We start from the raw sequence: 72089 nt of genomic DNA on the forward strand, positions 1-72089 counted from the left end.
TAAGAGTGGGGAGAATCCTATTCTTACTTTAATGTATTTGGTCATAATATCACTTCCTTATTCTGTGACTTTCCATGATTGCACATCTGGCCCACGACCCGCTGAAGTCACTGATACAATTATTTAATTAATCATCTTTATTTTATTGGTCATGAATGAGATTAGCTTCAGTGCAACCATATTTCATTTAATTCACTGGTCTATAAAACTAATATTAAGAGTCTGTTTGTTATTCTCTTAACACTGCTCCTTATATAGCCAAAATGGCACTACCCGTGCCATTTTGCAGGAAGGTATTAGCAGGCTCAGGAAATCCCCAAGCTTTGCAGAAGTATAGAATTTTTTTTTTTTAATTCCTAAGGACTTGGGTTCTAAAAACAACCCTCTGAGGACTGAACATGCTCAATGGCCAAGAATTGCTGCTGACTGGGATGCAGGAGGGGAGAACCAGAAAACCAGCAGTGTGGGTGTGGAGACAGAAAGAATGAAATGGAATATCCTGGAAAAAGGAGCACTCCACACTGCAATGTTTTATTGTAGACCCCACCTGTACAATTGCTGGAAGAAAGCAGGAATTATTTACATCTGAAAAACAGTGAAGCTTTCTATATGGTTTCCAAACAAATCCTTTCTGCAGGAGTTCACCTATAAGATCATTAATATTTGGTTCTCTGACCATCTCCCAAGAACATATCACAGACACTAAAATCACTCTCCACCCCCCCCCCTTCTCTTGTTTTAGAGATAACTAGTTGCAGACAAGCTTTATTTGGTCACAGTGCTCATCTGGGAAATGTGGAGACTAGGAGTGCTCATTTCAGTGGAGACTTTCCCACTGGCTAGTCGCAGCAGGCAGTTAATCACCATATCTTTGGCTTTGGTCGTCTTCATGTTCCTCTCTTGTGATAGCTTCATGCTGATTTGATCTACGTTGGTCATGATGAACTCTGATGCCAAGAGCTGAGTGGGGGATGCACTGTTGCCCATGCCATCCATGATATACTGCTTGTACAGCTCCACCACCTTTTCTTCCAGGTAGTTATTCAGTATTGAATTAGAGAGGGGCTGCTGATGTTGCATAATGCTGGCCACTCGCCAGCAGGACGAATACCCTTGAGTTGGCTTGCGAGGGACCTCAGCAGGTGGCATTGATATAGATTCCATTGGTGGTGGTATCTCTGATGATTCCAGGAATGGGCCTATTCCACTGTCATAAGTAAAATCTCTTTTCACTGAACTCATAGGCAGCACCTGACCACCAGCAATATGCAGGTCATTGTAATTCTTGCAAATGCTTTTGCAAGAAGATGGGACCAGGTATGTATCTCTGCTTATGGCAGAGCCGATGCCGATATCCACAGCTGCTGAGGCTTGCCTTTCAAATGCTGTCTTTTGCGTAGTTTGTGCCAGGGTCTCCTTTTGCCTTCTACTGTTTCTGTTGTCTCTGGAACAGACAGAGTAGATCAACTTGCCAACTGACCTACACCTCCAAAAGAGATTTCTACCAGATGTTTCGCCTGTTGATTCATATGTGACACCATTTAAAGACCTCATCTCATGTACAGACTCTTCTCCTTGCTTGCTGCAGAACCTGTAATTTGAGAGATAGCCAATTCTGCAGAGATATCCTTCTGACAACATTCTTTGGGAAAAGAAAAGGAGACATATTGGCATATGCACACTTACTGAAATATTATCATGACTAAATATATCTGGGCTGGGTTATTTTCTTACTTAGGTTTTACTGACTGAAACTGACATGGTCATGTGAGAATCATGTGTGAGTCTAGAAATCATATTAGTGGAGTCTAGCATCTAAAAGAACAGAAGTCACTGCCAACTCATAATCATACATCATGCCTGACCAGAAGAGCCCACACTTGACACAACTTGGATAACCAAAAACATAATGTTTCAACTGCTTCTCAGATTCAATATAGATGTATATGGTTTTAAATGAGAGGAGAACAGTAGTGCCACATTAGTTAAGGTGGCAAAAACAACATATTATCTCCAGTATCGGAGGTAATATGCCTCTCAGTATCACTTACTGGGAAATATGAGTGGGAGGGTGCTATTGCACTCATGTCCTGCTTGTGGCTTCCCGTAGGCATTTGGTCGCCTACTGTGGAAACACAATGCTGGACTAGATAGGTCTTTGCTATCTAGGTCACATTTTACATTTTCATAAGATAGTGGCATAATAAGAAAAAATATCAGATGAAATGAGCATGTATATACCTGAAATCAACAATAAGGGAGATATGAGAAGAGTCATAATCAGGGCAATAATTTAGGTACATGTTAGATCATTAAATGCATTTACTAATTACAGGGGTGGGGAGAATTGCACAGGTAAGTTTTATCCAAGATGCATGCTGAGTACTGCTTTCTCAATAATCAGTTTTGAATGGGTATTCACTCTCTTTCACTGGAATTAAAATAACACACACAAATGTCTATGTTTACTGGTGGTATATACTTCATTGAAGTAAATCACTTTCACTTCCCCTTCCCAACCATAAGGTGGCAATTGGTTGAACTGAAACTATTGGTTTTGTTACGTAGTGCTCATCTGCTGGACAGAAGGGATATTTGGCCTAGTGCTGTCCCTGCAGAAATACTACAGCATTTCACAATCATGGGGGGAAAACCAACCTCTGTTCATAGACAAATGGCAACAAACCAGAAAGACCAAGAAATTTGGCACTAGAGAACATAATACGTAGTGTTTTTTCTACAGAATTTTGTCTCTCTTTTCCTACAGATATTTTATGAAGCTGCAGAGAAATCTCAGCAGACTGACTGACTGCAGATGAATGTTATGCTTCAATGTTTTGTTTGTATTTCCATTCTTGTGCCTGTCCTAAAGGAAACCTAAGTAAGTCGCAAGGCTTTTGGTTAAGAGAGGACAGGTCATTAGTTTTTTAGTGAAATAGAGCAGAGGTCATCCATTCCATTTCAGAAGTAGAATGCTATAGAATTGCAAAATATTCCTGTCTACTTTTTGAATAGCAGCACAGCTTGTCTTATTTTAATGTTGGTGGTTCCATTTCTTAATTCCCCCCACCACTATAGAATATTGCTTTTGCCATCCTCCGTCCAGATGCCCATCATTCTAACAGGGCACGCTGGTTGGGGATAATAGGGCCTGCAGTCCCAACACATCTGGAAGGCACCCAGTTGGGAAAAGTTGTTCTATATTGTTGCCAGCTGTGATAGATTTCAGACCTATTGTAAATTCAAGGAAAACTGAATGTTCTGCAGAGTAACCCAGTTAACTATTCACAGCCATTGCTACAGCTTTTCTTCCTAGAGATAATGGGTCTGGGAAGAGTAAACAATGAAAAGAGAGGATACCATCACCTGTGTGGAACTGAATAAAAAATGAATACTGTCATCTTACTATTACTCTGCTTTAAAACCTTGAAAGAGATCAATGTTGATGGATGTCTTACACTAGTACAATATTGCCCTACAGATGACCTATTGCATCTGTAAATTGTAGATAATAAAGAATGAATTTGGCATATTACAGTATCTACAAAGGCTGCACATTGCAGTTCCTTGATCACTCCTTGCATAAGGCCTGTTCAATTTCATGTGCATTTTTTGACATGGTAAAGTTACCACTATGTGACTTTTTATCTGTCATTTTCACAGTTGACTTTATCTTCTGTGTGCATGTTACATAGTAAGATTTGTGACAGAAATTTAGAAATGTACACTTCATTTCTCAATGTGACACATTTAATTCCCATCCAAGTTCCTCCGTTAAACTAGTTTAGTTTGCACTTTAGATAGTAGGTAAAATTCTTACAAATCTAATGTTCCTTCATTTAAACTATTCAGACATCACCAAAAAGGTTTGCAATAAAGAGACAGACCAGATTCTATCCACATTGAAAAAAAACTTACCTTCAAGAACTAAGTTGCTCCTTTCAGGCAAGAACTGTGCAGGAGTGAGTAATGGTGAACAGAACTGTCGCACAGACTTTTAGGTGCCTGAAAAGCTTCTTATGTAACACCGCTGGTTATGATACTGTAGCTTATGGGCAAGAGGTTTCATTTAGGCCGCATAGTTTCTCTCCTTCCCCCCAGTTCTTAATTTCACAGGTTCTTAAACGGAAGCGCCTGGGCATGACAGAGGAGGAGCTTTATAAGTAACTTTCTGGTGTTAAGACGCTTCTAATTCTTTCTTCCTCTTTTAGTTCTCACATGAAACCTTCCTGTGGAACAGTTTGTTGTTAAAATAGTTTGTTTCCACATTATATGCATTGGTGAACATTTCTGGGCTTCTGTCACAGAGGAGGAGGAGGAACGGCGGCAACAGCTCTGTTTGGTGTTTGACACTTTGCAGACATAAGGCACGAGTGACAAAAGTGTATTTAATACAAAATCTGAGCTATGGTTTTTTAACCAGTTTTTATTATAAGTTTGAACAAAACAAAACAAACAAATCATAAGTATAATTACATACTTTAAAGGCCTCCGTTTCAAATATTACAACATTCTTTTTTTTTTAAGGAATAAATTATACATACATTTTAGTAAAAGCATATCAAATATCCAAATGTAAGTCCATTCATGAATGGCGCCTATATACCACTCTTTGAAATGTTACTAAGGTTATTAGGCCTTCAATCCATTGCATTATAGGCGGTGAGTTTTATCTTTCCAGTATTGAAGCATCAATATTTTAGCAGTCAAGAGGGCGCAAAAAAATCATTTATGGTGAACCTGTGTAATGTTCTTAGAAGCAGGTACATAATTTAAGAGAACATGAACATTAGGAAATATTAAAGACCTTTCCAATACAAAGTTTATCCATATGATAACTTCCTCCCAAAAGGAAGCAACTATTGGGAATTTCCAAAACATATGAATAAAAGAAGCGCTAACTGTATCACATCTCCAACACTTAGCTGAATTAGAAAAACCATTATTAAAGAGATACTGTTGCATCCAAGACCTGAAGAAAAAGTTTTTGCTGAATAAGATGCAACCAGAGGTCCATAGACATATCAGATACCTACACCAAAACAGCAAAAATAGACAAAATAGGACATTCCAATTCCGTTACATTTCTGCATGTCATATTTTTTCACTGATAAGTATTTATAAACATGAATTGTGGGTCGATATATCTGGTCAGCTTCAATAAATGTTTGCAATAGCAAAGGAGACTCCAAGGCAGTAAAAGCCACGGAACCAAATCTAGATTCTAACAATTGCAAATATGGCCATTCATCTGTAGCAGGCAAATCAAACTTATCTTTCAAAGCAGTAAATGGCAAAAACTCATCATTAATACCTGTAATTGATCCAGGGTAAAAATCATTCTATCCATCCAAGTCCTCCACAAAAACATTTTCTTTCCAATTTTTAAATTTGGATTTCCCTATGGGAAAATGGGTCAAACTGTAATTGGTGTGACATTATATGCCACACATCTCTAACCACCAAGATTATGGGAGGAACTTTACCCACCTTAATATGCCAAGAACCTAATGCCATCCATTTGGAGAGAGGTTCCAGTCAGAAAGATTCCAAAACTAACGAAGGTGGAAAATCAAATCTGAGTGGAAAATATCAAAATTTGGTACTGGTCAGCAGATAAGCCGAATGATATGTAGCAAGGTCCAGAAAGCTGAACCCACCTTCTTTAATTGGAAGTTGCATTCTTTTCAGATATATCGTTGGTGGAGAGGAACATACACACTAAAATTGTGAAACAAAGAATTAGGTTTTTGAAAACCCCACATATAACATAAACAATTCAAGGTATAGTATTCATCTTGAGTGTATTAACCTTATCCCATAAACTCAACTTTTGTGATGCCCATCTATCTATATCTCATGAAATATCATTAATCAACTTGTTTCGATTTAACTTGATAATTTGAGATATATCTCTAGGAATAATTATTCCCAAATAAGTAATGACATCCGGGCACCATCAACATTGCCAATTAGAGTATACCCAATTTCAAATTGGCATTATTTCCGACTTAGACTAATTAACTGAATAGCTGGAGAAATCACCAAAAGTATTAATCAGTTCATTAAAGCTGGACTTTCAAGATAAACAGCAAAAGACCATCAGTATAAAGGGTAATTTCTCTTCATCTCTTGAAGAGTATGATCTCTTCATCTTCTTCTACACTTATGGTGTAGAAATCCATGGGATGTAATCCAATTATCCCATTCAGTCTAGCACTGCCAAATAGACAGCCGAGTCCTACAGATGGGTGAAATTCTTGTGCAACTGGAAGAGGGAAATCTTGTTCCATAAAAACCTAGGTCAGGTCTCATGAACTTCAGTTCAGATACAAGAATTCTTGACCTTAATGCTTCTGCTTTTAGAGCTATTTCTTTTCAAGCCTATTCAATAGCCAACTATATTCCAGAATGAAATTTACTACTAGAAGTGTTTTTCAGTGTCATAAAACAGCATTTGCATATAAAGTGGACAGCAGGTGCAGTTTCATTCTCATTTTTATGTTGTCATTAAGTTTAATTTCTCAATTTTATTAATATGGAATTTCTGAAAATAAAGTCTGTTCCCTTGTCTACTGTAAAAATTCTGTGATCAAAAAGCTAGTGTTACCAGAGTAGATATGTGGACAAAGTTGGCAACTGAGTCTGTCTGTCACAGGGTGATAATGTGATCTGTTGTTGCTGGTGAATAGCTGTTTTAGGTTGGAGAAATTTGTTTCACTTTGTTTTCTACCCAGTTCGCACATTGCAGATCAATCAAAGACTCGGATACATTCTGTGGATGCAGTTTTTGAACTTGCAAAGTCATTTGCGGACCCCCTCCCCAAAAAAACCACAACCCACCCATGGTCAGCAACATGCAAGCATTTGAAAAATGTGCAAGAAAAATTGCGTACAAATATGCATTTAATCAATGGGAGAAGAATGCATATATTTCAAAGATGTGCACAGTTGATGTGTAAATTGTAAAATATGCATGAAAGTATGCAAAGATTTTCATGTGAAAAGCAAAAAAACACCAAAGCTCACAATCTGATCTGGACTTGAGTCAGAATGAGCTTTGAGATGGAATGTGGAGATCTTCAGCAAGCTCAGGTTTTGCTAATTTGCACATCCCTAGGTTGAGCAGATGTCTGTAATCAAATACAGGCCTACCATCCGTGTCATTGCCTGGGATTGCTCATACATTGGAGTGGTTTTAGCTGTAACTGTAAGTAACAACAAGTGGTTTTGCCTGTTTTCTCTTCTGGATCTGACCACTAGAATATTCCTGAGTAGCAGTTTAATCCTATTGATCACTGTGTAGTTATTTTTTTACTTTGTTGGGTGGGTATTATAATCTGAGAATGCCTGATTTAAATCCTTCAGGTATGAGTCTATGTCAGACAAGCCTGAAAAGATATGGTTGTATTTGTCATAACTCAGCTATAATGAATCAATTTTGTGGCATGTTCTGGGTGGAATATGATTAATCAAAGTGTCATCCCTGTATCTCAGGAAAACAAGAGGGTTTAAGGAACAGGAGCTGACAAAATATAGTTCAAAGTCATTCATGTCTTAGAGGGAACAAAGCATGCAGAAGATCCTAGATTAAATCACTGGCATCTCCAGGTAGGATTGGGAAAGGTTCCTTCCAGAAATCCTGGAGAGTTGTGCAATGAGCATGAATAGTTGGATTACCCCTCCAGCTGAGAACATTCAGTCTCCCATGACGTTATAAAGCCGTCTGGAACTTATCACAGCTGGCAACACTATAGAACAGCTTTCCCCAACTAAGTACCCTCCAGATGTGTTGGACTGCAACTCCCATAATCTACAACCAGCATGGTCTGTGAGGATGATGGGAAGAGTAGTACAATACATCTGGAAAGCACCAGGTTGGGAAAGGTGGCTATAGAATAAATGTTCCGGGGGGGGGGGGACCTGAATCCCCAAAATCAAGATAGCAAAAGCTGTGCTCTTATTCAGAAAATAAACAGGAAGATTTTGTAATTCTATTTGTGAAATGATAGTTTTCTTCTGTCCCTTTCTAGAATAGAATGAATGACCTCTGCTCTGTTTCTTTTAAGCTACTGACCTGTCCTCTCTGAACCAACAGGTTCCCAATTTACAGGTTTTCCTTTATGGCAGGAACAAGAATGGTGAGACAAAGACATAGTTGGAGCATAATGTTCACTTACAAACAGTCAGTCTGTTGAGATTTCTCTGCAGCTTCATGAAATATCTGCAGGATAAAAGAGACAACTTTCTGAATAAAACCTACTAGGCATCCCTGAGTTCTCTTGTACCAGATTTTATGGCCCTTCTGGTTTGATACCATTTGACTGTGAACTGATCAGGATTTCATGGCCACAATGATAACCATGGGACAGTCATGTGGCATTTTTGCTGCATTTAATTTGTCTGATCTCTTCAAATTTTGGACTAGTTTAACAACATTCTTGAACTAGCAACTTAACTGATGCAATTAGTTTTCCTTCAGAGTCAGTAGCCGCTTTTTTCTTTTAATCTCCTGTGTGCATGGTCTCAGAAGTTAATCATTATATCTCACAATCTTTGATTCCTTATTGATAAAGAATATGGAGTTTGTTTAGATTAGGCTAAGAAACGTGCTTCAATGCTAGGGAAAAACAACTTTAAATCATGTAAATGCATATTAATATTCTTCCGCAAATTGAATCTTATTGGCCATATAGAGGAAAATCCTGCTTATTCTTATTTTAATTACTTTTCTGAAGTTTTAATTACTTCTCTGTTTTACTGTATTTGCTGTTGCTACCCTGAGATGTCTCTCATATATTAATGTAAAAGACTCTATTATACTGCTCTATTGAACCTGGTGTATTTATTATCCAGAACAGTATCTAGTAAGAGGAGGTCAGCAAAAAGAAGTCAGCAAAACAAATCAAAGCACAACTATACATAAAACAAGGAACAAGCAAGAACACATTTTTAGAAGGCCATATTTTGAATTGAGTAAAAGTTGGAAGACCAGCAAACCTTAGTTGCATGCATTGACTCACTCTCAAGGAAGCTAAGGCACAGGCTAAGAGGGCTTTAACACACCGTTCCAGTGTGAATAACAACGAAGGTTTTGTTAGCGCAATGACAGCTCAGTTGCTCACTGCTATTTGCCTGTGTTCTGGCTTACACACGGGTATGAGCAGGTGAAGTGAATGGCCACTTGCACACCAAAACCACCTGTGGAATAAATACACCAAGGCAGGCTGCTTGATCATGCAAACTGGCCCATTCTCATGCCTTTTTACATATGAAAGCCATTCCTACCTATGGCTATGTAAAAACACTTGTTTTACCAGTGCAAGGACTATGACATTCCACACATGTTTAAAAGCAGTGTTCCTTTATTAATGTGGTATAACTCCTGGTTTAAGGAAGGTAGAGTGGCTTAAAATCACCACCCATTCCAAAAGTCACCAGTCAACCCCACTACTCAAAACACTCCACAATTCCCAGCAGTTCAGTGGTACGTGTATGGGGATTCCTCTGTAGGATCACTGCAGAAAGGGTTCGCTGAATCCAGAAAGTTTGTAAGACGCTGAGCTAAGTGCCTTCCAAACCTTTATTTTTATTTTTAAAGTTTGTGTACAAATCCCCTCAAACAATGATAAAATAATAATATCCTTTGCTACTATTCGCATGTTTTTAAATTCAGAAAATTTTAAATTATGTCATATGTTGTTTTCTGTGGGCAACAAAGTAAATGGATAAATCAGGACAATATGCAGTGATTAAATTCAAGTCTACCAATAAACGGAGACAATTGTTATCCACTTTTTTCTAACTACTAGAAAGTCTGCCACTGAGATATTAAAAGGTAGCAGAAAGAAATCTATCCACCCCTGAACAGTATTTGTTTAAATATGTCAACTTTGGATTGTATTTGTGTATACCTTGAAAACTGAAAAGAAAGGCTTATTGTTTGTATTCGTTAAACATTCAGCTGTCCTCATATTGACCTCATTTTAAAAAAAGAAAAGAAACAGAGCAGAAAGCCACACCTTGCATTTCTATGGCTTTCTGGTTTTCAATATGCACTGAAATCAAAGTTAAATCGAGTTGTTTTTCTTCTTCTCATCATGCAGTCTTATCACAATATCTGAAATGTTTTTAACAGCTTTGTGGTATCCATGTAGAATAAACTCATAACATTTTTTTAAAAAGTGTTTGGGTATGTGCTCATTCTCTTTTCCTTAGCACTATATGACTTCAGTAGATTGCAATGACCAGTTGCAAAATGTTTACTTTCTGAGATGGAGTGACATAGCTCATTTCTAGCTACTGTATTAAGCTGTTTTCTTAATATTCACAGTGCAATTCTATATATGCCTATTCAGAAGTAAGAACAACCAGAGGATTGAATGATGTTTACTCCCAGGTTTGTAGTCCTATATCCATTTACATGTAAGACCATTGAACTTAGTAGGACTTACTTCAGATTAGACATATAGAGAGTTACACTGTTTATCTGGCACCAATGCTCTCATTAGGGGTTTTTGGGGGTAGGGTATCCACGGTAAGTGGGTGATGCTGAAGCTTTGTTGAGGCCTTGTTCTGGTGTGTCTCTGTCATCACAGGTTAGGATCTTTCTGCGGTTGCACCACATTCAAAGAATGCTCTGCACAGAAATATCACTCGATACCAACATCTTTCAGGCAGCAAATTAAAAATGGTTACTTTCTTTAGCATTTTTCCAGTGACCTTTTCTGCTGCTATGGATTTCATAGAGTAGAGAAACAACTTTATACAGCAAAGTTCAAAGACACCTGCTGCAATATAGGTGTTTTTGACAAACACAGGACTTCCCTATAGGAACTGCAGTGCTAACCTCTGCGCTTTTACTCAGAAGCCCCACTGAGCAACGATACTTACTCCCAGGTAAGCATGCACAGATCTGTACACGTCTCACCAATGTACACATCTCACCTTGTTCTTTCATTAGAGGAAACCATATATTTATTAAATTTATACACCGCCCCATAGCTGAAGCTCTCTGGGTGGTTTACAAAAGTTTAAAACAGTGAAAATTAAAAAGTATACAAAATTTAAAACCATCAATACACAGTATAAAACAACAGTATCCATTTAAACAAAAACAGTTCTGGGGTCCATTAAAAAACAGACAAACTTAGCATATGTTGTTAATTGCTGTTAAATGCCTGGGAGAGGAGAAAAGTCTTGACCTGGCGCCGAAAAGATAACAATGTTGCGCCAAGCGAGCCTCATCTGGGAGATCATTCCATAATTGGGGGGCCACCACTGAAAAGGCCCTCTACCTTGTTGCCATCCTCCAAGCTCCCCTCAGAGTAGACACCCGGAGGAGGACCTTAGATGTTGAGCACAGTGTACAGATAGGTTCATGTTGGGAGAGGCGTTCCGTCAGGTATTGTGGTCCCAAGCCATGTAAGGCTTTATAGGTTAAAACCAGCACCTTGAATTGGGCTCAGAAACGTATAGGCAGCCAATGCAAGCGGGCCAGAATCAGTGTTATATGTTCGAATCTTCTGGTTCCAGTTATCCATCTGGCCACTGCATTTTGCACAAGCTGCAGCTTCAGAACAATCTTCAAAGGCAGCCCCACGTAGAGCGCATTGCAGTAATCTAATTTGGAGGTTACCAGAGCATGGACAACTGAAGCTAGGTTATACCTGTCCAGATAGGGCCAGGGCCGGTGCGTCCATAGAGGCCACTAAGGCAACCGCCTAGAGCGCCAAGCTCAGAAGGGGTGCCGCCAGCCGGGCGCAGCACTCACCTGCGCGTTGGCTGTGGGGGCGGCTGCCTGGCCCAAGGATTTGATTGGGGACACTGGGGGAGGGGTGGTGGTGGCGCTCCATATTTGGACTCCTGAAATGCACCTGGAAGCCCCCCTCCCCCCCCCCCCCGCTCCCAGAGCCGCTCTAGCAGCTCTAGAGAGAAATGACTGGGCGGGCGAGAGATCCGCCCTGCGCCTGCCCAGCCGAGCAAAGCAGGGATGCTGGGGGGGGGGCAGGGGGGCTCCACTCGGCACACACGTTCATTCATACTTTCCGAACGCACCCAGAAGCTGCCCTCTCCTTCCACAGCCACAACACGAGGCGACAGGCAAGGCGAGAGCAGCCAAGAGCAACACCAGGCGACAGGCGACAGGCGAGGCGAGGGCAACCAGCCTTCCTCGCTCATGAAAGTAAGCTATTTTCTTGGTTTCTTCCTCGTTAGCTTTGCTCTGGGACTGCCAGTCTGCCAATAGTAGCCATTGGTCCCCCTTACTTTGCCAGTTTCTTTCTGGCGGTGCCTGAGCCTGCTGCAGAGAGGGGCTCTGTGATGTTTTAGCCAATCCTGTTAGCTGTATACTGTTGTTTTTATGTCTCTGATGTTTTTTAAAAAAATTATACTTTTGATGTTTACTGTTTTTGGCTTTTGTGAACCACCCAGGGGCAGTATATAAATGAGATAAATAAATAAATCCTGAATGGTGAAAATCAATTTAGGCTAATGAAGGCAGAGGAGATGGGTGTCCTTTAAAGGGTCTTTAGTGTTAATCCTCTGCTATGTCCTTTTTTGTGTGTAACTTGGTATTTAATGGTATGGCTAAACAGCAAGTAATTGCATTGTTAATTGCACCAAGTTACAGAAAAGGACACAAGCAGAGCACTCTGTTAGTTTGTTACAGTAATCACAAAATAAGAAAACTGGGGCACCCTAAAGTCTGATGTTTATTGTGGCTGAAGTTTTCATGGTGCGGGTTGTTGCTCACAAAAACTCACACTGTAATAAATTCAATTTTAAACATTTCTCTTCCCTCTTCATCTCCTTGTGTGTTGTGTCATTTTGGATTGTTAAGTCTGTAGGCAGGATCTGTCTCATTTTACTGCTGTTCCAGGAGCCTTTTTGAATAAGGAGGTGGTTAAAAATACTTTAAAGAAATTCTGTGGATTCTAAGGTGCCACACTATGCTTTGTACTAATACCCTCCTTTGGCACAAGAAAGAGCCCTTGTGGCAGCTTAAAGATTAACACATTGTGGCATAAATTTAGCCTTACATTTGTTAGCCTTTTAAGGTTTCATAGGGTTTTTTACAGTATGATCTTATAAACGTCTATTCTGAAAAAAGTCCTATTGAGTGTACTCTCAGATAGTGTGTGTGTCTGTGAGATTGTAGTAAAACTGACAAACATGGTTACACATGGGGTTGCAGTTCATGTGTGATGTGTCTGACTGATGGGGGTTTTTCTTCCTTTTTTTAATTACTTTTTCATACCTTAAATAGTATAAACGTTTTTAATGTTGTGTTGCCAATCGCGGAGGTATACTTTTTACTAAGAGCACTTTAGTTCAAAATTATTTATGTGCCAAAATATTTTCTTTTGTATTTGTGAAAGATAATCAAAATTTGATTACTTATTCTTGCACTTTAAAATAAATTTAGCAGTTTCAAGTTTTGTGCTTATTTTTTTCTACAAAACATCTGTTCTTAAAAATCAAAGTTGGCAATTTTTGGGTGTGTGTGTGAAAATAGCTCACCTTGCCTAGGGCGCAAAATAATCTGGCACCGGCCCTGGATAGGGGCGTAGCTGGGTCACCAAACGGAGTTGGTAGAAGGCACTCCATGCCACCGAGGCCACCTGAGCCTCAAGTGACAGAGACGGTTCTAGGAGAACCCCCAAGCTACAAACTTGCTCCTTCAGGGGGAGTGCAACCCCATCCAGAACAGTTGAACACCCACCATCCACCCAGAAGAACCACCCACCAGCAGCATCCCAGTCTTGTCTGGATTGAGTTTCAGTTTATATGTGGACTAAGGGGGGGGATTCCTTGCAGTACCAGCTCCTAGTTTTTGAGGGCCCTTGGGCAATACACCCCCAATAGGACCCCTCTCTCACCGAATTTACCTTTTCACTGCCACTGTCACCAGCTGCTATTGCTCCTCATCCTCATTATTGCTACCACTCCCTTCTTTGACAGGCAGTGATCAGGTAGTCAGTAACTTCATAGGAACACAGGATGCCACTTTATACTGAGTCAGATGGTCTAGCCCAGTATTGGCAACACTGACTGGCAGCAGTTCCTCAGGGTTTCAGGTAGGAGTTTTTACTAGGACCTTCTGCATGCAAAACAGGTGCTCTACTACTGCGCCATGGCCCTGCTGTTCCTTCTTATCACCACTTCTATTGTCTGGGCCGGAAGCAGGGAATCAAGCAGGTTGCAATGGTGGGGATGAGAACGGGCAACTCCAAGAGGCTCTTGTCAGTGGGCCCCCGCTGGGGTACGGGCCTTCAGCAGATGCCCAACCATTCCTACACCCGACTGCAGCCCTGATTCCTCGTTCCTTAGTCACGAACTCCGGCGGCGCTGTCAATCACCAGTGACGGCGAGGACGGTTGATTACCTCACAATATAAAGCAGAAGAACGCGCGCGGCGGAGTTTGCCCGACGTTCCAAGCCCGCCCCCGCCCGATGCGAAAGCTCTTGCATCACGAACCCCGTCTCCGCCCACCCGCGGCTCTTCCCCTCAGTCGCTGCGGCAGCGCAGCGGAGTCGATGCCGGAGAGCTCCAGGTACGTCAGAGGCCCCGGCGCACGTGACCGGCCGGTTCCACGGCGTTCGCCCACTCCCGAGCCTTTCGCCCATTTCCTGTCGCTCGTGGGAAACCCCGCCCTCTCCTCCTCCCCGCGCCCTGATTGGTGGCTGAGTGGCAGCTCCCCCTTCCCCGCCTTCAGCCTCTGTGATCCGGGGAGCCACGCGCGGTTGTAAAGCGAGTGAAGAGCGCCGACTCGGCAGCCTGTCAGGGTTCGTCGGCGCTTCCTGGTGGGCTGGTAGGGTCGCCTAGGAGACGGGCCACGGTCGCGCGGACGGGGCCTGCCCATGGCAGCCGGAGCAGCGGCGGCGGGCCAGGGTGGGGCGATGGGCCCGCTGGTGGGGGCCATCGACCAAGGGACCAGCTCCACGCGCTTCTTGGTAAGCGCCACCTGAGCGAGCGCGAGGAAAGCGGCCGCTCCCAGGGAAGGAAGGGGAAGAAGACGGGGCAGCAGCGGCAGGCAGGCAGGCAGGCAGGCAGGGGGCGAGGTTGCCCTTGGTGGGTCAGCGTGGAGGACGGGAGCCGGGGACAGAGGGAAGCCGGGAGGGGATAGGCATGGGCCAGCGAAGGGGACCGTCCCGCCTGTCCAGCGCGCAGGGCTGGGCTCGAACAAGTGTCTCAACTGGCAGTCGCTAGAACCTCTGAGGAAAGGATAGCTGAACGTGCCCTTGAGTAGGTACAGAGTGTCTTTTGCTCCCCACTGCCTTACGAGAGAGTCCCCCCACATGAACGCGGGGAAAGGCTTCTAGAGCAGAGGGTGGGGTTTACAGGCAGACCCACGACTGGCTTTGTCGACCTTAGGAATTACGCACTGCCAATGCAAGTAGGTGCAGCGGGGGCTCTTTGCCTCTTTTTCCAGCATGGATGTGCCTCTGGGAGGTCAGTGCTGTTGCCTCATTCAGAGATCAACATGCGCTGCATGTGGTCGCATTTGACAGGCACCTGGTGCCCTGCTGTGAGACTCAAAGCTGGGAACCAACGCAAGAAATATGGGTTTCTGCTTGACTCATGTATGTATACAAAGTTTGTGTCACACTTGCCTAATCCAGTTTTGTAACAACAATCCTACATGCACACACTTGGGAATTTCCAGTGGAACCTGGAAGCTCTTTGGGCTTGCGTAAAATAAATAACATGAAATTTGGCTTGGGTTTTGTACATTGACTATGCCTGCCTAGAGCAGGAGGTTTGAGTCACTGTCACTAGAAATGAATCCCTTTTCCCAGATTTAAGATTAGATCAATCTTAAAAATGCTTTTAGTCAAAAACCTGCTCTAACCTTTATTTCTAGTTCCTTAAACATCCTCTTTGCCAAATCTTTCCTTGTGTCCCATCTATTTCTCTCCCCCCTCTCTCTTTTCCTTTAAAAAAAAAACAAAAACAGGCATACGTTCCTAGTGAACTTTGCTAAAGTTCAGGAGTTTGTACCAAATGTTATGAAAGCATGCAAGGGCAAAATTGCTGTCAGGAACAGTCTAAAGTCCCTGCTGCTGCAATAGAATCCCTTTACAGATAAGGGGGATGTGTAAAAGGCAAGTAATGTAATTGCAGTATGGGAATGTACACAAAAAAGTATTAACCCTACACTAATGGTTTTTAATGCTTTGGCATGTTCGTCGTGCATGCTGCTTTCAGCTTGGTATGAGGTACGAGGATGAATTTGTCATTATTTTATGCTCTTATGATGCAACTTCCATCAGCCCTATTCAGCATAGCCAATGGTAAAGGATAATGAGAGTTGCAGTCCAACAATATTTGGAGGACTCCACGTTCCCCGACCCTGCCTTAAGTAATTGAAGGCAAGAGTAAAGTCTTACTTTCATAAAGATATGCATGCCAATCCAAAATATCTTCTAGAATACAATGCACTATAATGTAGGTTTCCTTCAGCAAACTAAAACGGTTCGACATAGCAAGGGACGCTCAGGTGTAGCTCAGTGGTAAAGCACATGCTTTGCATGCAGAAGGTCCCAGGTTCAATCTCCAGGTAGGGCTAAAAAACCCTCCTGTCTGAAACTCTGTCAGTGTCTACATTACTGCACTAAAAGAACCTATGTTCTCAGTATAAGGCAGCTTCCTGTGTTCCTAATAAAAACACCAACTAATAAACTGGCTATTGCTTGCTGCCTTATAAAAGAGCAAGAATTGTACCTCCTCTTTGTCTTATTCTTCATGTTGCATTTGGCCAAGCATCACAGCTCTCTAGCTAATTGTTCACATATCTCTAAGTATGCAGTCCAGTAATGTGTGTATGTACATATCCATAGTTACACTCCAGTGATTCAAGAAGCAAAGTGGACATGATTAGCTATTCCTACCCTCACAAAACACTTTATTCTTTGCAACTGCATTAACATCTATTTTCTAACATCCCCTGAACTTGTTTCAATAGGCAAGAGGAAGACTCTAGGCAAGGGACCTGAGCATTTAGTGGGAAATTTAGGAGGAAGCTGGAAAAACAATTAATGAAAAGGACTACGACATTAGCAACTGCATATATTAAATGTACCGATGCACTTATGTAAATAGGAGTATAGGAAGCTGCCTTATACCCGATTAGTCCATTGGTCCATCTAACCCAGTGTTGTTTACTCTGACTCGCAGTGGCCAGAACAAAGAATAATATTGTACTAATGATACCACTTATATTGTAAGAGTGCAATCTCATGCATGTTTAGACAGAAAAAAATCTTTATATGTGTCTCTGCTTTATATATTTTACCTCCCTTCCTTTTAGTAGTTATTCAGACTATAGTTAATCAGACAATAGGGGACGTATCCATTATCCATCGCTCTACTTGTCCATAATCCCCAGAAACTTTCTGCTACCTCCCTTAGTCTACTTGATACATTGACCTTTCATATTATTACAAAATCATTCCATAGGGTTGCAAAAGCCGTAATATGACACATGACTCAAAAGTCCTTGCTTATAAGTGCTTTTCAATATATATATATATATATATATATATATATTCAGTTTACAGCAACATATTGTTACATATCCTTTTCTAGAGTTAAGCAAGGGTTGTCATATCCTGATCTTTGATAATTTTCTGCTGTGTATAAAAGGCTTGGCATTTTATTAGGACTGTTAATCTGTATCTTCATGTCACTGTCATCAGTGGAATTGCTTCCAAGTAACTGTTTAAGATGTAGGTGCCAGGCTTCTTTGTCTGCCACTCCCTTTAATTATTGCTTTTGTAAACCGGTTTGGTGAAGTTTTGTATTATGTTGTTTGCAGGTTTTTAATGCGAACACAGCTGAATTGTTGAGTCACCACCAAGTAGAAATCAAACAGAAATTCCCCAAAGAAGGGTATGGATCTTCCTTTGAGTTCTTGAATGTTTGCCATTTATTGTGATGGTGATATTTAATTCTATAGCTTAATCCAAAAGTGCCCTACATAAGTGGAAAGGGACTTCTGTTCTTCAACTTTCCTTCCTCCAATTTGCACCAATTCCCCCTCTTTCTCCAGCCCCACCTACATCTATGCTGTTCTGAAGTGCTTTGGGAGGATGTAGCTTTTGGAGGGCACAGGGGGCTACATTGATAAGTAGGTAGTGAGAAAGCTGCATTTTGTGAGTGAACTTCTGCTTGCACATCTTTTCGTTCAAACCTACATGTTCCTTCTCAAGTCAATGGAATGATTTGTTTGTAGAAATACAAGTTCAAGAGGTGGGCATTCTTGGAACAATACACTTGTCTATGTGCTTTTGGTATGTTCCTTTTTTTAAAAAAAAAGAAACATGCAAAACAATTTTTGAGATGAAAAATTAATAATTGTGCTATTTTTTCTCCTGTATTTACTGATCATATAGTCATGTAAATCTATCCCTAGCATGATAAGATTTCCCAGAAAAGCAGTAAGCAATGATCTTGTCACATGTCATGAGATTTGTATGACTACTTCACTCTTCATAGAAATGTCAGTTCAGATAACGTGTGCCAGAAATGGTCAGAAAAAGTTGCCCTGACTTTGCCATCACAGCTTCCACCACCATTTAGCGTGTGTGTGTGTGTGTGTGTGTGTGTGTGTATATATATATATATATATATATATATATTTAAGGATTTTTATGCCGCCATTCAGCCAAAAAAGGCTCTCATGGCGGCTTACAAAAGTATTTCTTGACAGTCCCTGCCCACAGGCTTACAATCTAAAAGACATGACACAAAAGGAAAGGGGATTGGGAGGGAGGAGGAGGAGGAGGAGGGGGAAAAGGAAAGCAAACTCAGGCACTACAATCTTAGTTGGAAAGTTCAGCAGTTACAGGTGACAGCAGGAGGGAGGGGGCTCTCAGCTGGAGCTGGACCCAGGCACAGTGGAGAGGTGCCTGGCTGCTGCTTCCTCCCTCTCTGGTGGCCTCTGCAGTTACAGTTGGTAGCAGGAGGGAGGGGGCTCTCAGCTGGAGCTGGACCCAGGCACGGTGGAGAGGTGCCTGGCTGCTGCTTCCTCCCTCTCTGGTGGCCTCTGCAGTTACAGTTGGTAGCAGGAGGGAGGGGGCTCTCAGCTGGAGCTGGACCCAGGCACGGTGGAGAAGTGCCTGGTTGCTGCTTCCTCCCTCACTGGTGGCCTCTGCAGAGACAGTTGGTAGCAGGAGGGAGGGGGCTCTCAGCTGGAGCTGGACCCAGGCACGGTGGAGAAGTGCCTGGCTGCTGCTTCCTCCCTCACTGATGGCCTCTGCAGTGTCAGTTGGTAGCAGGAGGGAGGGGGCTCTCAGCTGGAGCTGGACCCAGGCCCGGTGGAGAGGTGCCTGGCTGCTGCTTCCTCCCTCACTGGTGGCCTCTGCATATATATATGCTTATTTGCTTGATCTAAGTATTGGCTACTCACATTTTTCACATTGGAAAATTTGCAATTTAACCTCTAAACTTAAAATCTTATTTTCACTTTGATTATAAATCATTAAACATTTTTCTCTGTTGGGCTTGGAACAAAAAAATGAACACACACAGCAAACTTAGTAAGTTTATCAATATGCGGTCTGGTTTTTAGAATGTTTCTAAAGGAGATAAATACACTTCTTTCTTAAGCAATAATACTATCTGAACAAGTTTTTGATAAGAGGAATTAAGGTGAAAAGATCCACTAAACTATACTTCTTAGCAAAACTGGCTGATACTATCTGAAATCAATGTCAATAAATTGTCATCCATTTCTAAGGCAATGGAGCAAGCGTGGCAGGTCTTTATGATACTCTGTGTCCCTGATATCAGTTGCAAAATGCAGCCTTCTGATGTTGGCCTTGCTTTTATGCTTCTTATCTGTTCAAGGTGGGTAGAACAAGACCCAAAGGAAATACTACAATCTGTCTATGAATGTGTGGAACGAACATGTGAGAAATTGAACCAGCTGAATGTAGACATTTCCAATATAAAAGGTATTGCTATTTTTTCATTAAAGTAACAGTTGATTTTCCAAACTAAGGCTAGAGGTCAAGTGGGAGGGACTGTCGTGAACTTTAGAAATCTGGCATGTAAAGTAGTAGCTAAACTATTAAAGTAATTCCCTGGGCTAGGAAAAAAACACCAGACAAGATATTTCTGTAGCTTATTAATATGCATTGTCAGAGTGTCCATTCCCATGCTTGGGATAGCTTGGAAATTAAGCCATAAGTTGTGTGCCATTTGTACAGTGCCTTTCTATTTTTCTGGAAATCAAAAGGTTGTGCAAAAGTTTTTAGCCTTCCCTTCTGGCAGGCAGCCTGCTGCTCTCCACTAACTCATAATTGTTAGGAATAGCATTCCACTTAGTGCAACGGCTGCTGCTGAAAAAATCAGCAAATTCCCCTCCCACAGAATGAGTGCACAGGAGCCCTTTGTGAATATATAAACTTCTCTGTATCCCAGCTAATATATTTGGGACGTATGTAAAGTGTATAAATAATAGAAATGATGAAAGTTATTGAAATATTTCCAAAAGGTAAATGCCTCGATCGAGAGATATCTTGCATTAGCAGAAAGGTACTGCTGAATTCTCCCAATTTCCCCATTCTGCCGCTGTCCCCAGTGCCTGTTACATGCCATTCCCTCACGAGTGGCCTTGTGGAGTACTGTATTCAAGGAGCTGAAAAGCCCCGTACTCAAGGAGCTGGAAAGAGTCGAGTTCTGCTTAGAGATGTGAAGGCCTGGGGGAAAAACAGGAAAAATTTGGAAAAAAACAAATTTTCCCACCAGCAACATGTTTCTCAACTGTGGTGCAACAGCTCCACCATGGAGTTCTAAAATCATCATTGACTAACATGTTGTCTGAACTGAGCAAGTGAGTTTAGATTTGTAAATAGTGCTAAAATAACACTAAAGGAAAAAAAAAACCTATTGCTTACTTTTCCAATATGTCCATTTTTCCCAGAGGGGGGAACCCATTTTTTCCATCATGGCCTCAAAATTTCCAGAAATGTTACATCTCTTCTGGTCATCTATTTCTGGATCCAACCAAAAATATGTAACATTAAATCTAGAAAACATTAAAACTTTCTTCTGTTCTTAAGCTGTTGGAGTTAGCAATCAGAGAGAGACAACTGTGGTTTGGGACAAACTAACTGGAGAGCCTCTCTACAATGCTATCGGTAAGTAAGAATGTTGTCTTCCATTAAACTATGTGCTAATCCTTTTTCAATGTATTTATGTCATATTGTTTCTCTCATGCCTGCAAGCATATTACATGTTTCATCCGAGTAATTACAATGTAGTAAAATTTTCTCCCTCAGGTATTAGTCTTTGTTCTTTCCACTTCACCTTTTAAAAAGTGCCTGAACAAACTATTTTATTTTCCAAAGGCTTCTGGAAATGCTACTTTTGCTTTCTTCTTTAGTGGTATTTTCTATTTCTGGTGCACTAATATCTGAATGAGTACATTCCATGCTGAAAGGGCCTAGTTGCCCACTTACTGGACCTGTGCTGCAACAGGATGCAGTTGCAGTAAAGGCCGCATCATCTACTGAGTCATCCTGCGAGGATGTCCAAATAGTGTCTGGAGTCTAAACAAGGCCAGCAGCTGAGGCTTTTAGAACAGGTCTCAAATGTAGGCAAGGACTCTTTGTGCTTTGTTCTAATCTAGAATGCCTCACTCTTGAGGCAGTCCACGTAAAACAGCCTTCCCCAGCCTGGCACTGTCCACTACTGGGACTATCGCTGCTGGGAATAGTAGTCCCCCACATCTAGAGGGCACCAGATTGGGGAAGGTTGATGTAACACACTTGCAGTGAACATAATGTGATCTTCGCTTCTTAAATGGGCATGCTGATATGCTGGCCTTTTCTGAATAAGTCACAAGTATTGGAGGAGCACTGGTAGAAGCCCATATAAGACGGAATTGCAAAAATCAAGCAGGGGTCAATAAGGCATTAGATACTGTAGCAGGATCATCCTGGAACATATATAGTTTATTATGACATGGATCCTACTATAATGAAAGCTTTCTGCCCCCCTTCTCACCCCTGTAGTTACCAGCACCCCTACAAGCCCCCCTGGAGAGTTTGGGGGGGCTCCTTTATTATTATTATTATTTTATTTATTTATTTATTTATTTATTTATTTATATAGCACCATCAATGTACATGGTGCTGTACAGATAACACAGTAAATAGCAAGACCCTGCCGCAATGTGTGATGGGGCACAGAGGGCTGCTAGAGGGAGAAGGCAATGGGAAACACATATGTGAACTTAAGTTACCTTACTCTAAGATCCAAGCTTGCCTTTTTCATATCTAGTAAGACTACTTGTACAGTTTGATTCTTCCCACTTTTTAGTAATATTTATTCTCTAAATTCTTAGTTGTGTGGAATTCTGAAGCCTTTTTACAATTGCAAGAATATTACCTGCACTCTTCAGATAACATAATCTATTTCTCCAAATGGTTTGAGTGTAACTCCAGTAAACATTTTTAGGTTCTTTTTTAAATCTGTTGCAATACTTGTAGTGGAACTCCAAGCTTGCAAAACTCTTGCTATCAGTTATATTTGCAATTCAGAGGACAGACTTGCAGCAGGCGTAGAGTTTGCAATTGGAGGTGCTCCCAAAGTAATATCACCTGCATCCTCCCCAAGGAATGCAGAGACCTCTTCATCTACAGGTTTTGCTTCCTACTTTCCATGCAACCTTTGCTTTCAATACTCCTTTCCTATACTCCATACAGCACTGTGAGTCTGGAATTCATATAACAACAACATATCTTCCCCATTCTCTTTTATCCTTTGCATTTTAGCAACTGCACCATAAAATTCCACAGCATTTTTAATCTCTTCATTTACATCCCCCAAATCCATAGCATTTAACAGAATAGTTTTATGCAGATCAATTCCCAACTTTCTGCAAACATTTATTGCAGCAATCTATGTTTGCAAGTTCACTTCCAAGCTCCACACTTGTTGGACACCAACTTTTATAGACTCGGCTTATGTTGGTTCTGTGGGGCTTAAATAAATGTGTGTTCTGTGGGGCTTAGAACTTGCAAAGATATAACTGAAAAATATGTCTTTAGTAAGAATTCTAGTTATATAAAAACATATAATTGCCCAATACAAATAAATTGAACAAATAGACCTTCTGAGTCCAAACAGAAATATTGAATTCGTGCTTGCAACTTTACAGTTAACCAGTCCCAAATGTTTCTCCAGTTCCACAAGATGCTGGACGCTTCAGTGGTCTTTTTGTAGATACCTTAACTCCAGCATTCAGTTTCCCAGCAGAATAAGCTAACTTTTTTCACCTAGCTCTCTCCCTGAGTAGGGACTTACCACTAAACCATCCAGTTCATAGGAGCTACTCACATACAGTAAGCTGTGATAGGTGGATTTGGAGAAGAATATTTTCTCTATTGAGGCCTATTCACTGTTTCGGAACCCTGGTCAGCTTAAATGTTCTGCAAAATAACCTTTCCCTATTACTGATGTTTGTCTTTGGGTTATAGTATGGCTTGACCTAAGGACCCAGTCTACAGTTGAGAGGCTGCTTAAAAGAATTCCGGGACAGAATAAATCCTTTTTAAAGGTAAAATCTGTTTTTACAATATTGATGTCAGACAGTATTGTTCTGTTTAGTGTGAACAGAGTTTGGGTTAGACTAGCACAGTTCTGTTTAATATGAAATCATTTTACTAGGTCAGTGTGTTGATGTGAGGGATTCAACACCTGGGGGAACTAAATAGAGCCTTGAGTGGAGAGCAAGAAAGATTGAATGATGTAGGTGTGCATCATGAGTAAAAAGGTTAACAGTGCAATCCTATACATGTCTATTCAGAAGCAAGTTCCATTGAGTTCAACAGGACATCTTAGGTATTCAATATAGGATTGCAGCCTAAATGATTCCCCCACCCCAACATAACTTGCAAAGTAGTAGCCATTAGGATAGTAAGTGTTCAGTTTATAGAGCCACAGAAAATATGAAGCTACCAAACGTTTCTTAGAAACTTTATATTGTGAGAGAGATTATTTTAAAGTAAATTACATCCATTTAAGTTGTGTCTAAACTGCCTCTGACTGTTCTAACAATTCTTTGCTTAGGAAAGATTCTGTTTGGGAACATATTGGTAAACCAGTATCTTAACCTACCTACTTTGATAGCTGTCGCTGCCATTGTTCAATATGCTCCCATCAGGATTTATTGTTCAAACACTACCCTTCGTAAAACATGACCTTTAGAAGCGTTTCTGGGTGGTTGCAATGTGGCAGATCTTAAGACTATCTTCTCTCTTGATCTTTGATCATGGATCCTGTTTGAGCTGGGTTTGAGCACATGTAGGGCTTGCAATGTTTGGATGTGACTGGTAATGACACCATGAATATGATCCTTTTTATTATACTTTATACTACACAGATTAACCTTCTTTGGCAGTTTTATGGCTGGTGTTTATCTTTTATATCCTGACTGACTTTCAATCTTGCAGAGTAGGACTGGCCTCCCACTTAGCACATATTTCAGTGCTGTGAAGCTTCGCTGGCTTCTAGACAACGTGAAAGAGGTCAGGCAAGCAGTTCTGGAGGGACGAGCTCTGTTTGGTACCATTGATTCATGGCTGATATGGGTATGTCACAATAGGCTATATTGAAATCAACTTCCTTTGCTTCTGTCCTCTCTCAGCTTGAATCAAACAACCTTCAGCCTTGTACAAAGAAGTTGGTTTTTTTTGCTACATCTCAAGGTGCATTAATGTGAATTCATAATCTGCCTGAAACATGATTGGAAACTGAATATTTTAGACCTGGATAAAATGGGCACATATCCTTTATAGTCAACAAGTTTGAAGTTCTCATGATCACCAAGCTTGCATTGTGAAGGACTGCAATGCTAGAGTGTGGTTCAGTCAATACTAATCCAAGGCCTTCACTCATGACTCCACCCCCAAACACATGCATGCTGTCAGCTGCACGCCTGTAGTGGCTACACATTTGGCATAAGTGTGCAAGGGGCCCTACATGCTTATAGATTTTCCTCACAATTAGGAACCCCTAGCCAGTTAGGCTTTGTGGTTGTGTGGAGAGCTGTTTTAACCTGCTTGTGGTGATTCTAATGTTTTAGCATGGCTTTATACTGATTTCTGTGTTTTGTGTGGTGGTATTGTAGTTTTATTTTGATTTGTTGTGTGCAGCCTTGGTGACTTTTGTGGAAATGTGGTGTAATAATATTAAAAATAAAGGATAAATAATGTTAAACATGTGTCTGTCAGGGGGCATAGCCAGTGGGCATGATCCTCCTCTTCCCTTCTCCCTATTCCTTGAATGCATGAAGAGGGAACATCTTGTATCTTGTGCATAAGAACAGAATTTTAATGCAAGTCCCAGAAACAGGAACTTTCAGAAGCATTTAAACCATTAAGAATGGAGTTCTATGTAGAATAGATCTGCTCTACAGTGGTTTTTTATATATGTACATTAAATTAAGGACTGAGATCACTGCTTCTCTCTATTCCTGTTACTCACAAATATTTTATAGGCAGTAACAGTTAACTTGTAGTTTGCAAGATTCTCAACTTCTCTTACTATTGCTGCTGTATTGTAACTTCTATTTTATTGATCTACCTTTGGCTTATTTATTTTTTATTCAGAGTTTGACAGGTGGAAAAGATGGAGGTATTCATTGCACTGATGTAACAAATGCTAGTAGAACAATGCTCTTCAATATTCATTCGTTAGAATGGGATGATGAACTCTGCAAGTAAGTACCATGTCTGTGCATGTGTCTGTACATTTACTGAAGGGGCAAGTTTTGTTGACATCTTCAAAAAGCCAAACTTGACATCCAGATTCTAAGCAGGCTTATAGTGAAGTAAGTTTCCATTAGTTCAGTGGAACATAACTCCTAACAGTTTTTTCCAAGAATATGTGGGTGCAAAAAGCTTTGTGGTCTCAGCTCTGACACAGAAGAACAAGTTACTGCTGCCTTTTTGACTGCTTTATGTAGACAGGGGTCCTCACTGCACTAAACTCTCAGTTTAGCCAAGGATCAAGGAAGCTTGAAGGGCCCCATGATCCCTGGATGAAATGACAGATTTGCACAAAGGTTTTGTATGCCAAGGAGAAATGCAAGGAGCACTTCTCTGTCTCGCACAAAGCTGTGGTTTAGGGCTAGGTGCTTGGTAAACTGTGCATTCTTCTCCAGCTTGAATTTTAATCCAGGCAGAAGAAGAATTTGAGGGCTGCTAATCCCTGCTTCTTCTGTGAGGCAAATGTTATGAGCCCGCTGAAGCTCAAACCTGGGCTTAAGCCTGGCAAGCTCCACTGGCATTCTCAGTTATCATTTATAAGACCTGGCCACATAGTGAAGTGACTCTTACCTTGGAAGTATGTGGTAGCATGCATTTGGCAAAATACTTTGCAAATTGACTAATAGTTGAAGATCAGGCTTCTAGAGTGTTTAGTTTTTTGTGAACCGCCCAGAGAGCTTCGGCTATTGGGCGGAATAAAAATGTAATAAATAAATAAATAGTTTACAAGAAGCTATCACAGGGTTAAGTCATCTGTATCAGCTATACAAAAGTTACCAAAACCTATTGAAAGCATTAAGAGGGTAGGAAATTGATGAAAACAATAATTAGTTTTTATAGTCTTCCCTTAATCATTCTCTCTTCATTTCTTCCCCCAACCCTTCTTCATGAGTAAAAATGAAGGACTTCACAGTAACCTTTGGAACATGCTTCTTTCCCCAGGTTTTTTGAAATTCCTATGAAAATACTTCCCAAAGTGCGGAGTTCTTCCGAGATTTATGGATTGATGGTATATATTTAACATTTTCTCAAATGATTCTACTTAATTGAAACTATGTGAATTGAGCCTGTTTAATATAAATCAATAAGCTAGTTACCTGTTTTGTGGGGGGGGGAAATATTTTTGTCAAGCAGCAAAAGATAAAGATCTTAAATTTGCACTGTTGTCTTTAAGAAAAATTACATTTAGAAAACCTTATATCTCACAAGTTTTTATATTTTAGGACATTTTTATTTACTGTGAACTACTTATAGACTTTTTTTCAACTGGCATTCAAATTAAGGTGTTAGTACTTCCCCTGGACTAAATTAGGTCCAAGCCTCACAGGATGTATACCCATAAACATCTCTTGTAATAGTATGAAAGATGTGTGGATATAAGTGGTACATTTTTTGAGGCTGCTTAGAAGGAGGTTGAGGGGGAATTTTAGAAGATATTCCAAATTACCCAGTACTCCTTGGCTCTGTATCTTAGACACCACTACCAGAAACTCTGCCTAAGGTCCGCTTCTCTGACACTGCACTAGAATAGTTGATGTATTCCATTTCATAGAATCATAGAATAGTAGAGTTGGAAGGGGCCTATAAGGCCATCGAGTCGAACCCCCTGCTCAATGCAGGAATCCACCCTAAAGCATACCTGACATCCAGCTGCCTCTTTGAATGCCTCTAGTGTGGGAAAGCACGTTTAAGCACTTAAATCAGGGGTAGGCAGCATGTATCCCACAGGCCACATACATCCTCTGCATCCTTTTTTGCACCCTCCACCATCCCCAGATTACTGCTGCCACAAGGAAAAAGCCTCATTTTTGCTTTAAAACTAGGCACACAGGGTGATTTTGCATTCAAATTAAAATGCATTTAAAGCGAAAATGCAACTTTTTCCGCCACTGCTGAGTTGCTGCCAAAATTGGCCCCCAGAGCATCCAAAGGTGCCCATCCCTGACATAAATGCTAATGTAGGAAGCTGGTGCCTGGAATACTTTTACGATGTTTCTAGTAGAGCATTAGAAAAATCCTGGGAAAATCAGAGTAATTTTTTCCTCACAAGGACACATCCGTGCTCATCCTGGGGAGCCACTCGCCATCATTATAAGGCCTGAATTGCTCCTTTGTCTGCTAATGTTGGTCATGCAGAGTGTGGGGTGTGGATTGATGAAGGCTGAGACCCTACATGCCTGGACTGTGGGAGATTGTTCTGTGATAGACAAGACATGTTGAATCCACAGAGAACTATTTGGATGTGCTCCCTAGTCATAAAATCATCTACCATAATGCAGATGTGAATGTTCTGCGCAAGAATGAATTTGTACAGTTGAAACTTTTGAATAAAGTGTATATTTTTAAAAATAAATGTAAAATAGCAGGGGCACATGGGTCTGCATTCCTGCCACCTGGCTTTATATTGCAGGACAATCTGTCAGGAGCTTGCTCTTTAGATGTACTCCAGGGTGACTGTGTCACTACCTAGAAAAAAAGTCTGAACTTAACCCCAGTTAAGTTATCTTGCCTTAACCCCAGATAAGACAGCATCTCATCAGAGAACACTTACCTTATCAGAGAAGATACCATGGAATTGCCCCCTGGTTAAATTTAGTCTGTAAAGACTCATAAAATTTTTTTCTAGCTTCTTGAGTGGGGCCATTTGCAATAGCATGACCCAAATCTCTTCCCTCCCTCTTGGAATTAATCCAGAATTAACTTTCAATAGAAATTGTTTAAGACAATAAAAATACGAATAAAATGTACTTGATACAGCAGCTCTATTTCTTGCACATTTGTTTCTACAAAGTGAGGGTTTCTTGCCTCTGTAAAAATGAGTTATTGGTAAATTGAGTATTGGTGTTGGTAGAGCAAAAAAATGAATTTAAAGCATTCAGATTATTTAGATCAGCCTTCCCAAACCTGGTGCCCTCCAAATGCTTTGGACTACAACTCTGAGAAGCCACAGCCAGCATGGCTAATGGTTAGGGATGATGGGACTTGTCTAAAAAATGGAGGAAGCCAGGTTACAAAAGGCTGGTTTACAATAATGCAAAATACAAGTACATTTTCAGTATTTTCAGTATGTCTTAAGCCTTTGTGACTTTATGACCTAGTTCATTTGTAATGTAATTCATGCTTTGTTTGTTGTGACGTTCAAACCCAGAATTCTGAGTTATTAAGGGACAAATAAGTCAAAAAAATTAAGCCAACAACAAACTGTGGGTTAAAACTCTGGATTGTTTGTCCCTCAACGGTCCAGAGTTCAGGGTTTGTACATCGGGTCCGTAGTTTGGGGGTGCTCTTGGATCCAGAACTGTCACTTGAGGCACAGGTGAACTCAGTAGCAAAGAGCACCTTTTATCAGCTTAGGCTGATATACCAGCTGCGTCCTTATCTGGACAGAGATAGCCTAGCTACAGTGATCCATGCTCTGATAACCTCTCGTTTGGATTATTGCAATGTGTTATACGTGGGGCTACCTTTGAAAACGGTCCGGAAACTTCAACTGGTACAAAACAGGGCAGCACGTTTACTAACAGGGACTGGCCAACGAGACCACATTACGCCAGTCCTTTTCCAGCTTCATTGGCTGCCAGTCCAGGTCCGGGCCCGATTCAAAGAGCTGGTATTGACATTTAAAGCCCTAAACGGCTTGGGGCCAGGTTATCTGAAGGAACGCCTCCTCCCGTATGTACCTGCCCGGATCCTAAGGTCATCCTCAGGGATCCTTCTCCGCGAGCCCCTGCCAAAGGAAGTGAGGGAGGTGGCTACCAGGGGGAGGGCCTTCTCTGCTGTGGCACCCCGGCTGTGGAATGAGCTCCCTAAGGAGGTTCGCTTGGCACCTACATTATATGCTTTTAGATGCCAGTTGAAGACCTTTTTATTCTCCCAGCATTTTAACAGTCTATAAATAAATTTTAACTTGGTGTTTTAAATTTGTAATTTTGCATTGCTGCTGTTTTTATCTGGTTGAGCTTTTATATTGTATTTTATACTATGGTTTTATACTTTGAATGTTTTTAATTTTTGCGAACTGCCCAGAGAGCTCCGGCTATTGGGCGGTATAGAAATGTAATAAATAAAAAATAAACAAACAAACAAACTATGGTTGCTTATGAAAGTTGAAGAAAAGCAGAAGTAGTGAGCGGGTGGGAGACAGCATTGTTGTACAGTCTCAACTACCTATAGGTTGTTTAACCCATATTTAGTTATTACATGTGGACTGTGGAGTGTTTTGGGGGAAGGTGACAACCATTTTAAAAAGTAATGTGTTTAGAAATTACAGGAAATGCCTATCCATCACTGCTCATGTGCCGGTGGTGGATCCCACTGACACAACAGGAACCTAATACTCCCTAAATCAACTGAAACAAGGCAAAACACACTAGCTTTTTGTGCTGGCACAATATAATCAGCAGAGCACATGGGCAACCTTGGATACTGCCCAAAACCAACACTAGTTTTCTGGCATTTTCAAATAAGCTGCAGGTGCTTCTGTTTAAAATAACTGTAACCCAAATTCTAGAGTAGGATGGCCGGTATTGGGACTCAGGTAACATATTAATAGTTGGATAGCAGACAGAATACAGATGCATCTTATAACAGTTCTGTAGGAATGGGAAAAGCTGTCCCCTCCTCGAACCCCTCATCCCATTCTCTATTCAGCTGTTAATCCTGACTGTCTGAGGTTGCCTTCTTATTTATTATATTCATAGACTGCCCAATAACCAGAGCTCACAAGGCAGTGTACGGGTAAATTTAAATATATAGAGACAATGATCATGATGAGCCTTACCTGAGCTTATTGTTTAATAAGCATCTAAGACTATTGTTTTATCTATTTGATAACAGAAAGGAGAAATTAATGATGTTGCAGTTTGGTTTATAAACTCATGTTATTTTAGTGCTTACTTTCAAAGGGTGGGTGTATAGGTCTGGTATTCAATTTACCCCAAACCGCAATTTATAAGAGAAGAGAACTGCACAGGGGAATGGAGATGGACTAGCAGGCTTTGAACTTGTGAACTTGTTTGTGTCTCTCCCCTGTTCCCATTACCTTTCTTGCTGACTATAGAAAATCTCCCCTACCCTGGTGAGTAGGATTTTGTTAGGATGCTCACCAGTCACATCTTCATCCATTCTGCTCTTACAGTGCATTTCCTTAGGGGAAATCCCATTCTTTTCCAAAAGGGAAAAGTTAAACTAATTGCAGTTGAAGCTTTGAAAAGACATTCTGCTGAGTTGACACCGCCCCCCACCCCACGCACACACCAAAACACTTTTACAACTTTTCTTGTAAAAGCTTTTATGTATTGAGAGTAAAAACAATCAAGACCAATGCTAGTTTATGGTATATCTCATCACTACTTCAAAAAGCCGTTTTAAAAGATATCCCTAAATGGAAATGCATTGTCTGTAGTGTATGCATGGCTTCACGGAACTGAAATGCTACTGCTGGGCGTGCATGCATACAGCCCGCCCGTTCAGCCTGCAAAGAAAAGCTGTTTTGTTTTGGGAGGAGTGAGTGGGTATTAGATATTGTCACGCCTGGGCTGTTTTCAAGAACACAGTGGCATATTTCCTCTAGCTTTTTGAGAAAGCATCACATACTTTCACAATACCAATAGCGTAATCTTTCAAAATGAGAAGTCCTTTTTTCTCTCTCTCCGTTTAATCCCTGTCACAGTCACTCCTGTATTATAGGCATTGATCTGCCATTTTGAAGCATGGTGTTGCTCTTCTTAATGTAGTCCCACATGTTATGAAAACTCAAATACTATTCTTTGGGCTGCTATTTTAATGAGTAGATAGTATGGCTTGGCTTGGCGTTTTGATAAACTGGGGTATGGAAAGGTAACTACTTCACTTGTGTTTCTTGACTGAGCAGAGAGGGAAGGGCTGGGGTGGAATCTGAGAAACAAATACAAACCTCTTATTATGTTTCTTGTTTCTCTTGTATTTGTCCAGTTATAGTGACGCTTTGCACATCATGACTACCCAGAGGTTGTATAAACCTGTATAAATATCCTGACAGGGTTTAGTCTACTTAAGATTTTTATTTTAAGGGGTTTTTATATGTCAAACTTTGCTTGACTATGGCTTTGATGGTTTTCTAACTGGACATTGCTTTTATTGTTTGTAAAATACTTGAAGAGCTACTAGAGGAAAAGCAAATCGCATAGAATAAACTAAAAATAACCCATGTCTTTATTTTTGATAGAGTTCTGGAGCTTTGACTGGTGTACCAATTTCTGGGGTGAGTTCCTTAAATCAAGTTGGGATGTTCCCTTGGTACAATTTCTGGATACTGTTTGAATATTGGTTTTATAGATCATACTTTATTAAAAATAAACTCGGAGTATGAGTTGCATATGTCAGTTAAGCAGAAGCTAGTAATGCTTTCAGTTAGTTTTCCAAGTTCAGGCCTGGAAAAGGTAGGACTCCATTTCCTTCATTTGCAAAGCTGTGCATACTAGTTGGTTGCTATAACAGGCCTGGAGCAGGTAAGACCATAAAGAATGGGCATTTCCTCCATTTGCTAAGTTGTGCATACTAATTGGTTTCTGTAACAGGCCTGGAGCAGGTAAGACCATAAAGAATGGGCATTTCCTCCATTTGCTAAGTTGTGCATACTAATTGGTTTCTGTAACAGGCCTGGAGCAGGTAAGACCATAAAGAATGGGCATTTCCTCCATTTGCAAAGCTGTGTATACTAATTGGTTGCTATAACAATTAATGCAAACAAATAAACCCATGTACTACCTAGGAGCATAAAGCAAAAACTCTAGTCACTTACTTCTTGCACTATGCAGTTATGTCTGCTAGAAGACAAAGTGTGAAATTTTGAAATTAATGGATATTTTTGACTCTGTACATTCAAATAACATTACCTCAAATCACTCTACAGGATTCTGGCCCCTATCTTCAAGTAAAAGTTAAGCATGCTGTATTGTGAGCTAATTTCCCAGGAGCAAAAATGGCAATCACTTTTCAAAACAGTATTTTTCCATAAGATATAAAATAAATGTCCATATTTATATAAATTCAATAAATGATGTACTGTATCATATGTCTGACCTTCAGAAGACAAATATTTTATTTATGAATGTATTTATAATACTTCTATATGCTTAATATTTTTTAAAAAATCCCTAAGCAGTTCATATTATGTATATATAATACAGTATAAAAACAATATGAAATAATAAATACTTTACAACAAGAAAGATAATAAAAGAGGTCAGTTACATAATCCCTTAGAGGTCAAAGGAAAGCCTGTGTGAACAAGTATGTTTTCAAGAGGCATTTGAAACTCTTGAAACCATGCGTGGGAGTGTGTCCAAGAGGGTGAGTTCTACTACTGAGAAGGCCTAGTTATGTTCTATTACCTGTGACATTCTGTCGGTCATGGAATGATGAGTAAGGCCACCTCAGAAGTTCTCAGGAACTGGCTGGGTATATATAGGAGAAGGCGGTCTGCTAGGTATCCTGGTCCCAAATTATTTAGGACTTTGTATGTTAACAACAGAACCTTAAACATGGCTTGGTAGCTTAAAAGCAGCCAGTGCACTTTGTTTAACACAGGTGTAATATATGTATGGCTAGGTGCTCTGCTGTGCATCCTAGCTCCTGCATTCTGCAATATCTGCAGCTTCCAAGCAAAGTACAAGGGGAGTCCCACATAAGAGTGCATTACAGTAGACTTCTCATGAGGTTGTCAGTGCATGAATCACAGTGGTTAAGTTATCCCTATCCAGGAAAAGGCATAGATGATGCACCAAGCGAAGTTGGTAATGGGCTCTCGGGGCCACTAAGGTCACCTGGGCCTCCAGTGAAAAACTACGTACCTGTTCCTCCAGAGGAATTGCAACCCTGTCTAGAACAGGAAACCACCCATAGGATCTTTGTTTTATCAGGATTCCGCTTCAGCGGAATAACTGCCAGCCAGACACCAGTTCAGAATGTGCACAGGCCCTCCTGATTTAGATGTCACAGAAAAATACCGCTAGGTATCATGAGCATACTGATGACATCTTGGCCCAAATCTCCTAATGACTGCTTCTATGGCTTCATACAGATGTTGAACAACATTGGTTAAAAAAAATAAAAAATTGTGCCCTATGGCAGTCACCCACTGTTATTTCTGAAACTACACCATAAGTAATATTTTCCTTATGGCTTGTTTTCCCCTCTTTTCAGAGAAAGGCAAATAGTTTGGGGGGAAAGTGCATAGCGTGCTTGCATAAAATTTGGATTTCATTTTAAACTAGGTTATTTTTTAAAAAGCAACACTTACTGTGCACTCCTATCTATGTCTACACAGAATAATGCCCCATTAAGTTCAATAGGACTAAATCTTTAAATATATTTAAATCTTCACAGGTAATGCATTCTGCCTACTCTCCTTCCACATTTTTACTATCACTGCATCAAAACAAAACCCTTTAGATCTGCAGAAAAGCAAGCATTCTCTGTAAGAGGCCAATATTTTGTAATCTCTTTAAGAGGCCAATTTTTTTTTCCTTAAAGGGCAATAACTGCTACCATTTTCTCTTGGATTTATTGAAATTGATGTATGTGAGTTGTATGCTCCAGATGAAGAAGATCTTGTGGCAAGATAACCCTTTGGTAAAGAATATTCAGTTGTCAAGAACAAAACAGCTGCACATCTCTCTTATCACACCTCCAGCCCTGCAAAAGAGGCAATTGGAAAGAAAATCTAGGGCCGGATCTACACTACTGCTTTAAAGCGCTTTATAACAGTTTTATAGAGCTTTAAAGCAGTTAAAGCGCTTTATAACTGTTATAAAGCGCTTTAAAGCAGTAGTGTAGATCCGGCCTAGCTAAGAGTAATAGTGGTCAGGACTGTCTTGGCTGGGATTGGAAGAACAAACATGGAGAGTTGGGAGGCAGTGCAATCCAGCACCAACATCTTTAAAAGGCACCGGCAGTGGTGTTCTGCCATTTAACTGATCATTGAGATTCTGCAGTTCTCTTAAACTATATAGTTTATCTAATTCCATTATCTAATTCCTTTCTATAGAAGGAGTTAGTGACACAGCTGGGCAGAGGTTGGAACAAGTTTGCAAATCAAAACAAAACAGAATTATTATTATTATTATTACAGCATAACAACAGCAAGCATAAAATACATAAAATATTAATTAAAAACATAGTATACACTGTTAAAAAATGTGATTTGACTCACAAGTTAAAACGTGCAGATATGCTTTAGCTAAATATGATGGAATTTTTTTCCTTCCAGTGCTTAGGTGACCAGTCTGCTGCTTTAGTGGGACAAATGTGCTTCAAGGATGGCCAAGCTAAAAATACGTAAGTTTAACTTCAGAAATGTGACTGCATCATCTCTGCTATAAGTGCAATAGAAAAAAAAACCACTAAACAAAACCAGCCATTTTTAGGAATATGCCAAATTCCCCATTGGCTGCAGTGGCAGAGACTCTTTTTCACAGAGATCTACATGCAGCCCACTTTTTGGTCCGCTTCACACTTACAGTGGCAGCGTTTGACAGCTGTCAAACACAGGCAAAAAGGTGAAAAAATGGGGTGGCTTGTAGGTCTCTCAGAAAACAACATGCCAGGGAGTCAGACAAGTAAGGATTCGAAGAAGGGCATCCCAAGGTCCAGGGCAATACTTAAAACCCTGGGGATCACCCTGCTAAGGGAGTCATCTGCACCCCCTTTTCCCCACCTCTCACTTGTCAAAGGCTGTAAAATTAGCCTATATACACTTCCCCTGTTGTCATTTACCATGTATGTTTATCCCCTGAAACAAACAAGATACCAGACAAGATGGGCCTATGTATTTTGGACAGTTGACGTTGCAGAGTTGCACAACTCCAATAATCCGACCAATGTTTTGTTTTTGTTTTTTAAACAGGGACATTTGCGCACAGTAGCAGGACCATTTTTATATTTATATAAAGTTGACCCCAATCTCCCCAAATGTGCAGAGGGAAAAATAAAAAAGGAGTTAGTGAACTAATGACAGCTCCTCCAAAGTGCTGCTTGGGCACCAGTAAGAGGGGCTGTCACTCGCTCACGGTTGAGATGCCTCAGCAATAGCAGCAGGGATTTCTACCCCACTTGCTGAGCAGCTTGCTGCAACCCATGATGGGTTCAACATGCCAACCCATTGTAGGTTCAACAATCCATAGAAGAAGCCATGCGGCCTTAGGATAGCTGATTCTCCATGCATAAGCCACCCTGCGAGAATCAGTCCAAGTTCACGTAACACGACAACTCACTGTGGCTTGTCACCCACAATGGGTTGTCATAATCATGTGAACCCAGTTAGTGTTTAAAGCAACCCCCAGTGTTTTGCACAGTATAGCTGAGCTGCTTCTTTTATATAAAGCCTGGAATGCAGCTTTCCCCAATCTTGTGTCCTCCAGATTTGTCATGTTGGGTGGGGATGATGGGAATTGTAGTCCAACACATCTGTTGGGCTGAAAGACTGCCTTCTCCCATACAAGCCTGCCCAGCTCAAGATCTTCTGGAGAGGCCTTTGTTTTGAGATTGCCACCTTCAGAAGTATGTTCAGTGACGAAAGAGGGCCTTCTTGGTGGCCAGTCCCTGGCTGTGGAGTTCCCTGTCAAGGAAAGCTAGGTTCATTCCCTCTCTGCTGGCATGCAAAGACCGATTTATTCAAGTGAGTCTTTGGTGTGTAAGTAGGACTGTTGAGCTGGAAGGTGTTTTTACTCTGTTGTGTTTGTAATTGTTTTTGTAATGTATTTGCTTATTGTTTTTATCAGTGATTATAAGCTGTCTTGAGTACCATTTTTAGTAGAAAGGTGGGGTAAAATCAAATCAATAAATAGGGCACTGGATTAGAAAATGCTGCTCTAACATATCTACCAATCCAGAATGAATGAAGGGCTGTGATGATGTCTGGAGAAGGAGGAAGACTGGCTTCAATCATTCCCCACTCCACTGCCAGTTACCTTATGGCATGCCTGCTGCAGCCTGGTCATATATGATCATTGGTTATATGTTTTTCGTACTTTTATAGCATTTTATAGCAAATCAATAACTTTTGTCATCTTCACTATAGGTACGGAACAGGCTGCTTCTTACTCTGCAATACAGGTCAAAAGGTTAGTGCTGTGAATTAAACAACTTTAAGACCCGACAAGCTGCTATTTCTCCCCCTCCCATCAAAGAAATAGGCCTTGCTCTACAATAGTTTAAAAACAAAAAACAAAAAGAACTTCCCATTGAGTTATAGAAGAGAATTAAACTTTTTTCCCCTATGTCTTTGGCATGTTCTGTACAACATGCAATTCTATACACACTTAGCTGGGAGTAGGTCCAATTGAACTCAGTTGGCCTTATTTATGAGTAGACACACAAAGGATTGTGCAGTTAAAATCTCAGGGTAAACTGAAAACAGGCATATGCTTAATCAAGTGTAAATATTTTGTACAGCATTAAAGGCCCCAAATAAGAAATGTTTCATGCCATAAAGATATGGTCAATTGGACAACATTTAAGATAAGTGGAAAGGGTAAACTAACCTGATACTTGTTACAACTGTATCAGCTGAAACTGCCAACCAGACTTGTAGATAGGCAGTTAATATAAAGAAAATGTTGGAATATTAGTACTTAATAATATATTCCCTAAAATATTGCTTGATGTGTAGTTATGACTTAAAACTGTTCTTCCTTCTTGTATCTCCAAAGTATAAATATAACATCTTTGCAGCAGTTACACATAACTAATATTACATGGCTATACTTACCAGTGTGTGTGTTTTTCAGCCTGCACTTTCTGAGCATGGCCTTCTGACCACAGTGGCTTACAAATTGGGCAGGGAGAAACCTGTATGTTATGCATTAGAAGTAAGTATAATCGTTGTTTCGTTTACTCTATAAGTTTTTCCTGATACCCATTAGGCTGATTGGTTGGTTATACCAGAAGTACTTGTTCTATATACCCCCTGGATGGTTGCAAACCTACCATATAGTAGTAGGCTAGTTGATATAGGTTTGGGTTGCTGGGGGGTCTCTGATGTCAAGAACTGTTTTCTGTGGCTCTAAGAAAAATTGGCCCACTGAGGGCTGGTTCATATCTGCATGTCTATTAATTTACACTCAGTTGTTCTATGCATGATGACTGGTAGCTGAACGTATGAATGTACACCACTGAAAGTATTGTGTTTGAAGGGATGTGAGGTGATATGAAAGTTTCATCTGTGATATTAGGTCTGTTAGGGCCATTTTACATGTGCAAGTTACAAATAACATAAAGTGAAGAACATGTGGATAAGAACCAGCTCTGAGTGTGGTTGCCCTTGATGTTTTCATGACCACAAGGAACTTCAAAAACAATTCTGAAACTATGAAAAAAACATGCCTCCATTTTGCGTGTGCTGTCTTCACAATGTTGTGCTCTAAGAATGAGGTGAAGGCGATTAACATGTTTGGTATGCCTTTTTGTTTTAGGGCTCTGTTGCCATAGCTGGTGCTGTTGTTCGTTGGCTGAGGGACAACCTTGGTATTGCAAAGTCTTCAGATGAAGTTGGTGAGTATCCATGACTTGTCTTGAATAGTTTGTTTTGGTAAATAGTTAGCACCTTCCTGTTGCCCAGGATTTGTTAAATTGTTTCTCTTCTTCTGTGTCTCAGTTCAGTGATACTAACTTCAATATATACTTGGCTTTAGATAATCTGATAATATAACACACTATAGCATTTATTAAACAAAGGACTGGTAGAAAGAATTTAAAAGAATGTGTGTTTGATTTTAGTCTGAGTCCCTTGTTTTGCTTTTAAAAATAGAAGACCAACATTAGGATATTTTATCAGGATACTGCTGGTAGTAATAGGAAATTTTAAAATCCACTTCGCAAGAGTTATAATCATTACAGCTCAATAATGCTGCAATCTTATATCCATTTTCCTGTAAGTAAGTACCATTGAACTCAATGGGACTTGCTTTTGAGTAGACATGTGTATGCTTGCACTGTAAGGATGCTTCCAGACTTGAGCTCCTATTGCTAACAATTAAAAGGCACTGTGTAGCTATTCCACTTTTTCTGCCTTACCAATTTTTTTCTGGTAAGAAGCAATGGGAAAGCACAGGAGGACTGCAGTTTGAAGATGATGTCCAGCTGGACCATCCATAAAATGTTGTGAATGAGGCAGTGTGATTGCACAATAAAAACCTATCTAGAAGCACTGTAAGACTTTTACGATACAGTGTACAGAGTTGCAAATGTTGATATGCTGCCAGAGGCACAAATATTCTGTTGTCCATTGGTTCACTATTATGAATATTTAGAATTGGGACTTCTGCTTTCCGATCTCTGGTATTTTGTTATTAGAAAAATGTGTGTGCAACAACCTTCTATGCACTAAGGGTTACTTTAAAAAATTGTACTTGACAATCTGGTTGGTTCATGCTGTGCAAAGATATGCTTTATTTTGGATTTGATTTTAGAGAAGCTTGCTGCTGAAGTGGGCACTTCCTATGGCTGCTACTTTGTCCCAGCATTCTCAGGATTATATGCACCATACTGGGAACCAAGTGCAAGAGGGTAAGTATAACTCTCTGAGTGTTATAGTTAAAAATATTGAAAATTCCTGGCATTGTGATCTTAAAAGAAGGATTCTGAACAAAGATTGAGGGGATACTCTGCCTTATGCCATGAAGGCATGTGTGCTGAAGCCACGGTGACCTAAACTATATGTGACAATACTAGTCAATAGTAATAAACAAGATCTGCCCAAATTGGAATGAAGCCAGTCTGTATTTTTGGGGAAGTTACTGGTTCTTCCTTCCTGTGTGGGAAACACAGCTATTTATCTGGAAGTGCGTATTCCATCAGTCGAATGCAAGGCATGGATTGATGCCTTTAAATGGTGGCTATGGTTACACTTCCTGGCAGTTCCTGGTAGTTATCTCTTCTTACTGCTCTCAGATTCATATGCCACTCATTGGATGAGAGAGATGGAGAAGAAATTACTTAGGCTAGGCTTCTCTGTGGAAGTTGTGGGCAACTATGGGCTTCAGAAGGCCCAATTTCTTGTTGTTCAAAGACAGACATAGATCTACAGCATTTAAGAACTGCTGCTAAAAAATCTTGCACTCCATTACTCTATAAAAAATTTAACAACCACAAACTCACTGCAGCTTCATATCTGCATGCATTAACCATTCCAAAGTACGGAAGAGTGTTTACCCTTGCTCACTTTAATGTGTTGCCATCAGTACTATTAGAAGGGTGATTTAGTAAGATCCTGGTTAATGAAAGGATATGTCCCTGTGGCACTGGAGCAATAGAATATGTTGGACATGTCCTTTTGTATTATAACATGTGTAAGGAATGCAGAAAGAGGCTACTTTTTTCCATTGTTAACCGCCTTTTCTGGAAGTAACTCCGCAACTTTGGTACTAATTTGTTTAAGGGATGTGTCCTCTTGTATTACTGAAAGGGTTTCTAAGTTATTTTATGACCACAACACAAATTAGGGGGGAAATGAGAGACGGAATACTACAAAACTGTATTTTGCTATCATGCCACTTTTTAACTATCTTTTACATGCTTTATATTAACTTTGTTGGACTGTGACTGTAATAAATGAAATGATAAACATTTTTGTTTATCATTGTTAAACAGTATTGTTAAATTCGAATCTGCACAAATCACATATTCAGAAGTGGGAGGTCAGGTTTAAAGGCCAAAAGATGAACTGTCTCTGTACTGCACTTTACCGTCCTGCATTCTGTTAGTTTCCCTCAGCTGGGCTGCGATAATGGAAGTGAACCCACCTGGAAGAAGAACACTTAGGGACAATGGGCAAACAGCACCATGTGCCCCTTTTCCCTCTTTAAATCAGACTGCACACACACCTCCACCCACTCATGTGATTGGGGCCAGATTCACAGTTAGACATAGTGTGTCATCATCATATATAGCATTACGCTGCCTTTTTCCAATGGAAGGCTATGGGTATTGTGAATATACTCTTCATGCCAGGTGACAGGGAATGTATATGCAGCAGCCTCAGTATATCACAGTGGGGTGCTGTGACAGCCACGTGAAATTATTATTTATATTAAAGTTGTTGTTTTCTCCTAACAGAATTGTTTGCTTACTTTCTTCTTTTACAGAATTATCTGTGGCCTTACTCAGTTTACAAATAAAAACCACATTGCCTTTGCTGCATTAGAGGCTGTCTGCTTTCAAACACGTGAGGTATGGATGAAAGGTGCAATTTGTGCTATTTTGTGGTTAGGTGTCTTCGGCTGTCTAAGATGTATTTCTTCAGGCCACCATACTTGAAAGCGTTTTGAATTGTAGCTAATTTCATCTTCTGGCTCAAATTTCAGGTGAAATTGTCAAGTACAGTTTCTTTCCTTCCTTTTTTGAGCTTTGCTTCTTTCCTACTTGATCCCCCCCCCCCCCCCACTGAAATAAAAAAAATATTTATCTACTCATACTTGTCATTTGGGGAGGGGGGGAGTTCCCTGTTTTGCTATTTCTTAATCATAAAAGATTTGTGTCTCTGAACATAGGCCTTGAAGCATAGTTTCTCAAATATGCAGAAGCAATTAGAATGTCCATTAGGCCTAGTACTTTTCTTTCTTTAAACATAAGCTGTGTTGAATAAGAAATTCTTCTGTTTGTACTTCTTAAATTTCAAAGATCACTTCTGAGCAAATCCCTGCTGCTGTTATGCTAGCAGTTGCATAAAGACTGAGGTTTTTTCTATTGTAAAAGTACATGTGACTTTTTTTTAACATGTAAATAGTTTGTTTTAAGATACTGGATGCAATGAACAAGGACTGTGGCATACCACTAAGCCAGTTACAAGTTGATGGAGGGATGACCAACAACAAGATCCTTATGCAGCTCCAAGCTGACATTCTCTGTATTCCAGTAGGTGAGAGAACTGTCCCTGTGGATTATTTAGAACTAGGAGTGACTGTTGATTAATTTAAAATGATGTGGGTTTTCTCTTTTGTTTTGCTTACTGCCTTCTTCCTTGAAATGATTCAACTCAAGAATTATACTAAAAGTATTTCCTCAAGTAGCTGATGTAGCAGGATTGTCAAGGCTGAGTCTTTGTAGCCATGAAAGTTTGGCTCTCTGAAACTGCAACTTGCATCTATATACATGGTTTTTCACCCAGTTAATTCCATTTTCTTGCACTACAGGGAATATTTGAATAATGCCTAATTTCTGTATTTCCCTGTAAATATAGGAGCCCTCCAAATACTCCTCCTTCAGCCACAGTTAAGCGATGGTTTCCTCCTAAAAGGACAGCCCTTGAAAATGCCTGTGCTCTGTGCATTTCCTTCAGGGAGGGAGGCAGGTTGGTCACACTGTCACTTATGGTTGACAGCATCGTATTTGCTGTCAAGATTGCCATAAAAGAGTTATTCCTGCTAATTCTTGGGTGAAATAGGATGCAAGTTCACTGACTACGGGCACAGTCCTATGCATAATTTGAAAGAAATAGCCAAGTATTCTGCTATGTAAAACAACTCATAAACATTTTGCCTTTGTTTCTGTTTCAATAGTAAAGCCATCCATGCCTGAAACCACAGCACTGGGAGCAGCTATGGCAGCAGGAGCAGCAGAAGGAGTGGGAGTCTGGAGTCTAAATCCTGATGACTTTACAGCAGTAACATGTGAACGTTTTGAGCCACAGATCAATCCTGAGGGTAAGAAGGAAATTTAATACCTGATCTCTATTATCTCAGAGTGCATCAACCCATGCTCCTAGCCAATTCCTTCTTCCGATAGCGACTAGCAGTTTTATTCTGTTGGTATTGTTGGACTAGCACAGTGAGTGTAGTCATGTCCTGGGGAAAATGTATCTGCCTTTCTGTGTGCTGCTTTCCACCCTTCTACTTGCTTGTTGTAATTGCCTGGTAAGGAGTGCAGAAAGTGGCTATCTGGCTTTTAAAAGGCCTAATCTAAATGTCATCTGATGATGATTGTTTCTATGTTGCATCAGGATATTTGTGAAATGAGGGATTTGAATTTGGGATGAAATTATGCCTTTTGGTTTCAGAAAGCGAATATCGCTATACTAGGTGGAAGAAAGCTGTTAAGAAGTCAATGGATTGGGAGACATCAGATCCTCAAGGAAATGGTAAGCCATTGCTGTTTTTATACCTGGCTTGTGAACGTTGTGTTGGGTGTTCTTGGTGTGTTTTTTAAAAAATCACTTTCTACAAAGAATGCTTTTGTAAACAGAGGATCCTTTTATCTGCCTTCTTTTAAAAGGAAGCTTCTAAACTGCTTGCCATTGCAACAAATAGCATAAATAGATTTTCAGTAGTTCCAACTTGTATAACTGGTGGTGGTGGTATTTGTTGTAGTCAAACCCCATTCTAAATGCTTTAGGCAAGTGTCAGAAAAGTGAGAATATGGAAAAAGTTACTAATTTTAAAAAAAGGAACTTGAGAATAGAAATGCTCATTATTTAGATTTCATTAGACTCAGTATCTTGATAGTACCAGGCTGGAAATCTTTTTTTATGTTGCTTGAGGAACATCTAAATATTGGCATCTATTCAGCAGCTTCCTCTGACTGCATGAGTAACATTTATAATTATACTTTATACGTGGTATCTGGAGTTGTGACTGCAGTGTCCATCTAAATGTTCCTAAACATTATTATACCTTTGATTTATCCTGATGCTGAAAAGATATGTAGCCATGAATCATTTTTAAAACTTATTTGTTTTAAAACAAATAAATGAAATATGGATTCTATGATGATATATTCTTACATAGAGAGAGCAGTAAATAAATTATAAAGAGATAATCTGTGGGAACTTTGCTGTCAAATATGATTAATTTTAAATAAAAGAAGCTGTCCTATCTACTGTATAAATTAGAAACAAGAATGAGCATGCAATACCTCCCTGGTAGGATTGGGCCTATAAAACAGAATATAAAAAGTCTGACTTGAACTTAATGTTAGTTGAATATGCTAAACTTAGCTTCATTACATTAGTGCTGATTGGTAAATGACAAAACTGAGCTAGAGACCTCGAGTGAAATCCCAAGTATGTTTATTTAGATGAGTGATGGGCAACTTGTGGCCCTCCAGATATTGTTGATCTATAAGTCCCATCATCCCTAGCCCCATAAGTAATAGTGAGGGATGATGGGAGTTGCAGTCCAACAAAATCTGAAGGGCCAAAAGATGCCCACCACTGATTTAGATGCAAATCTTACTGAATTTAGACAGACTTTCTACCTTTAAAGCGTACTTAGGATTGAAGCCTTAGGCCGTTTCTACACCTGCCTTTTCCCCCAGGATCGTCCTGGGGTCATCCCTGTGCATGCAAATGACACATAGGGAATCCCGGGCGCAGGCAGGGACGTTCCCTCCATTTTCCTGGGATATCCTTGGGTGTAGAAAGGGCCTTAGACTCTAAATGACTTTATTTGAGCCACTTTTTTCAAGATAAGATAATGAAGTGCAGTCTGTCATAAAGTTTAAAGTATAAATGCAATATAATATGAAAACTGAAAGAAAAAATCTTGAAAATACTATCTTCAGCCAGAGGGAAGAAGTTGCATCAATTAAATCAAAGGTTCTCAAACTTGTAGACAGTATCTTTTCAGGGTGGAAGGAGTGCTTGGTCTGTTACTGGACACTCATGGCTTCTTTCTGAAAACTCTTACCAACTATAGAGGAAAACTTGAAAGAAGTGAATACAGTTCCTGCTCTTTTCCCTGAGTACTGCAGATCTGTAAAGTTTAGGAAAGAAACCCAAGTTTATAGCAAAGGGTTCTTGGTAGTAAAACTACTCTTACTAAGTAGTAGTTTTGTTGTGCTGTTGATGGAGTGAGGGTAGGTTAGTGGTAGGAGGGTGGATATGGTGCTTCCAGGAAGAGTCAGAAACCATGAGAAATGTTGGGCAGTGCTCACTCTAGTTTGTCTTGCATACTCACTTCCGATTCAGCCTGTTTATGTGGCTTTTTCTGCAACAAAAAGAGCTGCATGCAGGTGTGCTCTTCTGGTTGTTGTGGCATCTAGGATAACAGGAGAGGCAGCTACATGAGCTTAAACTCTTTATTCCCCATCCCTTCTATTTTAGGGTGAGAAATAACCACTTAGTGCTATTCTGAATGGGTCAGGGTCTGGGTTCAATGGCTTCCATTGGAAACACAGGATGATTCTATTCTAGTAAGCCATCTTGAAATAGTGGAATACACAGTAGTAGCCAGCATCATTGATGGTTGGCTCTGTAGCAGAAGCAGTGCTCTGGCAAGGTAGGTGGCTCCCAGGCAGAGGGCATTTTCTATGGTGGTAGCCCAACTGTGGAATTCCCACCTTGTATAGATTTGTCAGTCACACTTTGCTAGCATTTAGGTACCAAGTAAAAACTGTGGGGGGTGGGGTGGGGGTGTTGCGTTGGGATTAATAACATTCAGGGCTGTTCATAAGCTTTGCTTTCTTCTTGGTCTCTTCTGTGTTCTATCTAATGTTAATAAACACACACACTCCTCTACCCTTTGCAGAGATATTGTGTTGTAAGCTCCCTTGGAGATAATGCAGTTGAAAGGCAGCTTAGCAATGGTTATCAGAGTTGCATAGCAGGCTCTGTGGTTATTCAGAGGCTGGGAAAATGGCATTGATTTTTGACATCACCCATAGGAGAAGGGGCTGTAACATAGAAAAAGAAAAGTTGGTGTTTCTGTTTGACTAAACAAGGAAAGGGGTTGAAGAGCACTTTAAGCCAAGGAGTTTGGAGGAAGCAGTTGTTTTGAGTTGAGCCCTTTTGAAAGTCATTACTTGATCATTTTGAAAGGATAGCAGGAAGATAGCAATGGAATATACTCTGGGTCTGTAACACAAGAATGTTTGAATAGGTCAGGGATGCATGTGCCCCATGAAACACTATTGGAATTTTTATCTAAGATAAATTCTATTTTGCTGTAATAGTTTAATTCCCTTAAGACAAAAATTGTGATAACTTTTAACGTCCAATAGCAGCATCTGTAAGACAGGAAGGATGGGGAAGATGTAGAGAGTTACGTTTGTCACTTCCTCAGCAAAACCAGTCTGAGGCGGATTAACATGTAAATGCTTGAGAACCATTGAACTAGATGTAGTACTTTATTCCTGAGGGCAGTTTTAATGTTTGCTCAAATAGTCATACTGCTACGGTATAATTTCTATGCCTACTAAGAAGTAAGTCCCATTGAGTTAAGTGGGACTTAGTCCCAGGCAGATGGGTATAGGGTTACAGCCTTAGAATCTAGGTTCAAATAATTCTAGATCATTGATATACTATATTGTCAGAATCAATGGTTTGAGAACATGTACTTGGATGAAATAAATGCTAGCTATTTTGTGTTTTCAGTCCCAATATGGATAATGGTGGGTACATATTCTCCTTGCTGAGAATGTAATATGTATGACGGAACAGGCATATTCCCTACATATGTCACATGGGCACTGTGCTGTTAGGCCTGATTCATGCAATCTTGCTATTTTGAAGGGTAAAGATTCTATGCATTGGGCCTATGCCTGTAGCACTTGTGTCACATGTTAGCTTACCTGTGTGTGTAGTAGGGGACGTACATCTGCTCTTCCACCACCAATGGTGGATTCTGTATGTACAATAATCTTTTAATATTAGCTTTGTTTTAGAATTCTGTACTGTCTGCTTTATTAGTTTTAAATTGCTTTTGACTAAATAACCACAAGGTTGAAATAAATCTAAGCATCAAGGTTTTCTCTAATTATTAATGTATGCTGAACTATCTGTAGCATCTTGCAGAAGTTGCTGCTCTCTTATAATTTTATACATGCGATTCTTAAATAGTGCAATTTACATGTATCTCTCTTTTGATATGCTTGACTGGAACCTCTTCTGGATGACATCAGGTGAAACTAGTATCTTCTGTAGTCTGCCTTTGGGCTTTTTTATAATGAATAGCCTCTTAATGTTAATCGGAGCAAAGTACATCTCAGGTTAGTTTATTATTTAACTGGTTTATATTTACAAGATATCACTGCTAGTTTGTTTGACTGCTTTCAGTTTGTAAGAAAGAATTGAAAATTTATTAAATACAGTATTTTGATACCATTATTTTCTGTAGAACCTTTGCCGTTAATCTCTGCCAGGTTGCTTGTCTATGTGTAGCTTCTTTTCAAAGCAGTTTTTTTTAAAGCATTGTAACAATTCCTAATTTTCTGCATATTGTGACAAAAGATGCACTCCAGTTGTTCTTCCTTTGATAACTCAAAGCAATGGAATTTATTTTAAGGAGCCATGATTTCAGACAGGCCTTATAGAATAATCCTTAGAATTTTTTAGATTAGCAAATAAATGCTTTGGATAACCACACTCTATATTGTGCTAGCTCAGCTCTATAAAAAACAAACTTGTTGATATTTCAGGGACCAGTCAGGGTTTCCTCTTGCATCTGATGTAGTGGAAGTCAACAAAAGTTTATGCCATAATAAATGTGATAGTCTTTATTATTGTTGTTAAAATCAAGGTTCAATTAACATAAGAATAATCTAGCTTTTTGCTCTTAAAAGTGACACATTGACCTGTTTGTACAATCAAAATAAGCTACTGTGGCTTAACATAACTCATGGGGGCTTGTTTGAATCCCCAGTGCATGCCAGGTGCCATTCCCCTAATGAGCCACCTGTGTGTGGCTTGTTGATGGGGAAACAACCCTCAAATAGCCCATGAGCTATTGTATAGTTATTTGAAAGTTCTTCCCCTTCAAACAAGCCATACTATCTGGATTCGGGCAACACAACAAACCACTCTTGGACAGGTTAGGTTACAGTTTGCATCTCCCTCAGCATGTGCCAGGGATTAAAACAAGCCACCATGGCTTATTTAAACCATGGTGGCTTGTTTGATAGTGCAAAGCAGACAATTGACTTGGTTTGCATGATCACTGTATGTTAAATAAGCCGCAGTACACGCCGGGCACCATTTGTTTAATCACCTGCCCGGGCACAGTTTGTCATGTCATCTGAACCTAGGAGGCATTGTTGGAAGGGGAAACAACTCTCAATCGTTGGACTGTTGTAAACTGCAAATTGTAATCCAACATTTTAGACATATGCCCACCAGCATATGTCTAAAAATTTGCCAATTTGAGGTTAACACTTCATGCATCCGATGAAGTATCCACAAAAGCTTATGTCAAAATATATTTGTCAGTCTTTAAGGTGCCGAAAGGCTTTGTTTTGTTTTTTATGCAACAAACTAAGATGGCTACCCTTCTGATATTGTGAAGATTACATACATGGTTTACAGCATGTACAAGCACTAAGAGGCTTTCATTGACAGATGGGACTCTCAGTGTACAGGCTTTCTCCTTGTAGATAAGGGTGTGATGTATGAAGTGGGGGCCTCATTGTCATTCTGTAACAAACATGTAAGCCTTTCTTTTAAACACACTTAAGCAATTAAGCAATTCTCTTCACTCTGCTTTTTGTTACTGAATGCAAGCTTCTAAATAATCATTTTCCTGGTTACCTGTGGCAAATAAAAATCTTCTTTGATGACCAGCCAGGAAGATCTTTTAAAGCTGATTTCCTACCCCCTTAGGCCACAAGTGATTGATACAAGTTTTTGTTGAGAGGAAGGATGCCTAACAATTTCTGCAGAGAGCAGACATAATGCAGTCTGTGCTTGTAGTGAAATTGGGATCCTACATTTTTTAACTGCTTCTAACTTTTAAACATGTTTGAATAAAATACACTATCAGTTAAAGTGAGTTATGTAATATTTGGGAAGATTTTACATGGGGATAGTTCAGAACCAAAGTCTAATTCTCCAACAAGCCATCATGGATGACCCAAGAATGTGTTTTGAAGTACTAGTTCTTAATCACACATGGTACACCAATGATGTAAGAGATAGATTTTTTATTTTTAAATAAATAAATAAATAAATACTGACACTGTTTCTCTACATTTTTAAAAAGGCTTTGACTGCAATTCAGCACCCTGCCTCAATGGAGAGCTCCCCATAGGACTTTTGCCACCAGGCCACCCCTGTGTTTAGCTGGCTATTGACATGCTGTCACTCTACAATTGTTCACTTCAAAGCAAGACCCTCCCAACATTTCATGATAGTTTATTCAGCAGCCTGCTCTTGTAGACACCTATAGGAGCAGTCAGTGGCTGAATATTCTTATGTATTTAATTTATATCTTCTATTATGAAACTTAGGGTGGCATACATAGGGTTTCCAGACGGTATCCCATCCAGGCAATGGACAAGACCCAGATATTCTTGACTTTAGCAAAGTTACTTCAGACCATGCTTGGGATACCAATGTAAGGTTACAAGAAGGTCTTGTTTTAAGTGGAACATGCTGTGAAGTTGTAGTGTGCCAAGTTCAGAGACAGCCTGCTGGGAGAAAGGACATTAAACTAGAAACTCCTATGAAACTACTTCATTCAGGAGGAAGAGAATCCAGACTGTGGCATTATGGCTTTTACTTGTCAAAGGACCACTCTCCCCAATTTCTTATCCATCCTTTTAGAAAAGAAACTAGGCAAGTATTTATATAGTAATATTTGGAGCTGATTGCAGAAGTGTCAGACAATCAAAATCTGTTGCTGTCAAAGCAATCCTTCGTATTTGGTAATTCTATCTCTTGTAAAAACAACAACAACCTGGCAACTTCTAAAGGCCCTTTTCATTGCAGTGATGTTTAGGCCACAATTGCAGTTTTGCATTTGTACATTACAGTACATTGCTATGTATGTTCAATATTCGTTCAAATGCTTATGCATAGAACAAATCAAATAAGCTTCAATGTACAATCCATATTATCTCAATGAGGTCTAGTTTCCTCATGGCAGATAGTCTGTTCCAATTATTTATTATGAAAACATAATCCTGTTCTGAATCTGCTCCCATTAGGTAGAAAAGGTGGTAGAACATTAATGTCTTTGTGCACTTCACCTTTAGCTGGCTTGTTTAGTAGGAATTAACTTCTTGCCCAGAATCTACCTAGTAGACCTACCTATCACTAAAATGGAAAAAGAACTGTCAATTACAGGAGCACTTCCAAGCTCTGAATAGTATTCCTTACTTGGTGCAGCAATTGCCATTCCACAACTTTTCTGCAGTACTATTTTATGTATTGTCACTCTGAGATAAAGTAGTCTATGCTCTAAATTGGGATTACAGTAATTTGCCAGGTGATTTAGGCTTTAGCTAGACCTAAGGATTATCCCAGGCAAATGGAAGGGTCGTCCCTGCCTGCTCCCGGGATCCCCTGTGTGTCATTTGGATGCACAGGGATGATCCTGGGACAATCCTGGGATATAGGCCTGTCTAGCCATGGCCTTACACTTTTAGCTAAACCATTTTACAAAGAGACATCATAAGGATTGCATTAAACTATGACTTTTTAACAAAAAGTGTTTGATTACTGATTATATGTTTTCTCTTGAAGGTAATTGCAAATGAGGCTCCTTAATGGATTTCCAGGAGACATCTGGAGAGAATCTGGTGCTCTCTTCCATTGTGACGGCGCATTTTGACTCAATTCCTTGTCAAAATAATATGTGTGACCATTTAGGGAAGGACAAATAAGGAACACACACAACATTGCTGCCACCTGTTCCCTGCTTAAATGTATAATGGGATAGAAGCCTTTGTTAGGTTCCTCATCTGCCAATACCTGGTTTATACATTTTGACATGGAAGATTACCATTAAAAAGGTGTTTTTTTTAAAAAAAAAAACCAACAACTTGGCACTAGATACACATTTACAAAGTCATGAAGACTTTTCCAGTTCGTACAAAACTGCCCAAAGCAATGTCTGCCGAAACCATCTCTGTAGTGATCGAGGGAGCAACAGCTGGGATTTTCTTTTTATCATGATCAGTTTTTCTTTATCCAGTATTGAAGTCTTCAATGGTGCTTTTTTTTCTTAAACACCCTCCCAATTATTGATTTATTCTGTTCTGTTCATGTGCATTATCTAGGAGTACTGAGAACTCTAAAACCTGTAAGTGCCACAAGCTTCTAGACTAAACAAAGTTTTTTGGTTTTCCCAGAAGTATATTTAAAATATATAGGCTTTCATGAACATTGACAAGCCAGAGACCCAAGCAGCAAGGAAGCAACATATTTGAAATACTATAATAAATAATCCAAATGAAACTTTCTGTAGCCAGGTTGTGTAGTGGTGGAAAACGGGGTTTTATGTACTATATTCAGTGTGAAAGTCTGGACCAAAAGTTGCCTTTGAAATCTTAATGACATACCATTAAGGGCAGTGGCATATGTCTTTCTTTGGTAGAAATACTAGATTTTAGGGATCCAAAGAGCAAAAAAAATTATGGGCCATGAAATTAAAAAACATAGTGTTTCAAAATGACACCTGAAAATTGCTGGGGGAGAATTTCTTCTTAATCAAAATATCACTAGGAACCACTATCCTACACACACACACACACACACACACACACACACACACACACACACACATATGCTGCTGGTTTATAGGCTGATCACCTTTCCCCTCTAACCCTAACCCTTCTCTACCACTATCCTTTTTCTGAATCCCTTTTACTACAGCTAGAATACAGTAAAGGAATAGAACAGGAATAGAGTAAAAGATTAATGGGGAAGTGGGTGATGGAGGTAAGCAAGGGCAAATATCCTGTTCAAAATCTTGTATTTAACAGGGCTTTTTGTCAAAGATCTCTTAGGAATTCTTCCCAAATCCAAGCATGTCCCAAGTATCCACACGGTTTTCTCTTACTGCCAACTCTGTCTATAGCTGGGAGGACTTTTGTGTTCCACATCACTAAAATAAGTTGTAGATGAGAAGTTGGTGTCTTGTACTTGAATATGCCTCAAGATTGCTGGAATGTACCTACAAAACTTTGCAGAAATAGTTCCCATGGAAATGAATGACATAGCTTACTTCCTGCCATAAAATCTTAAACAAATAGTTATTTTACTAAATAAAAGTGGGCTTGGTGTCATCTTTTAACATGAAATCACTTGATTTGACGGTTCAATCTCTGAATATTCTGAATGACAGCAATATTGCTAAGTAAGTGCACTAGGAGCTAAAGGGAATGTGTATGTTCAAAATGTTCCATGTCTATCTTGTATGAAGTTGCCTTCACTCTTACAGAATGTGTGCTTTCCATAATTTAGAATAGTCTTCCCCGATCTGGTTCTATCTAGATGTTTTGGACTAAAACTCCCAGCATTACTAACCACTGGCCTTGCTGACTCGGGTTGATGGGAGTTGAAGTCCAAAACATCTGGAGGGCGGCAGGTTAGGGAAGGCTGATTTAGGAAATATTAAGCTCTGGAAATGTAAAGTATTTTAAGTCTTTATAGGATACTTAAAATAAATACCTTTTCATTAAGTACAATGTAAATTACCTCTGAAACTGCTGCACATTTGTACTTTGGTGTGAAATGTAGAATGTTCTTGACCACTGTTCAGTATTGCAACTACCATGTAGCCTGGGTGATACATGTTTCAGCGTGTAGATAAATGTAGTGACAACAGCAATTTCAGATTTTTAGTTTATTGAGACTTATCTGGATGTGGCAAATTGGAAGTGGGATTTCTGAAACTCCAAAGTTCAGCTCTTTATCTAGGGCACAAACATCATAGGGTTTAATTTTGGCAAGTCAACATTTTCTTCTACCTATACAAGCCTTGTGCTATTACAGTGTAGTAGCTTTTCCCCCCTATAGGCTTCACATTCAGACAAAAGTCAGTAGGGAGAGCTTTTCTGGAGGCTGGTCTTTGGCAGGCCAGATATATTGCCAGTTCCTACAAATTGCACTATGAGGTCCATGAAGTAGACACAGAGGCGGGATAGTAAGCATTCTATACTATTGGGCTTAAGAGATGCAACGTGTGCCAAATTCTAACCCCTTTTTTCAAACAAATGCCGAAACAGCAAACCTTAAATGAACCTGGAAACAGCTTGTTTCTTGCACTGCCATCACTTCTGTTCTGCTGCTGCTTTATATGGCATATTGTGATGATCAGTTTCAACTACAGTTTCTGGGGAAATATAGGACATTAAATTATTTTTCTGGAATTATAATTATAATTGCAATTTTATAAAATGTACTTAATTCCACTTTTTCTACAAAATTAAATTAACTGTGGAAACCTTGTTCACTTTTTGTGAACAGAAACTTGTGATTTTTTTTCTATATACCTTTAAATTCTTAAATGAGCACACTAAAAGTATGTAACAGCAACACTGGTTGGTATTGCACTGCTAGAAATAAATGTGATGTAAAATGTCCTTGATCTTGTTTTCAATTATGTTTGCAATGTCAGCCATTAATAAAATAAAAATGAAATCTGCTCCATTTGTGGAAATGCTTTACTGGTCCACTATTTGTTGAGGTAAATAAACCAAATTTTACTATACAAATCTATAGCACAGATTCAAATTTTCTTGCTTTAAGTTAATGTGGAATTTAAATTTGAGAGTCAAATTGGAATTGTCTTACCTAGTTCTTTAAAAACTAAGAATCCAGCAAGCCGCCTTTTGTACTTCATAGCATTATACACATTCAATTTCCGCTGGTCTATGAGGAGCTTGCATAGCCCTATATCAAGGAATCTGAGATGCACTTGCTAGAATATAGTTAATACCTTGTTGGTTTTATATGCATCATATTTGCTTACATATTGCAATTAAAATATCTCCAATCAGTTCAAGAAGCTAATCCAGGCAATGGCAAACTTTAAATACACTTAGAGCACAATTTTATGCCTGCTTTCTTGGAAGTATGTTCCATTATATCATACTAGGGTTACCATATGGAAAGGAGGACAGGGCTCCTGTATCTTTAACAGTTGTATAGAAAAGGGAATTTTAGAAGGTGTCATTTGTATGCATGCAGCCCCTGGTGAAATTCTCTCTTCATCACAACAGTTAAAGCTGCTCACTTGTTCTTTATTTCAGTAATTTTAACATTAAGATGCTATGTAGAACAGATTTGTCTTAAATGTGTGCTGTAAAATCAGACATGTGACCAAGGCTATGTTTGGGTGGGCACGCCCCCTTGGTGCTGGACATGCCCCCTTGGGGGCCGACCATGTTGTCCTCCTTTTTGGTTTCCAAAATATGGTCACCCTATAGTTAAACTATTCAATTTCAATACCACAAGATGTAGTGACAGTCACCAACTTAGCTTTAAATGGGGATTAGAAACATTCATAAAAGATAAGGCTATTGATGGTTATGATGGCTTTACATTGCTTTCAGTATTAGAGGCGGTGTGCCTCTGAATACCAGTTTTTAGGGAACATGAGCAGGAGCGGGCTGATGCATTCATGTCTTGCCTGTATGCTTTCTATAGGCATCTGATTGGCCACTGTGGGAAGTAGGTCTTTGCTCTGATCCAGCATAGCTTGTTCTTAATAAGAATTCCAATTTGCTCTTGAAATGTTCCATATTTGTAACAAATATTTTTAGGGAAGAAGATAGTGTCTCCATCCAGAGATGAGGGTGTCATAGCCTTCAAAGATAACATTATCATCAACAACAACAGCAGCAAAAGATTAATGAAATTGTAGTAAATCGTTGCAAGTGAAGTCAATAGTCTTGCCGGTATTTCTCTCTTCTCTCTCTCTCTCTTTTTTTAAAGTGGGGGAGCAAATGCTTCAATTTCAAAGTAGCACAGCAGTATATGAACTAGCAATATGTTATTTAAAAAAAATGCAAGGGAAATTGGAAATAGGTGAGAGGTTCTCAGTTTCAATAGTGCTAGCTCATTGGCTTTAGTGCTGTGTACCACAAGCAAGTGGTGAACAGGTACATTTGTTGATAAGACTCTCTGGGTTTCACTCTTCATTTTGATTTATGACTCAGTTTTGTTGAGGTGGTGGTGATTTTCTTCCTACCTGGCCTATACTAAAAAGAATTTAATAAAACTGTTTAAGACTTAAAGTTTTTCTAGGGGAGAGATCAACAACTTTGTCACCAAACCATTCATGCAGCTGTTAAGTAAATACTGTTTTTGTTAAAACTGCTATTTGACCAGCTGGAGAGTTAGTCTTCCCTAACCCACACAGGGCATGCTGTCATTTGAACAAACAGTATTTTGCACAAAATCATTTGCACAGATGTTGATTTCTAGCAGCTATAACTGTGCTTTGCTTCCTTGACAGTGTTTTCCAGTATTGCTTGAATTAGCTCCGAGTAAATGTCATAAGTAAATTACCATTTTCTTTTAAATGATCACAAACATAAACAATTGCATGATATAATGATCCTATGTTGCACTGCTTTCCTTGTTGATAGACCAACAAGTTATATTTTCTGTGTGAAAGAAGCATCTTAAAATGCAGCATTGTGTAAGATGAAAACTAACAGATGTTTATAATTAAGCTGAAATATATTTTAACTTTTCCTACTATATAAATTTAACTTAAGTGTCTTGCCAATAAAAGCCCTCTGCCTGTACTTCAGAGACAATGACTTAGTTCGCAGAAAACACTAATGTATAGTTTATTTAACCCATGGTTAATCTATGGTTTGTTGCCCTACCCAGGGTTTGTCTGGCAGAGAAACAGTTAAATAACCCACAGTGGGCACTTGTGTCATATGAACAGTGTGGCTGTATATGTAAAAATAAAGATGCTACTGATCATCATGTCTCCTATTGATTACTTAAAATGGTAACACCACCATTTGGTTCAAAAAGCTCTCAAGACATAATAAAATAAACACCATACAGTAGATGCAAACTTCACACATTGGCCAACCAGCTGTCAACAGGAATCTACAAGCAGGACATGGGTGCAACAGCAGCCTACTGCCCATGACAGAACGTATCCCCCTACAATAATTTAAGGAACAAACACTATTCAGAAGTTTACAAAGCAAAATTAAATTATTATTTTTAAATGAGGGCATAATATAACTATATGCTTTAACAAAAGCTTGTATTACATTACTTTGCTATCTCTCCCAGTCTTTTACTAAGGAGTCTTTAGGATAGGAAAGTATGTATATGTATATTTTTCCTAATGCGGCAGCATAAACAATAGAAGTTCTATTGACAACAATGGATGTGGCAGTATAGTAAAATCTGTGCCTGGTCACCCTGCCCCTGAACTCCGTATATTCTGAAAACATCTGAACAGTGTGAACATGTTCCTCTGCTGAGGGAACTGCACTGGCTGCCTATTCACTACTGGGCCAGGTTTAAGGTTCTTGTACTTGTGTACAAAGCCCTAAACAACTTGGGACCAGGATACCTGAGAGAGTGCTTTCTCCCCTACCAACCTGCCCAGTCACTGAGGTCAACCGAGGGTCTGCTTCTGGTGGTTCCACATAGATCCATCCTCTGATTGGAGTCCACCAGGGGAAGAGCCTTCAGCGTGGTGGCTCCCCTCCTATGGAATTCCTTGCCTCTGGAGGTCAGGCAAGCTCCAACCTTGTACTCCTTTCGGCACCTCATGAAAACATCTTTATTCCAGGAAGCCTTTCCTTAATATGCAGCCTTGAGTCTCTGTATTTGCTTCTTTTAAAATTTGTCTTAAGTGTTTTATTCTGTTTTTTTTTTAATTTTCATTTTATCTTGTATACCACTCCGAAATTTTTCAATGGGGAGCAGTATATAAATATTCTAAATAAATAAATAAACAAAATCTGTACCTTGCATTTTTAAAGAGTTTTCTGTAATGATCAGAATGTCTTCAAATCTGGTCAATAATGCAATATTTATTTATTTATTTATTTATTTATTTATTACATTTCTATACCGCCCAATAGCCGGAGCTCTCTGGGTGGTTCACAATACTATACTATAGAGGCCACTAGCCTGAACCTAGTTAGATAGATAGATAGATAGATAGATAGATAGATAGATAGATAGATAGGGCTGTGCACGGACCACCACCCACCCACCCCCGATCCGCTTCTCTTCCAGATTCGCAACTTCCGGATCGGGTCCACTCCACTCTGCAGCGATCTGCCTATGGTCTGCTTCACTTCGCTGCGGAGCTCCTGATCCGAATCGGAGCTCCGTTTTTTACCCTGTAGACTTGCATTGAAATCCAAATGCCTATAACTTTTTTTCTGTTAATGTTAGAAACCTCAAAATTGGCACCATGAGACCTTATCCATGTATGCACATTCATGCCAAGTCTCAAGGAAATCCAAGCATCCCCTGATTTTTGGGGAATTTTTGAAAATCCAACACCCCATTTTCAGAAATGGGATTTACTCCGACATTTTTACAGATACAAACTTGAAAGTGGGCACCCTCACAGATGCCATCTAGATCCACATTCATGGCAAACTTCAAGTAAATCCCATCATCCCCTGAATTTTGGCGATTTTTTAACCTTTAAAGCATCACCCCCTAACCCCAATTCACACCCCTTTCAATATCTCCGTCACTGTAAATGTTAGAATCCTCAAAATCAGCACTATGACAGCTTATCAATGTATCCACATTCAGGCTCAGTTGGAATCAAATCCGTGCATCCCCTGATTTTGGGGGGATTTTTGAAAATCTGACATCCCATTTTCAGAAATGAGATTTACGCTGACATTTTTACAGATACAAATGTGAAAGTGGGCACCCTAACAGATGCCATCTAGATCTACATCCATGCCCAGTTGGAAGCAAATCCCATCCCCTGATTTTTAGTGATTTTTTTCCTTTTAACTCACCCTAATTCAAATCCCATGCTACAACTCTGTCAGTTTTCATGTTAGAAACCTCAAATTAGGCACTATGACATCTTATCCATGTATACACATGCATGCCAAGCCTTAAGCAAATCCAAGCATCCCCTGATTTTGGGGGGATTTTTGAAAATCCGACACCCCATTTTCAGAAATGGGATTTACTCTGACATTTTTATAGATACGAACTTGAAAGTGGGCAGCCTCACAGATGCCATCTAGATCCACATTCATGGCAAGCTTCAAGCAAATCCCATCATCCCCTGATTTTTGGCGATTTTTTTTCCTTTTAACTCACCCCAATTCAAATCCCATGCTAGATGTCAGTTTTCACATTAGAAACCTCAAAATCACCACCTTGATAGCTTATCCATGTATCCACCTTCATGCCTAGTTGGAAGGAAATCCGAGCCTCCACTGATTTGGGGGGAATATATGAAAAATCCCCCACAAAGAACAGTGTGCCCATAAGGAAACCATACCTGCTCATAGGGATCCATTGAAAAATGTTTGCCCATAGCAATCAATAGCACAGATGATTTGGGGGCATCAAGATTTTTTTTTTCTAAATAAGGATCTTCATCTCAGGTGAAACACTTCCAAAAATGCACACACACACACACACACACACGAGCGTGCAATACAGCTGCATTTTATCACATGGAAGAATACCCTCCCTGAGTCAAAGCAAAACATACACAAACCATCCCTGTGAGGCGGGCACAGAGGAGGACAGGCAGCACTGGGAGCAAGCATGCCAGAGGCTTGTGGGGTTGAGCCACAAAGCCCATCATGTAGCACATCTCCCAGGCACCAGGCGGGCAGAGAGGCGGGCAGAGATGTACGACTATGCCATAGATCTATGGGGAAGTAAGTCCCAGCAGATACCCCACCACAACAGCACCCAGGCGGAGGCGGAAAGGCAGGCATGCAGCAGACATTTCTGGGGGCACAAGGAAGTGAGCCAAGGATTGTTTCAAAGCCAGTAATGCAAACCGTCCCTGTGAGGCGGGACCAGCACAGAGAGATGCCTTTTCTTTTGCATCCCATAACTAGGGGACTAGGAGGATAAGCGTAAAGTTTTGTGATCCTTGCTTCAGAGTTGATTGACTGCACTGTGATCACAGCCATTAATAACGTTAATAATAGCAGTACTAATTAATACTACTACTAATAATAATAACAACAACCACAACAATAATGAGTTGAACCACAATGAAAGACTGCCTGACTTCACTGAAGAGGGAAAGCCAGGAGAGCTTGGGCTATAGGGTGTATAATAAATGTAATAAATAAACAAACAAAGGAGGGGTGGAATTAAAAGCAGCAGTGTTGCTGAATCACAACAACAACAAGATTTTTTTTAAAAAAAGGCTATATCTGTCTTTTACCAGTAAGAGGAAAGTGGATGTGCCCAGGGGGAGGGGGAACTGTGCCCATTTGACTGGCCCTGTCTAGGGACCAGTCTTTAAGAAGCTAACTTACACTTCAACTCATGACAGGCATAGTAGCTTCTTCCACTGGTTAATCTTTGGAGGGTTCTGATGACCCTCCAAGGGCAGGAGTGTGCACTGGGCATGTCCACATGCCCTAGGGGACCTCATCCCCTTGCACCACATCTATTCAGTTGTTCACCAAGGTTAGGGTGGGTAGCAGTGCTGTGTTTCCTATCTGTTATTTATTTGCTTAGTATATGATTTCAGGTTGTGTTTGTGTGTTTGGTGGGACTACTGTTTCAAAAAACACTGGGAAAAGTCCATTCAGAGACTAAGAAAGAAAAGTTTCCCAGTATCCGAAGTTACTAAGTATCCCGTTTTGCTTATCCCCCCCCCCACTCCAACTTTGGGATTGGAGGATACTTCATCAGGTGATCATGACTGGGAGTTGAATCTGCCTCTCTTCGCTTCAAAAAAAGGTACCCCTCCCGCTTTTTTTACCCTATTTTTAAAAAAATTATAGCAAGCAAACCGCAGCACGCAAAGTGCTGAAAATAGGCACAAAATGACCCCTACCCACGACTCTCTAAGCACATTCAGTTTCAAGAAGATAGCTAATCTTTTCCGCAATGCAATCCTATGGGGAAAAATATCCAAAATGGCGGGCGGAGCGCTCCGTGAAAAGAGGAGCGATTTGCTTGTGGTCGCTTCTCTTCACCATGCTCCGCTAGCCCCCCAATCCGCTTCTCCTCCGCCTGTACCGGAGGCGGATCACCCCGCTTCACTGTTGCTTCTCCAAACCGAAGAGAAGTGGATCACAACCCTAACAGATATTTAACAAAAAACCTACAGTTTACAAAACAATGTTAAAGCTCTACAGTTTTCAACCAAGCACCAAAAAGCACGGAAATTGGGAGTTAAAGCTCACAAGCCTTAACGCCACATCCTCCCTAAGGAGGCAGAAAGTGCAAGTGAAATTCTCATTCACTCAAAGCAGATTAGCTTTCCTTTTGCTTTCAGCACGGAGTCAGGGGGGAATCTTACTTAACTACATCCAACCCCAGGCAGTCCAAAAAAAGTGGCTACCTCCTATATCTTGACAAAACTACATGTCCCAGCCATGGCCAAATAGAAGAGCACTGTTTGGGGCTCAAGCGCTTTCCAAACTTATAAAGGGTAAGACTCCTCAGCCCCAAACATCTTCTTGCACACACAAAAGCATATCTTCCTCCCCAGTTATCAACATTAAAATCCATCATAGCTAATAAGAGCCTGAGCAGTATATATCCACATTGTGATTCCCAGTCAGACTGGATTGCCAGAATAGGGTGGGCAAAGGAGGGGGAAACTTTCCTCAAAATATTCCTTCTTCCCACCCACTTTCCCAGTGCAATAGGGCTCTCCTCCTGCATCCCTCTGTAAAGGAAGCATGCACCAGCAAAAGCCGGCCCTTAGACTGGATTTAGCACAGATCCCCAGAACAAACGCTCACAGCTCACAATTTTGAGGTTTAGGACCATTTATTTGGAAATGGGTAGGTTACAAGGGATTAGCATATTAAAAACTATTAAAACATGCATATATATAAGAACCCAGAAAAAGCAAGCCTAAAAACTACAGTTCATACATCACCCAGCCTTGCAGTCAGCCAGTCGCACTGAACTCCCCCCACAAAGTATACTTTATAGTTTCTTTTCTCCAACTCCTTCCCCCCTCCCCTTGGCTTTTCATACGTAGATCTTTCACACCTCCGCCTGAGATGTTAATGTCTCTCAAGGCCAAGCGGACATGCCTCAGGCGGTTCCTGGTTGCAACATTCTCCCCCATGCAGCTGGACCGCTTATCTCCCTCTTCCTATGAACCATAATAATAAAATTAACACGTTAAAAGACAGACCAGCCCCAGTTCCAATCACCCATCCCTTACACCCTCCTCCTCCCTTCTGATCAGCTTTGAGGCTCCATAAGTGGCTGCATCACAATATGAAGTCAGATAGAGACTCAAGGGATAAAAATTCTTTAAAAATCAAATATAGGGATTTTTTAAAGAAAGAAATTGCAGGTGTGGGGAGGAAGGTTGATCAAGCAGCAGCAATGATCAAATGAAGAATAAAAGAACACAGACAAAACACACACACACACACACACTTTGTAAGTTGTTAATTATAGGCTTATTGTGTTGGAAATGAGAGAAAATTCTCAGTAACATCTCTCACTCTCCCTTTTCCAATGTTCCACACAGTTCTAAAAAGGCTACAATCCCCTACACACTCACCTGGGAGTAAGACCATTACACTCAATGAAACTTACTTCTGAGAAGACACTGGTGATTCCACTAAGGAAATGTCTGTGCTAGAGGAAGCAAGTGGCCATTTATTTTCAACATTCTAATCTATCTGAGCCTGGATGGAAGGGAAGAGCGATGCTATGGAGCATGTGTTGTGCTATCCCTGAAGAAGGCCTCTGTATTCACTCTAATAGGATGAATAAATATTAATAAAAATCAACTGAAGGGAATTTAAAAAAAAGAAAAGCCATTCCACCAACTACAATGAAGGAGGAAGAAGGCACCACCACTGGATTAATGGGTAAGGGGCTGATTACTCCAAATTTCATGGATAAAAAAATCGCCAGCCTAAATTATCAGAACCATTTTGATTCAGAGAGGGTTTTTTTTCTTTTGTACTTTAAACTGCTCTGCTTCCCTCAATCTTTCACCAATCTTCTTGAAATTGTCAGGGTATGTAAAACCAACATTTCTTTCTGGCACATGTAAATTTAAGGAAGTTTGGGGAAACATTTTCGATTTTATGAACATTAGAATGAACTCCTCCCCAATTACCCTTTTATGTTGGTAGAATGCTTTATCTACTCTCCAACCTTAACTTCAGGGACACTACCGTGTCCCTGTAAATACTTAATTTCTGAAAGAAGTTAGGATTCTGAACAGATCATGCAAATCTGGAGGGAGCTTTCTCCAGCTGGATGAAAATTTTACCATGAAAATTTTACCACTTCTTTTGAATAATTGTAATACATGTTATTTTGAAAGATGGATAGAATCCAGCCAAAATTACACACTTTGATTTTTTTGGATTGCAAGAAAGTTATGCAAATATTTAAATCTCTGTCTGTGAGATCAAGGCACAATAAGAATGCTTAACTTTGGCTGGATTGTGTCCATGGATAGTTTCTCAGAAAGAATGCCTATTCAGTTTTATGGACAGGCACGTTAGGATATATTTAGGATATAGGATAAGATTGGATTTTCTAGTTCCGCAGGTAAAGCAGTGCTAGGCTGTATGATAAAAACGACAAAGTATTGTGGCCCTTAAAGGCTAAGAAAAGTATTCTAACAAATTCCTGGCCAGAAGACTCTGCTTTTGAGCTTAGCAGCAATGTTAAGCAGTGCAAAAGAAACTGACAAAAGTACATGACATGCAAACAATTTATGAGTCCCAACATCAGAAGAATGCTATAATTGCATATATTTATCAAACTACCAAGTAATTGTGCTAAAGTAACTCAGGTTAAACTACTGCACAAATTTTAATTAAAATTCATTCCTATACATAAAAAAAAAGGATTTCATGGAGACTTATAATTAAATCTCAACAAGGTGACTGTAATAGAAAATGCCAATATTTTACTTCCATTAATTATGTAATACTATTAGTCCATACCTTCTTGGCAACTTTAGTTGAAGAAATAGGATTCAGTAGGGGAACTTAAAGAAAAATAATGTTATAGTTGAAGCTTCTTTCTGCAAGAAAGGGTATTATTCATTCACTTCACACTGAGCAACTGATTAACAAAATATATTACCGTAGTTTTCAGAGAAATGAAGGTAATATGTTCTCAGCAGTAGGCAGCAGCTGTATAATAATAATAATAATAGGCCTGAACATGATGATATCATTGAGTGCATGTTATTTACAGATGTGATGAAAAGCCTGAAATGAATAGCGTAGAGAACTAAAATTTGACAAATTCTCCCCATTTCTAAATTAAGCAACCCAGGGTATCAGCTGTGTCAAAAATATGAAGCCCAGGTTTTTTGAGATCAGAAATCCTTGTTAAGAAGTCTGAAATGCTAGCATTTGAATTTTGTGGCAAGATTAAATTCTGGTTATTTTGGACATGAACAAAATGCTTGGGGTCAGAAAAATAATATGTTTATTAGAATATTGTTCCTAATCAGCAGCCTGAGGAAAAAGATTTTTATACACCTCAGAAACTCACATACTGCATAGCGATTATTAGGTGATCTTGATAAAGGTATTATTTTATTGAGCCTGCAATTTTTGTTATATTACAATGTTATAGTATGACAATTGCAAAAATATTCTGAAAGTTTGTGTGCAAAGTTCACAATTGAATGTTTATAGATTCAGTTTTTAATATAGTCCATACATTTCTGTCCTCACTTACCAGACAATTTCAATCCACAAGATGAATTTATTATAGTTCTCAGACACCAAGAGTTTTGTTACTTATTTAATTTAAAATATTTGTTGGCCCTCCCAAAGCAGCATACAACAGTAAAATTTACATAATAAAATCAATGCAGTAAGCCTATATACACCAGTTGCTGGAGAACATGGACAGTTGGCTCCTGTTGCACCCATGCCCTGTTTGTGGGTTCCTGTTGACAGCTGGTTGGCCACTGTGTGAACAGAGTGCTGGACTAGATGGACCCCGGTGTCCAGTATGGCTTTTCTTATGTTCTTAATAAAAACAGCAAACATTCTAAAAAACAGCAAACACTATCATAACACAAAATCTACAACACATAATTGCAGCTATATCCTAGTCCGATAAAATATAATCAGGGGAAGTCCAAACGAAACTAAAGGAAAATATTTTCAGGACCTTCCTAAAAACTTGTGATGATGGGGGCTTAGGGAACCACTGATGGCAACTCATTCCAGAGGTGCTGGGCTACTCCAGAAAAGGCTCTCTCTCATGTATTTGCCCACCTAACTGCCCTCAAAGGTGGGCAAATGAGAAGGGTCGTATCAGTGCAGGCATGCTGTTATGGGTAAAGGTGGTTAATCCCTATCCTTACCTGAAAATAGGCATGCTTGGTGATTTACCATACTTATCTAATGTCATCTACACTTTCAAGTGGCAAATCATATGTCTCATGTTTCAAAAGGTTAAGGACCATACTGGGTCAGACCAAAAGTCTATCCAGCATCATGTTTTTGAAAGCCCACAAGCAGGACATGAGTGCAATAGCATCCTCTCACTCATGTTTCCCAGAAACTGGTATTCAGAAGCAGCCTCTGATACTGGAGGCAATATATAGCCATCATGACTAGTAGCCTTTGATAGCCTTACCTTCCTCCTTGCATCTTTTCCTTGCAAAAGAGTAAAAAAGAAGAAGCAAAGATGCAACTTACAATTTAGCCAAAACAAATATCCTCTATGTACAAGTTTAGATATTGCTGGCCAGAAATGGCAATTGTATTTATTAGTAGTCTTTTTTTGTTTGTTATCCAAGCAATGAGAGAGTGAGAATCAATTAAATAAATCATTTTTAAAAGGGGCAGTCTCCATTTTCTCCCCTTAAAGTATAATAAAACGTGGCAGCAAATAATGAGTAATGAGGCAGTTTTCCTACCTGCTCTATTGGGCAACTGAGGAAACTTGAGATTTATCAACGTCTTTATATCTGCCAATGAAGTAATTGAAGCACCTTAGATGGAAGTGTAATCACATAAAAGCTAATGTACAAAGAATAATAAAATCTGAGACAAAAATATAGGTTTAAAAGCTCAAAGCAGAGAGAAATCATAGAGACTTTAACTAGGACTATGCTTTCTTCCATTATTTCATTTAAGAGGGGAAACAGAAGTGCTGCAACTTGGTGGGGAGGCCATATTTTTAAAGCCCTTAAATTTTTTACAAGCCTGCAACAAAATGGTCAGTTCCCCTCCCCCTCCAACAGTCACTCAGTCCTCATTGGTAGTATTTGGGGGTTTCTCACCCCCCTAAGACTTTTTTAAAATATATTTTTTCGATAAGTGTAAACTTTGAGTTTCCACATGCCTGTGTGGATGATGCTGTTTTGGCTACATAAGGTCTAGCTTCCAGACTGTGGAATGGCCTGCAGGGAGAGATCCGCCAGCTCAACAGTCTTTCTGAATTTAAAGAAGCTATAAAGACTGATCTCTTCCAGCAGGTCTACCCAGTCGAATTTTAAAATGTCTAGCTTTATTTTAATAATGTAGTAGTTTTAAGTTTTTAATCAGATTTATTTATTTTATTAGGGCTGTCTTTGCTTCAGAGCGTAGAAGCAATAGCAAGGCGGCCTGATTCGCCTCCGACAAAGGTGGAGACGAAGCAGGTCGAGGATTGAGACCAAGCGGATCCTTCGCCTCGATCTGGAGCTCTGAAAAAAAGGTAAGTGGGGGATTACTTGGTGCTGCCGCAGTCCGTGCGGTGACGGCGGCAGAGCCAGGTAAGGGAGCAGAGGGGAGGGGGCTTACCTGACTCTGTAGCGGTCCAGCGGTGGCTTCAACTGAGGCTCAAACCGGAAGACCAGGCCGCAACTGCGGCCTGCCCTTCCGCTTTGAGCCTCGGCCTCAGTTGAGGCTGCTGCCAGAACGCGACAGACTCAGGTAAGACCCTTCCCCCCTGCCTCCTTACCTGGCGCCGCCACCGCCACCGCAGTCTGTGCAGCGACAGCAGCGGAGCCAGGTAAGGGGGCAGAGGGGAAGGGTCTTACCTGATTCCGTCGCATTCTGGCAGCGGCTTCGACTGAGTCCAAGGACTCAAACTAGAAGATCACGCCACAGCTGCAGCCTGGTCTTCCTGCTTGAGTCCTCAGGCTCAGTTGAAGCAGCCGCCAGACCGCGATGGAGCCGGGGAGGAGGGGGGCCTTACCTGGCGCCAGCACCGCCAGCACAGTCTGTGCTGCGACGGTGGCAGAGCCAGGTAAGGGGGCAGTGGGGAAGGGTCTTACTTGAGTCTGTCGCGTTCCAGCAGGAGGGGTCCTTACCTGGTGGCGGCGGCACTGCGGACCTCCGATTCGGATCCGGAGCTCCGCAGTGGAGCGGAGCAGACTATAGGCGGATCAACACCGGGCAGAGTGGACCCGATCTGAAAGTTCCAGATCGGGTGCAGAGCGGATTAGGGGGGTTCGTGCCCAGCCCTATATTTTATAGTATTTTTATATTTGATGTTGTTCCCCAACTCAATCCAGAGGGAGAGGCAGAAATAAATATATTATTATATATTAGCATTCATCTTCAGAGAGAATGATTTATACCAAACGCATACTGTTCTCTTTCAAACAATGCCCAGTCATTTCTACACCACAACCACTCCTTGATGTGACCAGGTAGTGGGAGTTCCATGATTTCTCCCATTACCAACTCCATGAATTCAAGCTTTCAACATATTATATTTTGCCACACTGGCAGCTGAAGAATAATGCAGGGAGCCAGAAAGAATGGACATGGGCAGGAGCAGCTCTATTATGAAAGCAGTATTGAGTGTCATTAAGGGTGGCAGAGTGGGAGATAGACAGACCTGAGTCAAGGCTAACATCCACCACATACTGTTCCTGTGGAGTTCTCATTCAATTCAACCAGATTGTCAGAGGAAAATGTCCTTGTGGATTGTGCCCATTGTTAAGTGTGAGGTTACCATTTAGATTTTCCACCTCAAATAACAAAATAACTTGGCTGCCCTTGATTTCAAATATTGTTAGTAGTTTCTATATTTATTTGTAGTTTACTGCATCATTACTGATACAGTAGAGCAAGTCAGCATTGTATGTGCTCAGCTAAAAATAAATTCTATATTCTGCACCCATCTGATTTCATTAAATTGATGTTTTGGAGTGGTGGTGGAGAAAGGCTATGTACATAGAGTGAAGGTTTGATCAAATCTGGGAAGTAGTTGATCATTGTGTCATGTTTGATGTGACTGCATCTTACATCCTTTTGTTATTAATGTAAAATTCAATAAAAAAATTAAAAGTGGGTATCACTTAATCCAATTCTCCTAATCTGCTAAAGACAAGGAAAAGAAAAAACCCATCACCTCAATTAATGAATTGGGGGGGGCAGGAAGGAATCATATGGACCAATCACAATATGATGATGTGCCTAGAATTCACATGGTAATTTTGAAGATAGGATATATAGATTTCATATATGCAAATAATCTCAGTCATTACAGGCTGAAGAAATAAATGAACAGCAGGAATTCTGTTTTGAGAAACCATTTCTAAAACGTATTGGGCATGATGGTTCAACATCATTCGCGTGTGGGTTCATACAGGTAACTGTTCCTCTTTGGTTTCTTTTTGTTTTGCTTGCTAGCCTTATGCGGGCGTTTATCACGGACCGTACAGAAGCGAGGGACCTTTCTGAAAACCGCTGTGGAGCGGTTTGTTCGCGTGAACAGAGATACCGCCACAGCAACCTTTTTAGGCGGGAAGGCGCGGCGGCCGGGGCAGTCGGTCGTTGTCAGCCACAATGCAGAGCTTTAACGAAAAAGTCGGTGGAGCTCGAATTATTTTGGCCCCCGGCCAACCCCAGGAAGAGCGCGAGACGCTCCCGCGGTGTTGTCGCTACAGCAGGTGAACAAGCTGCCTCGGCCTTTCCTTCCAAACGCCCAAGTGAGGAGGGCACGTGGGGTGGGGGGCGGAGGGGGCTTAATCGTGATGCTCAAGGGAAGCAAGCCCCGACCTGCTTTGGGCCTTCGGCGAACAGCTCCGCTCTGGTCCTCCTCCCTCCCTTGGGTGCCTGGCTGCTTGTGCTGCAAACGCTCAGCGGTGCGGAAAAGCATCGAAATGGGGGGCGGGGAGGGAGAGAGCGGGAGGAAGCGCAGCGCGTGAGTAGGAGTCTCGCCGGGAGGGCTGCGTTTGCAGCCGCCTCCTAGAGTTTAAAGGAAAAGGGCGGTGGGGGGCGACGCGACTGTTTACTCGGAAGTAAATCACTCTGCTTTCATTAGCCTTACTCCCAAGTAAATGGACGCCGGATTTTAGGTGGAGGCTCCCAAGCTCTGCCGCGCTAGTTAATCTGAGAGAGAGTCCAGCAGTGAGAGGGAATAAATCCCCACCCTTCCCTCACTAGAAAGCTACCGCTTCCCGGGAGGAGGGGGCGAAGCAGGTAGGTGACACCCCTAATACCTTCCAAGAGCAATTATGGCGCAGGGTGTTATGGGGCTGCGGGGATGCCCCACCAGACCTAGAAGCTGCTAGCAGCGGCAGGAATATGGTGGAATATGCAAAGATTTATTTTGTGCCCGTCTCACTATTTCATATCTGGTTGTATGGGAGGTGGCTGTTTTGTTATTTTTGCTGTGTTGGTATTAGTATCATGCTTCCAGATTGTACTTGATGTAGTAATTATAATAAAAGACTGCAGGGGTCAGATCACCAAATTATCCACAAGGTGGCTCCTTGCTTTTTGTATCTTTCCATAAAACGAGGAAAAGGAATTGTCACTACCTACAGTATTAAAACCCACTTGTCAACATAACAACCACGCGCCATAAATATTTGGTAAGCAGTAAATGAAGTTGGTTTGTCCCCATCCCCCAACACACACTTTTCTTTTTTAGAGTTTGGGTGTTAAAGCTTTGGTTTGGCTGTGGGGTTACATGTAGGTCAGGTTTGTCTTGTCCAAAATAATCGCGTGAGGGAGGGAGATAAAGGGTGTTCCTGAGGATGGGAACAAAAGCAGAAGGAAAGAGAAAATACTGTAGTAGCAAGGAGAAAAATGCATAGCTGAATATTTAACATTTCTACAATCAAATTCACAGTCATTTTCACAGTTTAGTAATGATATTGCTCCCTCTAATATTTATTTTATATATTTTTCATTAAGATAGACATTAATCCTTTTCCTCTTATTTTGATTCTCCAAAGTAGAGCTGAAAAATTATTATTAGGTAAGCTGTCTTTAGAAAGAAAAAGTAAATTCGGGGGGGGGCATGATTCATGGGTGCCACCTAACCCCCATTAAAAGCAATGTCTTACAAGTTAATCATTAATTTTTGTAAATCGCCCAGAGAGCTTCAGCTATTGGGCTGTATAAAAATGCAATAAATAAATAAATATTGACTTTAATCAGAAATAGTCACAGAAAGGCATCAATCCCTGTCTTAATTGTGCCCACATTCTGTTTCCATCACACCCTGGATTTCAAACTATATTCAACGTCATGTTCGCCCATGATTTATGATGTCTTTACAATCTCTTATAGCTTTTTGGCTAGCATTAAGTGTATTTGTCAGTTTCCTTCAGATTGCAATAAAAGCATAAAATTCAAGATGGTCATTAAAGAAAAGTGGTTAAGTAAAGCCAGTAGCAAACAATGTAACTAACTACTGATGAGATACAATTTTGATGAGCTTATTACTATTCTCAGCCCTGATTAGTTCACAGTAATAACCCAACTGAACTCTTCCAGTAAACCTTCTGCTTTGGTGTTGACGCCAAAGCTTATTACAGTAAATGGGATTGTCTACAGTCCTTTCTATAGGACTATGTTTCCTTGTTAGCAAGAAGTTTGAGGGAGGATTTCAACATCACTGCATTGATGTATTTTTGTTTGTAAGCTTTGGCATGGGCACTAGCTAAAATAAAGAGTATTATTGTTACACACTAATTGTTAGACACAAGCCCCCAAACTTGGGAGCCTTCCATGTTATTCAATGCCCTATGAGGCTGCTCCTGGCAGGGTGGGAGGAAAGATGGAGGCAATTTTTGACTCCTCAGGCTCCTGCTCTTTCGTGTGTGTTTTTTCTAGATGGGCCTTTCAGCCTGTGTAAAGGAGGTACGCTGGGGCTGGAGAGGCCATTTTTCATAAGCTGGTCTCTCTTCTCCCCTCGCTGCCCAGCAGAACACTCTCTTGCAGACCGCAGAAGGCAACTGTAGCATCTTGAGGGAGCAGGGCAGAAAGTTCAGATTCTGGAGTCTCCTTCCAAGGTCATAGCACTATTGTAGAAGAATCCTATGGTCCCTTGGACACTCTTCCAGGACCATAGGATTGCTCTCCCCCAAAACCTTTTCAAACTACAAGAATAGAAAAAGAATAATCTACTTTATGTAGACCTGAAACCTGAAACATAGAACATGGTTAATTATACACTGGACCAGTTCAAATGTAACATAAAATCATGCTTTGTGCTAACCATACTGAAGAAGAACCAACACCATAGATTAACCTTCCAGACATACATAAGCCAGGTAAACCATGGTTTTGAGATGCTTTTCTGTTTTGGCTTCTCATCTACTCAGGACTCAGCTTCAAACATTTATGAGGTGGAACAATGACCCTAACTTTGGTTTTTAAATGGTCTATGATTCAGACATAACAGCAAACCACACTTAGTGGAACCTGTGGCTTGGAAACACGCTTCAAACTGTGGTTTCAGATCCTGGTTTGTCAGCCACAAACAAACTATAGTTTCTGGGCAAGTTTGGTTTCACATATTAAAACAAACCATGGTTGAGCTAAATAAGCCATGGCTTCATGTTATGTCTGAACCAGCCTTACAATCTTATTAGGAAACAAATCCCACTGAACTTAATGGGACTTAAAGTTTATAATTGGTCTGTTTGACTGTGCTTAACTGGCAGAGGGCTCAGTGGTAGAACACAAACTTTTCATGCAGATGGTCCCAAATTCAATTGCAGGCATCTCTGATTTTAAAAGAATCAGAGTTAGGAAAAGTCTCTGTATGAATTCCAGGAGTCTAGAAGGGACTAGATGGACCAGTGGTCTGACTTGGTATAAGGCAGCTTCATATGTTCAGTAGTGTATTAGAGCATTGCCTAGATGTTATTATGCCATAATAATAGTGCTATATTGCTAGTTAATCTTGCCAGAGAACAACTTAGGACATATCCACTCATCCTTTCAAGTAGGGAGGTAGACATGGCCAGATCTACACTAAGCAGGATATGGCAGTTTGAAAGCTGTTTGAAAACTATGTGGAGTGTGTCCTGGGCCCCAACAGTTCTCCCTACTGTTATAAAGTGTTTTAAAGCAGTGGTGTAGATCCTGCCATGGAATTCGAATAAAAACCTGGAACACCCCCCCAGGCTGCACTGATTTGGCTTTTTAAAGCCACTATTCTGGTTTGCAGCCAAAGCTTGGTGGCAAACTGCTTCTGGTTTTGCCATTGTCACCACCATAGCAGCAAATTTGAGGGTGGTTGAGTTCACAGGCGGCCCATGGGCTGCTTGTTGCTCACCCCTGGTGTACCGGATTTACAGTCCCAGTGTGTAATAATAAACGTTTCAGATGTTGTTAAACTTAGAACAGTTTTAAATCAATGATGGAAGAGGTAACAAAAGAATTCTATAGCTCTGCAGTTGACTGTATGAAAGGGACTAACAGACAGGAGACCCTAAACATGTTAAAAATGGCTTTAAAATGTTCTTACTGAAGAAGACAAACTAAAATGAAGAAAATAAACATGCAGCAGTCAAGGGCATTGTGACCTCCCATATAACTATTCCAATTGAATGTAGATTACGCTTACTGTTTAAAGGACAAGTGCTTCAAATTGCTTAGCAACAAGTATCTAATTTTTCTCTCTTACTTAGAGTGGAGACATCTGTGTACAATATAGTGATTTTTAGAAAATGAAGATCTTTAACCTCAATGTGTTTTCACGTTCCATTAAATAAGGTCTATTTTTAAATTTTCATTAAGTCAATCTATAATCCACTCCCATTCATATCTTCAAAGAATTAAGCATAAAAAGATATACGAATATGCTTAGCTGGCTGCCTTAGGTACTATAACTGGGATAATGACTTTATGTGTTGCAGGATTCTAAAATATACCAAAGCAAAACTCAAGCCCCAAATCCAGACTTAACTATTTCTTGGTGAATTCTTCCCCAGAATGTGTGCTACTTTGCTAGAGAAGGTTCCAGTGTGTAAATACTAATTAATGTACTGAATAATTTACTGATCTTGCAGCAAGCCTATGGGCACGCTGAGAACTACCCAATCCATTGCACTGCTCAATATATGTTACACATGAAATTGAGCTATCAGATATTGTTTAATTAACCTTCTGGTTTAGGATTTTGAGCTAAACAATATGGCTTAGCGTGTTGTGTGACCCATTCCTAACCATGTTGGCTACATAATCACAGTTTAAATACACTCACTAACCATCTGCCATACAACTTTGTACATTCAAGATGGGCATTA

At 40.2% G+C, this 72089-nt stretch overlaps 2 protein-coding genes across 4 annotated transcripts; one reads left to right on the plus strand and one right to left on the minus strand.

Annotated features, from left to right (window-relative positions):
* Window positions 1–765: 765 nt before the first annotated feature.
* Window positions 766–1641, minus strand: TASL (TLR adaptor interacting with endolysosomal SLC15A4). The gene has a single exon (XM_063127542.1). The coding sequence runs from the start codon at window positions 1639–1641 to the stop codon at window positions 766–768; it is 876 nt and encodes a 291-aa protein (XP_062983612.1).
* Window positions 1642–14777: 13136 nt separating this feature from the next.
* Window positions 14778–53114, plus strand: GK (glycerol kinase). Of its 3 annotated transcripts, XM_063126492.1 has the most exons (21): window positions 14778–14955; window positions 17820–17893; window positions 19853–19959; window positions 21070–21147; window positions 23491–23570; window positions 24466–24603; window positions 25624–25733; window positions 26725–26791; window positions 30842–30859; window positions 31988–32023; window positions 35033–35100; window positions 36842–36884; window positions 37551–37631; window positions 38235–38313; window positions 39231–39327; window positions 40905–40989; window positions 41557–41677; window positions 42318–42461; window positions 42815–42895; window positions 46654–46740; window positions 50210–53114. In XM_063126492.1, exons 1-21 carry the CDS (start codon window positions 14863–14865, stop codon window positions 50221–50223), a joined length of 1701 nt encoding a protein of 566 aa, XP_062982562.1. In that variant the 5' UTR covers window positions 14778–14862; the 3' UTR covers window positions 50224–53114. The 3 variants fall into 3 exon arrangements, with proteins under 3 accessions (XP_062982562.1, XP_062982564.1, XP_062982563.1); XM_063126494.1 differs by lacking the exon at window positions 46654–46740 and having other exon boundaries at window positions 14779–14955; XM_063126493.1 differs by lacking the exon at window positions 30842–30859 and having other exon boundaries at window positions 14781–14955.
* Window positions 53115–72089: the final 18975 nt, after the last annotated feature.

This window comes from Elgaria multicarinata, chromosome 5, assembly GCF_023053635.1.
Source record: "Elgaria multicarinata webbii isolate HBS135686 ecotype San Diego chromosome 5, rElgMul1.1.pri, whole genome shotgun sequence".
Taxonomy (NCBI): domain Eukaryota; kingdom Metazoa; phylum Chordata; class Lepidosauria; order Squamata; family Anguidae; genus Elgaria; species Elgaria multicarinata.

What these genes read in the sequence shown, in the direction of transcription:
- GK (XM_063126492.1), top strand. Translation starts at nt 14,863, where the DNA reads ATGGCAGCCGGAGCAGCGGCGGCGGGCCAGGGTGGGGCGATGGGCCCG. An exon ending in CTGGTGTACCAATTTCTGGG is followed by an intron (nt 32,024 to 35,032) that starts GTGAGTTCCTTA and finishes TTTTCCTTCCAG; the next exon opens with TGCTTAGGTGACCAGTCTGC. An exon ending in TCTGCAATACAGGTCAAAAG is followed by an intron (nt 36,885 to 37,550) that starts GTTAGTGCTGTG and finishes TGTGTTTTTCAG; the next exon opens with CCTGCACTTTCTGAGCATGG.
- TASL (XM_063127542.1), bottom strand. Translation starts at nt 1,641, where the DNA reads ATGTTGTCAGAAGGATATCTCTGCAGAATTGGCTATCTCTCAAATTAC.